Source organism: Leptidea sinapis, chromosome 28 (assembly GCF_905404315.1).
Source record: "Leptidea sinapis chromosome 28, ilLepSina1.1, whole genome shotgun sequence".
Classification (NCBI taxonomy): Eukaryota; Metazoa; Arthropoda; class Insecta; order Lepidoptera; family Pieridae; genus Leptidea; species Leptidea sinapis.
The window spans coordinates 12,738,930-12,811,018 of record NC_066292.1 but is presented as its reverse complement, the minus strand read 5'-3'; positions in this window follow the sequence as shown (position 1 = coordinate 12,811,018).

Sequence of the window (72,089 nt, the reverse complement as noted above, 5' to 3'; positions counted from 1 at the left end):
ATGTTTTATTACCTAAAAATAATATTGAACTGCCCATGTATTTCAGTGACCCGGACAAGATAAATAACCATTTTTTAGACATACCAGGTCCCCCTAATGTTAGTATCTCGCAGCTAACATACTATGAATATCATAAATACAGTGATGCTGTGTTTCAAATTAAGATGGTTGATTTTGATAAAATTTTCAAAATTATGAAGAGTCTTAAGTCAAATGCTGTGGGTTGCGATAACATTACTCTGGATGCTTATTATGACATTTCCATATACACTAGAAGTAATAAAAAACATCATAAATATGTCTTTTAGCACATTCACATGCCCTGACATATGAAAAACAGCAATTGTGAAGCCTTTAAAAAAAAATCAAACCCTTGTTTTGTTGAGATTAAAGATCTCAGGCCTATAAGTGTATTGCCATGTTTATCAAAGGTGTTAGAGAAAGCTGTTTATACACAATTTACAAAATATCTTGAAGATAATAATATTTTGCCTGAAATTCAGTCGGGATTCAGAAAGGGTCGAAGTACAGTGACAGCTTTGCTTGATGTTACAGACAATATACTACATGCACAAGACAATGGGATGTGTACATTACTAGTATTGTTAGATTTTTCTAGAGCATTTGACTCAATTAATGTTACTTTGCTGTTATCCAAACTCAGATATTATGGTGTTGATAACAATGCTTTAAAATGGTTTAATAGTTACTTAAGCAATCGCTCTCAATATGTGAAATTACAGAAAAATGATGGAACTACATTATTATCAAATAAGGTAAATATAAAAAGGGGAGTACCCCAGGGTTCTATTTTGGGTCCCATTCTTTTCATTTTATATGCTGCTGATATTAAAAGGCATATACAGTACTGCAATTTTCACATTTATGCAGATGATATACAGGTATATATCTCTTGCTTGCCTGCTGACATTGATCAAACTATACAAAAGCTAAATGTAGACCTGACTAGAATAGCCATGTGGTCCGAGAAAAATGACCTGTTACTCAACCCAGATAAAACCAAGTTCATGATATGTGGTAGCAAGCATCAAGTTAGTAAAATCAGTACAGTAGAGAAAGTGAGGCTTAAAGATAAATCCATTGAGCAAATATATGAAGTACGGAATTTAGGGTTGATAATGGACAGTGAATTGAGATTTGAGAAGCATGTTGCACACTCAGTTAAGAACTGCTTCTAAAAGCTGAAAATATTGTATCGTTTAAGACCCTACATTAATGACAGTTTACGTGTTCAGTTAGCTGAGTCACTAATTCTCTCAAAATTCAACTACATGGACAGTCTTTGGTCCCCGCTTGTTAAAAAAAAACCAGAATCTTATCCAGCGTGTTCAAAATGCATGTGCTCGTTTTTGCTTTAACATTCCATTAAGGGCCCATGTGACACCATTCCTAAATAAACATTGCATCCTTAAAATGAGACATAGACGTAAGCTTCACATAGCCTGCCTGCTTTTTGACGCTATAAAATACAAGGTTCCTACTTACTTATATAAAAAGCTTTCCTGGTTTTCAAGTCGTAGGTCCTGTGATACTCGAAAAGCTGCTCTGCAAATCACAATACCTCAACACAGTTCAGCAGCCTTTAGAGGAAGTTTTCGTTATGCTGCGTCCAAGTGTTGGAACAATATTTCACCACCAATGAGGAGCCTGCAATGCAATAAACAAAGTTTTAAATTAAAAATTAAACAGTTTTTGTTAAATCATCAGAAACAAGAGGGAACACCGAGACATGACACCAGTACTTTATAAAAGTATTTTACCAAATATATTTTTACTTATTACAATGTACAAGAATAGGTACTCACCAAATATTGTTTTCTCCATTATCTTTTCAATTCAAAACATAAACTCTCAATTCTAATTAGATCTTTAAATATATAACTTAGGCACTTGTCAGTTATTTATACTTGGCTGTTAGCAGTTTTATGAACTATAATGTTGATTGTTTTACATTTGCATTTTTTAGTTCTATTCTATTCTATTCTATTCTTCCTACTATGGCTCCTGTGGAAGGTATACCACAAGTTTGCCAATGTCACGTTAAGGTAGACCACCAAGCTTAGAGTATTATTTTACTAATTACCATTAAGGTATTGATCGGTGCTTAAGATTGAAACAAGTTTTATTTTCTTATACCTGAAACAAATATACATGCTGTTAGGACTATAAGGGACAAACACAAATATAATTACTTAAATTATTTGATATAAGTACTTAGCAACTTGCTGAGTTGGGACCATTTTTTGAATCGTATATAAATAATAGAAATGTTTCAGTCTTTTTGATTTTTGCTTGTTTATCAATCTTAAGTTTATATTTATTTTTTATGTTATGTTATTTAAGTAAGTAGTATACAAATACTACTTACTTATACGTTTCAAAAAAATAAAAGAATCTTTCTTTCTTTCTTTCTTTCAGGTAAATATCACCCTCTCAAACAATTTACCCGCCTTGTCCAGCAACACTATGGGCCTGTAGGCTGCGACCGAGTCTGCAAGTCGCCCCGGCTTTGACAAGAGAGCCAGCTTCCCGCTCTTCCAGCAGTCAGGAAACTGTCCGGACATCAGGCTCGCGTCGAACAGTTCCCTGAGGCGGTCCGTCATGTGGTTGAGTGCTAAGGCCAGCACTCGGGCAGGAATCCCGTCCGGCCCAGGGGCGGTGTTCTTCGAACGAATTCGTAGAACAGCCGCCCCTATTTCCGCCTCTGTAGCGGGCGGAACGTCGTCACTATCAGCCTCCCTGTCATCTCCGGCCACAGGGGAACCTAACGTAACCTAACTATATGTCGAACTGCTCCAACAGCTCGAACATGAAGGCAATGGCGGTGCCGCCTAGGTTGCCTGATGACACGGACGCGGGCACCGGTGGCCTCGGTCGCGGGAACGAAGCCGCCGGGCGGGACGCTAGCGGTGGCCGGAGGGGCGCGGGGGCCGTGGGAGTGGCCTCTGTGGCAGCGTTGGCAGCCGGAGGAGACCTCGCCCAAGCGTTTGCCTTAGGAGGTGGTGCAGGTTTGAAGGTCAGAGTGAACTCCACCTTCTCTGCACCGGCTGGCGGTGCACTGGGTGACGCTTGTGTTTGGGTGCCTTGGGACACCCGCGATAGCTCGCGGGGTGCCCCTTCTCCCCGCACAAGACACAGGCCGGAGGCTCCGCGAATTGCACTGGTCGAGGGCACTCCGGCGTGCCGTGTTTGCCGAGGCACTTCACACACCTCGGGGTGTGCTCGCAGTTGCGCGCCGAGTGCCCGTATAATTGGCATCTGTGGCACTGACCGGGCCCCCCGCGGTTGCGAGGAGCTTCGGCCCGGATGCCCTGAAGGGAGCAAACCGATTTAATATTGAATAATATGTCCTTTACCTTTTAGAGACTGAGCGTCTGGCGAATAAATAAAACAACTGTTTGACTGTGAGGAATATGTGGAAGATATATGATTTATTAAAAAGTTACATGATATATATACAAAATCCTTAAAACTAGTTACCCAATTACAGTTGTTACTTAAAAAATATTTACAAGTTCAGAAAATACACACCAATACTAAAGCTTACATTTTAACCAATAGTAAAACATTTCATTCAATAAGAATTGAGAATAATATTATGTGTTTTATCTCGCTCAAAAACTAATGCTATCGCAGTTTGTGTAAACTCGCGTCGAAGCTCGATCATACGATGTCAATGAGTATTCCGCACCTACTCTGTTGCTCATTGATTAGAATTGCATGAATAGCGATCGACCCCCGAGTCCCGACGCTTTACTCGTAGTCGTCAGTCGAGTCCGCTCGGCCTTGCTGTGCGGTTGTGTAACGCGGAGCATATGACTGATAACGTGAATATATCTGCGATCGTCGAGAGAACGTGACGATGCTCGTACATTGATGAGATTATTACTGGTGATCTGTATGATTCTATGAGTTGATGTACAGCATTATGAAATGGTTCTTCATCAGAGCTAATATTACGTTATATAAAATAAAATATTCTTGTCAGAGCTAATATTACGTTATATAAAATAAAATGTTCTTTTCAGAACGAATCTTTCGGCATACGCTTATTACAGTTATTATGCACGATTACTATTTCTACGATCTATAATGCTACGTTACAAGTTAGGTATTAGACATTTGTATTAATTGATATTATTGGTTGTAGGTACAGCTACAGGAGTCCCCTTCAAGTGAAACGCACCGACAACTTGATGTGTCGGCCTGTCCTTGACATTTTGATAGGCTGGGACGTCAAGTTGTTCGTAGGGTCTGGTAATGTGGTATTTCGGGTAATGGTGGTATGTTTTTCAGGTATGGTATCGGTAAGGTTTTGGGTAACTTGTACAGGTAAAGGTAATGAATATAATGTATTGTTTTCTTCAGTTTCATTTAATAAATATGCAGGTTTTAAACGGTCGATCGATATGTTTGTTTGTCGACCTAATAACTGAATGGTATAAACTTTACCGCTTCGTTTGATAACACGGTACGGTCCTTCATATGGTGTTTGTAATGGTGGTTTTACTGAATCTATTCTAATAAACACATGACTGCATGTATGTAAGTCTTGATGAACAAATATGTGTTTGTTATTACGATGTGAAGTAGGTGAGTGTGGTTTATTAGCTGCGATATGGGTACGTAATTTATCAACGTAGGTATGATCCAATGAGGTAGATGATGTTTGTGTGTTTATGTCGAAAAAATCACTTGGTAGACCGGACTTGGTGTCCGATCGTAGAACTGCGCGCAGGCCTAATAATACGGTTGGTAGTTCATTGACCCATGCACAGGTGTTCGTTAACCTTGAACGAAGGTCTGTCTTCAAGCAACGATGAAAGCGTTCTACCTTTCCGTTACTCTTTGGGTTATAGCTAGTACTTCGTATCCGTTTAACTCCCAAAGTTTTCATGAGGTTGGTAAACAGAGAGCTTTCGAATTGTCGACCTTGATCGCTTGTTAGTGTGGCTGGGCATCCAAATCTTGAGATCCAGTGATTGTATATGATATCTGCAACTGTCTCGGCTGTAATATTGTCGCTAGGAATTGCCTCAGGCCAACCAGTATGTCTGTCGATCATGGTTTTTAGATAACGATGTCCTTGAGCAGAGGTAGGTAGAGGTCCAACAATATCTATGTGTATATTCCTAAAACGATCGCTTGCGTCAAAACATTTAATTTTGCTGACTGTGTGGCGTTGTATTTTACTTTTCTGACAATTTATACAAGTTTTACTCTACTTCCCGGTGTCAATATTCATTGATGGCCAAAAGAATTTTTTAGAAATTAATTTACGTGATGGTCGTATTCGTGGGTGAGTAATATTATGTACACTATTAAAAATTTGTTTGCGGAATTCTGTAGGTATGTAAGGACGTACATGACTTGTTGATGTTTCGCAATATAATTCTAGGTTCGTGTTAGGTACATTTATTTTCTTGAAGGTAAAGTTTGGTTGTTGAATGAGTTGTGCCTCTCTGCTGCTGTCTCTCTCTTGTGCGGTTGCAATCTCGCTGTAGTCGATCGTAGGTGACACTGTTATTGTTTCTATTCGACTTAATGCGTCGGCAATAATACCTATTGTTTTTTCCACTGATGTATCGAATATCGGTTGTGAATTTACTGATGAAGAATAATTGGCGCGTTCGGCGTGGCGTTTCGTTTGAAGTATGTGTTTTATTCATAGCGAATGTGAGGGGTTTGTGGTCTGTGAATATAATTAATTCACGTCCTTCAAACATCTTACGGAAATGTTTCACTGACTTATAGACAGCTGAGAGTTCTCTGTCATACGCTGAGTATTTCTTCTCCGCCTCTGAGAATTTCTTTGAGAAGTAACCGTGTGGTTTCCAATTATTTTCGATGTATTGTTGTAGGACTGCACCTACTGCATTGTCAGATGCATCGCAGAATATTGCGATAGGGGCATCATGTGATGGGTGAGCGAGTAAGGTAGCTTTGGATATACTATTCTTGCACTCTTCGAATGATTGTGATGCTTCGTCGGTCCATTCAATTATTGTTTTATCACGTTTCTTGACATGGTGTAGGTAAGCGTTTAGCGGAGCTTGTATTGATGCAGCATTAGCGGTATGCGGTCAAGATAGAAATTTAACATGCCTAGAAATCGTCTTAAACCTTCTATAGTTTTCGGTTTTGAATATTCGGTAATGGCTTTAATCTTCTCTTCTGGTGGCCGTATACCGTTTTTTGATACGATGTATCCAAGAAATTTGACTTTCGTTTGGCCTAAGTTACACTTCGCGGGGTTGATAGTGATACCGTTTTCTTCCAATCTTCTAAGAACTGTTCTTAGGTGATCGCGATGCTCAGTCTCGTTTGCTGAGGCTATGAGCAAATCGTCGATGAATGGGAAAACGTAGTCTTATCCACGGAGCACTTCGTGAATAAATCGCTGAAATGTGTGTCCCGCATTCTTCAGACCAGGACACATGCGAGGAAATTCGAATAAACCCATTGGTGTGATGATAGCTGTTTTCTCTATGTCCTGTTCCCTGGTCTTCAATTGTTGGTAAGCGCGGTTGAGGTCGATTGTGGAGAATATTGTTTTACCAGACAGATGATGGGTGAAGTCCTTGACTTTCGGCACTGGATAACGATCGGGTTTGGTTATGCTGTTCAATCGTCTATAATCACCGCATACCAGTATATTGCCATTCTACTTAGGTACTATAATATGGAGTGGTGAAGACCATGGACTTTTACTCGGTCTGCATAGTCCTTGTTGCATCATGTTTTCGAATTCTTTCTTCACTATTTCATAACGATGAGGTGGAATGGAACGAGCACGGCAATGAAATGGAGGTCCTTGTGTTTCAATATAATGTTCCACGTTAATTTTTGGCGATAATTGCATCGTAGTATCATAGTATCGCGTGGTACGGGGCCTGTATATCGATACTTCGTATTGTGGGTGAGGTCGTTGACATTATCGGTGCGTTGATTTTAAGACTTGTGACGGCATCAATTAATCTTCGATTTTTTAAGTCTACGATAAGTTGATGGTGGTTGGGAAAATTGGCACCTAATATTGGTTTCGTGACGTCAGCTACAATAAACTTCCACTTATATGGTCGACGGAGGTTGAGATCGAGTTCTAATGTTTTCTCACCATAAGTTGAAATTGTTGTGTTGTTTGCAGCGTACAATTTAAATGGTAGAGGCGTTGCTTTCAGGCCTGGTTTTCTTGGTAGGACGGATATATTAGCACCGGTATCTACTAAGAATGACATCTTTGTTTTCTTGTCTTTGACAAAAAGGCGGTATGAAGTGTGAAGGACGCCGGGTTCCGCCGCAGCTAACGTCCGTTCTAGTTTCCCGGTGGCTCTTTCTTGAAGCTGCAGGGCGTAGTACAACGTCGTGCTTAACTACCAAATCGGCGATGGTAATAGCAGTAAAGTGTTGGTGAGCTATTGAGAGTGCGGGAACGGTGTTGTGACGAAGTTCTATTGCGAGATGACTAGCGAAATCCTAGGCGATGATAGTGTTGAGATGGCCTTGATTTGAGTTCGGCGACTTCTAGTGATAGTTTTCGTATCTCGTTAATAAGAAATTGTGTGTGATCTACCTGATTTGACGTCGATGATTCTGGACCTGATGCTGGTGGCTGGCTGGAGACGGCTGGTGGCTGGCTGGAGACGGCTGGTGGCAGGCTGGAGACGGCTGGTGGCTGGCTGGAGACGGCTGGTGGCTGGCTGGAGACGGCTGGCGGCTGGCTGGAGACGGCTGCTACCTCCTGGATTTGCTCCATCATCGTGTCAGCAAGCAACGCTAGTTCCTCCAGCGTGGACTTCGCGCTGAATGACTCGCTTACGGCGAGCACGGAGCGGACGTGGGCTGGCAGCAGCTTACTCCACATCATGCGCAGGGTGGAGTCAGTAACCTTGTCCCTTGCAAGGTTACGCATGCGTAGCAGTAGCTGTGAAGGCTTCTGGTCTCCAAGCTCCATCTCGGCGAGTAGCTTCTGGAACTTGCGGCTGTCGGATTCTTCATACACCGATATGAGACGTTCCTTGATTGCTGAATATTGTTTATCTCTTGGTATGTTAAATAGGATGTCGGAGATTTGTTCGATGTCAGCCTTTTCTAATTGGACGAGCACCATCTGTGTCAGCTGGGCTTGACTCCTCTTGAGATCATCGGTGGCGGCTTCAAAGCTGTGATACCACAATCGCGGATTTTCCGGTGGTATGCGCATCGACAGTGAAATGGTGGAGATTTCTGTCGCGGTGAGCGCTGGGAGTGGCTGAGCCTGGTTTGTGTCTTCCATTTCTTCTTCGGGTTGATATTCCTCGAGCAGAGATTCGTCGAACAGGAATTCGTTGTTTCAGCGAGCTGGTGAAGCTTTTCTTCGGTGTGTAGCCGGGCAGAGGTTCGGTGTAATCAGTTCTGGCTTCCTTCCGTCGGCGTTCTTGTTCGGGCTTCCTGGCTTCCTTCCGTCGGCGTTCTTGTTCGGGTTCCTTCCGTTGGTGTTCTTGTTCGGGTTCCTTCCGTCGGTTTTCTTGTTCGGGTTCCTTCCGTCGGTGTTCTTGTTCGGGGTCACCACTTTAGAGACTGAGCGTCTGGCGAATAAATAAAACAACTGCTTGACTGTGAGGGATATGTGGAAGATATATGATTTATTAAAAAGTTACATGATATATATACACAATCCTTAAAACTAGTTACCCAATTACAGTTGTTACTTAAAAAATATTTACAAGTTCAGAAAATACACACCAATACTAAAGCTTACATTTTAACTAATAGTAAAACGTTTCATTCAATAAGAATTGAGAATAATATTATGTGTTCTATCTGGCTCTAAAACTAATGCTATCGCATTTTGTGTAAAGAAGCTCGATCATACGATGTCAATGGCAGTTCGATTCAGGCAGGCAACGCGAGCACACGTGCCGCGTTATCTGTCCTCCTTCGAATATTTTTATTACCTGCGTTATCGCACTATCTGCTCAGGCCACCTGGGCTAGCTATTGTTATCGCGCGCTATTGTTCGGGACTCTTTGAGTCTCGCACCTGTTACGTTCCTTCGCGGAACGTAGCTTAGTTATTATAAGTGTTAATTACCCGGTTTTACGATCGTGTTGGTTAGCACCTGTGCTGTGTTTCGCGATTCTGCACGCTAACCGTGTGTGTTGTGAGTGTTGCAGATCGTGCCGTGTGTGTCTTCTCCGTGGGGGCCTGCACAGCGTACATCGGGGTTCCGGCCCAGCCAGTCTACATCCAGCAAAGCTAAGTCTTAGGCTTAATTATTATTATTAATTTCTTTTAATTTTGCATACTTTATTAATATTAATAGTATTTTATTAATGTGCAAGTGCACAACTAAACTATAGTTGTCCACTTATTATCATATTCCCCCTCTGCCTGACTCGGGCAGCGGGGGTTGTCACCCGCTTAACCTAATTAAAAACAACCATGGCTTCACCAATGGCTGCCGACAAGGGCCTTCTACGCGCCCTGCTAGATGAGTTATTTACGGAGAAGATCGCTCCGTTAATTAAGGAATCCATAGATGAGTCAGTGGATGCCGCTATTAAAGCGAAATCCAAAAAATACAAATCATCATCCGACGTTTCGAGTTCCGACGGGGAATCCGAAATGGATATAGGTAATGCGTCCGACGCAAGTTCCGTGGCCTCGGTCAAACCGAGGAAAGTGATCACCCGATCAGCCCGTCCGCCTGTCCTTCAGGCGTACTTTGACGCGCAGGCGACCCCTAAGGTCCCCGCGGTCAGTCCTGACCGCACGGTAGCCCCTCAGGCTTCCAGTGCTTCACCGGCCCGGCCGGAATCCGCTCTACCGTCGAGAGCGGAGAGTGTCGCGTCGGATGCTGACGGCTTCATCACCGTCAGTTGCAAGAAGAAGCGCGGTCGTGAATCGCCTTCTCTGGATAGCACACCCGCGAAGAAAGCCGCGGCCACGACTGGCTCCGCTCCCGCGTCCGCGCCCGCGCCCGCTAAAGCCCGCGTACCGCCTCCGACCAAGCGCCCGCCTCCTATTTTTATAGGGGACCGAGGCCGATGGTTATCCAACAAAAACAGGATCCCGAAGACGCTCTCCTTCCAGGCGAGGGCGTACCAATCACTAATTAAACTAGAGACCAGAGAGGTAGCGGACCACCGCGCCCTGACATCTCTTCTTAGAGAGCTGAGTGTGGGTTTCCACACGTACGCCCTGCCTGAGGAGAAGCGCCTGAGGGTCGTTATTAGAAACGTCCCCAAAGAGTTAGACGAGGCCGACATTCTGTCGGACCTCAAAGAGCAGGGCTACCCTGCACACGAGGTGCACCGTATGCGCGGAACCAACAATAAACAACCATTTAACATGGTTCTCGTAGTCCTCGACCTCACGCAAGAGGGAAAGGAAATTTTCAACATCAAATCGGTTTGTTCCCTTCAGGGCATCCGTACCGAAGCTCCTCGCAACCGCGGGGGGCCCGGTCAGTGTCACAGATGCCAATTATACGGGCACTCGGCACGAAATTGCGAACACACCCCGAGGTGTGTGAAGTGCCTCGGGAAACACGGCACGCCAGAGTGCCCTCGACCAGCGCAATGCGCGGAGCCCCCGGCCTGCGTCTTGTGCGGGGAGAAGGGGCACCCCGCGAGCTATCGCGGGTGTCCCAAGGCACCCAAACACAAGCGTCACCCAGGGCGCCGCCAGCCGCAAGGCAGAGCAGAGAAGGTGGAGTTCACTCCAACCTTCAAACCTGCGCCGCCTCCGAATGTAAACGCCTGGGCGAGGTCTCCTCCGGCTGCCAACGCTGCCACAGAGGCTACTCTCGCGGCCCCCGCGCCCCTCCGGCCTCCGCTAGCGTCCCGCCCGGCGGCGTCGGTCCCGCGACCGAGGCCACCGGCGCCCGCGTCCGCGGCAACAGGTAGCAAAGGCGGCAGCACCTTTGCGTTCATGTTCGAACTGTCAGAGATGTTCGACATTGACGAAATAACAGCCCTGGCCAGCAGGCTCGATGCTGTCCGGGAAGACCCGCCGTCGCTCCTGCAAGTTATGGCAGACAACGGCAAAATATTCCGTGCCCTCACCGATATAGGGCTAAAGTATAAAAACAACATTCGCGATGCCTAATTACGTAAGCGGACGGGTTAAACCACATACGCTCCGTATAGCGTATTTTAACGCCCAAGGCCTTAAGCCTCAACTAGACTTGGTGAAGGAGTTCGCTCACGAACATCAATTAGACCTATTCTTAGTGCAAGAGACATTTTTAAAACCACGTATACGCGATCCGCGTATCGCTAATTATAACTTAGTTAGGAATGATCGCACCACCCGTATGGGCGGCACCCTCATTTATTTTAAAAGGTCTCTACACTGTATACCTATAGATCCTCCGGTCCTCACTAACATCGAGGCCTCTGCCATCCGGGTCAGTATGGCGAATCACCAGCCGATCACTGTTATTTCAGCTTATCTTCCGCCGAACAAACAAATATTAGACACAGATATAGAAGCATTACTCGGCCACGGGGCCGCAGTCATAGTGGGCGGCGATCTTAACGCCAAACACTCCAGCTGGAACAGTAGAGCCACAAATAGAAACGGAATTTTATTAGACTCTCTCACAGACACGCGGAACTTTTCAGTAATAGCACCCGACGAACCAACACGTTATCCGGATAACGTCGCGCACCGACCCGACATTCTAGACGTTGCGTTACTTAAAAACGTAACGCTCAATGTAAATTCAATCGAGGTTTTTCACGAATTAGAGTCAGACCACCGGCCCGTCGTCCTAAATCTAGGCCCACCGGTTAACTTTCAACCACCGACGAAAACAGTGATCGACTGGCAACGGCTGGAAAAGGATCTCGAGTCTATCAAGTCCGACGACCTTGACCGTATACCGGACGTCATCGACTCGGTCGACACGGCTCACAGTGCTATCTCTCATGTGACGTCACACATACAGAGTAGGATCAAGGCCTGCTCCAGGCAGGTTCCGACGATTCAACCGCATCGCCTAAACCTGCCTCCAGAGGTCAGGAACTTACTCACACAGAAGCACAGAGCCTCTAGACTTTACGACAGGTATCCGTCGGTCGAGAATAGGCGCCACCTCCGCTACCCACAGCGGGTGGTACGGGAACGTATCGCGGAACTCCGCGGCGAACGTTGGGACCGCTTGCTCGGCAACCTTAAGCCATCACATGTGGCTTTCTGGAAGCTGCCTCGCGCGTTCAAACAGGAGCCGCCCACTGTCATGCCTCCTTTGGACAGACCGGGACTGCAGCCGGCGCTCGATGACGATGAGAAGGCTGAATGCCTCGCCGATAGTCTCGAGAGTCAGTGCTCTCCAAATGCAGCAGCCGACCCGACACACGTTGACGAAGTTGATCGTGAATTTGAACGTCGCTCCGCTCTGAGCCCTTCAGGCGACGTAATAAAACCCACCTCTTACGAAGAGGTGAAGCAAATCATTAAGGAGCTTCACTCCAAGAAGGCCCCGGGGCCCGACACTATAAACAATAGGGTTCTTGAAATCCTACCCTCGACCCTTATTACTTTATTGGTTACCATTTTTAATATTCTATTGTCTAATAGCGCGTTCCCCGAACAATGGAAGGATTCCATTGTTATCGGTATCCCAAAACCCAATAAACCTAAAGCTAATCCGAGTAGCTATAGGCCTATTAGTTTAATTAACTCGATCGGGAAACTTTACGAAAGATTAATTCTCGCGCGTCTTAATCATTACATCGCGGAGCTTAACCTGATACCCGACATACAGGTCGGATTCAGAACCGCTCACTCGTGTCCCCAGCAGGCTCACCGACTCACCGAGTACATTCTCATACGGCGTCAATTTCACGCTACCACGGCAGCCGTGTTTTTCGATGTCGCGAAGGCCTTCGACAAGGTATGGCACAACGGCTTAGTATTCAAGCTGTATCAACTGGGAGTGCCAGACAGGCTCGTGCGCATCATTCGAGCCTACCTTACCGATCGCTCCTTCCGATATCGAGTAGAGGGCACCCTATCCTCACCCAGACCCATCAGGTCTGGCGTGCCACAGGGCTCGGTCCTCTCTCCCACTCTTTTCTCGCTCTTCACGAGCGACATTCCCAAGTTTCCGAGTGTCCAGCTCGCTCAGTACGCTGACGACACGGCACTCTACTTCGGCTCCAACCGCTCAACCTTGAGCAAGAACATTAAAGTGCTTCAAGCCGCCGTCGATGAACTAGGCAACTGGTTCAGAAAATGGCGGATTGAAGTGAACCCCAACAAGAGTGCAGCGGTACTCTTCGGTAACGCGAATAGCATCCGCGCTAAAAAACAACCGACTGACGTTATTAAACTGTATGAAACACCCATACCGCGGGTGAAGGATTACAAATACTTAGGAGTCACGTTCAACAGCAATATGAACTTCAAGAAACATATTGATACGGTATGCAATAGAGCCCGATTTGTCCTCAGTCGCCTTTATCCACTTGTGTGTGGGCGAAGCAAACTTCCGCTCAAACACAAAGTGACGCTGTACAAAACCATCGTACGGCCCATACTGTCATACGCAAGCGTCGTTTTCGCGCACACCCGACCGAGCTACTTACGTCGTTTGCAAGTAGTTCAAAATAAATTCACGCGCATGGCAACCGGAGCCCCGTGGTTCATCCGAAACGTTGACCTTCACCGCGACCTAGAGCTTCCGACAATAGCTCAACACTTTAAAGAGATCTCGCGACGCTTCTTTGACAAGGCGCCTAACCATCCCAACATCTTGGTTAGGAAGGCATGCGGGTACACCCCCCTTCACCATAGTCTCAACCCAATAAGACGTCCCAGACACGTAACGGTAGACCCGGATGACGACATCACCATCGCGAACGCGACACCCACACAAACACCGACACAGACACGCACACACCGCCTTCGCAGGCGTAGGCGCGGTCAACCACCGCAAACCACTGGCACTCGTCACTCTGACGATGGCCAGCGGCCCGCACCCTAGATACACCACACATTCTTTTGATACCCGACGAGACGTTAGTCCTCGTCCTGTAATCGCTTCACTACACTCACTCACACACGGACTGACTGACGGACTGACATACACCACTTACACAATCACAAACACACTCCACAAACAGACACAAACACAAACATACATGCACACAAACATTTACACTACGTACATACATACAAACACACATACATGCAATCATAAACACATACATACACACTTACATACATTACACAAAACATCACCACACTCGCCGGCGAGTGTGCTCTTATCACCTTTTCATCTTTCATCTTCATTTCATCTTCATTTTCATTCTCTCTCCTTCCCACAAGCACACAGCCGGTCTGAGGTTCGAGTCTCCTTAGGAGACGCCCCGCGACTGTTGTTGCGTAGTCTTTGCGGCCTCCACGGCCCACGTCCTACTTCGCTGTGAAAGCCAGAGCTGCTAACAGCACAGAGGAGGTTTTAGTCGGTATGGGGTGTCCGCTTACGCGGACACTCGAGTCCGACATATTACGCCCCGTTCCGGGGCGTAAATACGTAACAGTATTTCCTCCTCTCAAAAAAAAAAAAAAAAGATGTCAATGAGCATTCCGCACCTACTCTGTTGCTCATTGATTAGAATTGCATGAATAGCGATCGACCCCCGAGTCCCGAAGTTCGATTCAGGCAGGCAACGCGAGCACACGTGCCGCGTTATCTGTCCTCCTTCGAATATTTTTATTACCTGCGTTATCGCACTATCTGCTCAGGCCACCTGGGCTAGCTATTGTGTTCGCGCGCTATTGTTCGGGATTCTTTGAGGCTCGCACCTGTTACGTTCCTTCGCGGAACGTAGCTTAGTTATTATCAGTGTTAATTACCCGGTTTTACGATCGTGTTAGTTAGCACCTGTGCTGTGTTTCGCGATTTTGCACGCTAATCGTGTGTGTTTGTGAGTTGCAGTTCGTGCCGTGTGTGTCTTCTCCGCGGGGGCCTGCACAGCGTGCATCGGGGTTCCGGCCCAGCCAGTCTACATCCAGCAAAGCTAAGTCTTAGGCTTAATTATTATTATTAATTTCTTTTAATTTTTGCATATTTTATTATTATTAATATTATTTATTAATGTGCAAGTGTACAACTTAACTATAGTTGTCCACTTAATTATTATATTCCCCCTCTGTCTGACTCGGGCAGCGGGGGCTGTCACCCGCTCAACTTAGCTAAATATTACAACCATGGCTTCACCAATGGTTGCCGACGAGGGCTTTTTCAGCGCTCTACTTGATAGGTTCCTTACGGAGAAGAAAGCTCCGCTAATGAAAGTAACAATCAACGAGACAGTGGATGCCGCTATCAAAGCGAAATCCAAAAACTATAACTCGTCGTCTGACGTTTCGGGTTCCGACGGGGAATCCGAAATGAAATTAGGCAACATCTCCGATGTTAGTTCCGTGGCCTCGGTCAAGCCGAGAAAAGTGATCACCCGATCAGCCCGCCCGCCTGTTCTTCAGGCTAACTTTGACGCGCAGGCGACCCCTAAGGTCCCCGCGGTCACTCCTGATCGCACGGAAGCCCCTCAGGCTTCCAGTGCTTCACCGGCCCAGCCGGAAACCGCTCTACCGTCGAGAGCGGATAGTGTCGCGTCGGACACGGACGGCTTCACCACCGTGAGCCGTAAAAAGAAGCGCGGTCGCGAATCACCTTCTGTCGATGGCACGCCCGCCAAGAAAACCGCGGCCACGACTATCTCCACTCCCGCGCCCGCGCCCGCTAAAGCCCGCGTACCGCCTCCGACCAAGCGCCCGCCCCCTATTTTTATAGGAGACCGAGGCCGCTGGTTGGTGATCAAAAATAGGATCCCAAAGACGCTCTCCTTCCAGGCGAGGGCGTACCAATCTCTTATCAAATTAGAGACCAAAGAGGTAGCGGAGAAGCGTCTGAGGGTCGTTATTAGGAACGTCCCGAGAGAGATAGACGAGGCCGACATTTTGTCGGACCTCAAAGAGCAGGGTTACCCTGCACACGAGGTGCACCTTATGCGCGGCACCAACAACATACAACCATTTAACATGGTTCTCGTCGTCCTCGACCTCACGCAAGAGGGAAAGGAAATTTTTAATATAAAATCGGTTTGCTCCCTTCAGGACATCCGGGCCGAAGCTCCTCGCAACCGCGGGGGGCCCGGTCAGGTTCACAGATGCCAGTTATACGGGCACTCGGCACGCAACTGTGAACACACCGAGGTGTGTGAAGTGCCTCGGTAAACATGGCACGCCGGAGCGCCCTCGACCAGCGCAATGCGCGGAGCCCCCGGCCTGCGTCTTGTGCGGGGAGAAGGGGCACCCCGCGAGCAATCGCGGGTGTCCCAAGGCACCCAAACACAAGCGTCACTCAGGGCGCCGCCAGCCGCAAGGCAGAGCAGAGAAGGTGGAGTTCACCCCGACCTTCAAACCTGCGCCGCCTCCTAAGGTAAACGCCTGGGCGAGGTCTCCTCCGGCTGCCAACAGACACAAACACAAACATACATGTACACAAACATTTACACTACGTACATACATACAAACACACATACATACAATCATAAACACATACATACACACTTACATACATTACACAAAACATTACCACACTCGCCGGCGAGTGTGTTCTAATCACCTTTTCATCTTTCATCTTCATTTCATCTTCATTTTCATTCTCTCTCCTTCCCACAAGCACACAGCCGGTCTGAGGTTCGAGTCTTTTTAGGAGACGCCCCGCGACTGTTGTTGCGTAGTCTTTGCGGCCTCCACGGCCCACGTCCTACTTCGCTGTGAAAGCCAGGGCTGCTAACAGCACAGAGGAGGTTTTAGTCGGTATGGGGTGTCGGCTTACGCGGACACTCGAGTCCGACATATTACGCCCCGTTCCGGGGCGTAAATAGGTAACCGTATTTCCTCCTCTCAAAAAAAAAAAAAAAACACGTCTAATAATTACAATAATAATTTATACGTCATCATTAAAAAATACAAATAATATGTATATAAAATATAGGAACGTCATTCATTACAAATTAAATTAAAATTTATACAATATCGATACAGACTACACTCATTAATGTCAAACATTTATATTAAAAACTAATCAAGGGCACTTGAGAGCAATATAGGTATGATATTTTTAGGACCAAGCATTCTTGTCATTAATATAATCAACTACCTTATAATAAGCTTTCTCAATTAGTTTACTTTTAACATGAGATTTAAATCTATTTAGTGTTACAGTTACGTCATCAGGAATTTTATTAAAAAATCGTATGCAGTTCCCCATAAACGAGTTGTTCCCTTTTGTTAATCTAAAACAGGGATTAACTAATTTTTGCTTACTTCTTATATTTACATTATGTACATCACTTTTCTTTTCAAATTTTTTAATATTTTTATATACGAACATAATATTTGAATAGATATATTGTGAGGGTACTGTGAGTACATTAATTTCTTTAAATTTCTGTCTAAGAGAGTCTTTGGAATCCAACTGAAAAATTGAGCGGATTGCCCTTTTTTGTTACACAAATATATTGTTTATGTCAGCCGCGTTGCCCCACATGAGGATACCATACGACATGGCACTATGGAAATAACTATAATACATAAGACGTGCGGTCGGGTCGTCAGTCAGTTGTCGTATTTTATGAACAGCGTAAGTAGCTGAACTAAGCCTTGTTGACAGAGCTGTTATATGAGGTCCCCATTGGAATTTTTTATCAATTGTTACGCCTTGAAACAGAGAGTATTAATAAGAATTTCTAAGGGCTCGTCGTTAATATTTATGGTTGTTTCACAGTCTTTCACATTTGGCAAGGCAAATTGTACGCATTTAGTTTTCTTTGGATTAAGTACAAGATTATTTATGCTGAACCAATTCATTACTTGAGATAGCGTATTGTTAACATCGCTATAGCTTTGTTTCACCTATCAGTTTTAAAAATTTAAGAGGTGTCCTCAGCAAACAGTACTATATCACAAAAAGATTGAGCATAAAATGGTAAATCATTTATATATATTAAATACAAGAATGGACCCAAAATAGAGCCCTGTGGAACTCCCATTTTCATTAAAGACCCATCTAACCTAGAACCATTTATAGATATTCTGTGCGTGAATGAAACGAAGAGGAAAGGATGTGATACCACGGTTCATGGTCCCTACACGGCATACTGGTCCGGAGTCCCCCAAACCAGTCGAGGCTGTCAGGGAGTTGGTGTGATTCTTTCCGCTCGAATAGTAGAATGTGTGATAGAGCATGAATGTGTTAGCCCAAGACTCCTCTGGATTAGGTTAAAAGTCGGACTCACTCGCTTGTTTATCCTTGGGGTCTATGCACCGACGGATCTGTGCGGAGGTGGGTCATTAAAAGCCAAAAAAGAGGGAGAGGAATTTTGGGACAGTATGAGAGAGGTCTTGAATAAATGCGGAGAAAATGAACGGATCGTGATGTTAGGGGATTTTAATGGGTGGGTTGGAGTAAAGCGTGATGGGTATGAAGGAGTTCTGGGTACGTTTGGGGACGAGAGAGTGAATGAAAATGGGAAAAGCCTGCTTGAAGTATGCTTGCAATGGAATCTTTGCGTGGCCAACACAATGTTTAACCACAAAAAGATCCATTTGTATACAAGAGATGAGGGTGAGTCTAGAAGTATGATTGATTTTGTAATTGTAGATGAAACACTGAGAAAGAAAGTACTAGATGCTCGGGCATACCGCGGTGTAGGCCTCGACACAGACCACTTCCTGGTCATAGCCCGAATGCGCGGCCTTTTTAAACGTTGGCGACACCGACGAGCTGAGCCTACGAGTGTTTTGGACAGAGTAAAAGTGGAAAATCTACAAGAAAAAGAAAGGAAAGACGAGTATGTAGAGAAACTGAAAGAAAGTTTTAAAGGCATAGAAGAGATAGGTGTGATTGAAGATTTGTGGGAGACATTTAAGAAAGGGGTCGTGAATGTTGCTGTTGAGGTATGCGGGGTAGCTAAAAGAAGGAAAGGAAGAAAGAACTATAATTTGTGGATGGATAAAGAGGTACAAATGGCGGTGCAAGAAAAGAAGAAAGCTTGGTTGGATTGGTTAGCAACAAAAGCTAACCAAAAAGTACAAAAGGCAACGGATGACGAGATAAAGGAAGCAAGAACGAAGTATAAAAGATTGAAATCAGCAGCGAAAGCAGTTGTGTCTAGAAAGAAAGAAGAACGAAAGGATGATTTTGATAGGAGGCTCACTGAAGATTTCCAGTCAAATATTAAGTTCTTCTGGAAATCCATCAAAACAGCCAGAGGAAAAACGTCTACCTCGGAGCTCAGTATAATCAGGAGTCAAGATGGGAACATTATAAGAGGAGAAGAATGTGTGATAAAGAGATGGAAAGAGTATTTTGAAAGTTTGTTTGAAAGAGAGGAAGTTCATGAACAACAACCGGCAGCTTCTATTGAAACTAATATAAATGTTGATGAAAGTGAGATAAGCATGGATGAAATAGTGAAAGCATTGAAAAGTATGAGATTAGGTAAAGCTGCAGGGTATGACAGGATTACCGTCGAGATGCTGAAGGCTGGTCAGGGCATAGTGGCTAGCCAGCTGTACCGCCTCTTCAATTTGTGCTGGCGAAATGGGCAAGTACCAGGAGACTGGTGCAAAGCTGTAATCGTGCCATTGTATAAGGGAAATGGGTCACGATAAGACTGCAGAAATTACCGCGGTATAAGCCTTCTCAGCGTCATCGGTAAATTGTATGCAAAAGTGTTGATTGAAAGAGTTGTGAATGAAACAGACGAAAAAGTATGGGATGCACAAGCGGGATTTAGAAAGGGAATGGGATGTACGGATCAGGTCTTTTTCTTGCGGTGCATAGCCGAAAAGTTTTTGGCTAAAACAAAAAGGTCTATTGCGCGTTCGTGGATCTAGAAAAGGCCTATGATAGAGTGGCGAGGAATGAATTGTGGTCAGCATTGTCCACGAGCGGTGTGAGCAGTGTCCTCATACGAGCATTGCAATCTCTTTATAGAGATTCTAGTGCTTGTGTAAGGATAAACGGGGCATTTATATCTTATTTTATATTTTATCAATCTGATACACTGAATGGTTTAATATCGAATAAGGTGTTAGACAGGGATGTGTAGCGTCACCGTGGCTGTTTAATCTGTTCATGAACAATTGCTTGACAGGTTTAAAAGAGAATGACAGTGGTTTGAGAATGAATGAGTTACTCGTCAAATGTTTTCTCTATGCTGATGACCAAGTATTACTTGCATCTTCAGACGAGGAGTTGCAAGAGATGGTAACTGCTATGAATGGAGCTTTCGGTAGAAAGGGAATGAAGATGAATGTAAAGAAGACGAAAGTGATGGTGCTTGAAAGAGATGAGGTAGTGACAGACTGCAATATCGTGATTGGAGATGAAAAAATTGAACAGGTGAATGAGTTTGTGTATCTGGGTTCTAAATTTACAAGAGATGGAAAGTATGAGAGTGATATTGAAAGAAGAGTGAATGCAGGAAACATAGTGAATGGAGCTTTGCACTCCTTTATGAACAGTCAGAAGGTGTCTAATAAGGCTCGCTTGGCTGTGCATGAGGGGGTGTTGGTTCCAACACTCATGTACGGAAGTGAAAGTTGGGTATGGCAGAAGAAACATCAAAGCAGAATAAATGCAGTTGAGATGAGAGCGTTGAGAAGTATGATAGGAGTTACACTGAGTGACAGGATAAGAAATAGTGAGATAAGAAAACGTTGTGGTCTGAAAGAAGATGCTGTGACAAAAATTGAGAAAGGTATGCTGAGATGGTTTGGACATGTCGAGAGAATGAATGAAGAACGATTGACGAAGAAAGTGTATGAGGCCAGTGTGAATGAAAGTGTTGGAAGGGGTAGACCTAGGCGGACATTTCAAGATCAAATCAGGGACGTCTTGAAAAAAGGCCAGCTCAAGAGTACCCTAAACCGGAGAGCATGTATGAAAGGAATAATGAAAGTGGACGAAGCGAAAGAAGTATGTAAGGATCGTAGCAAGTGGAAAGAAGTGGTCTCTGCCTACCCCTACGGGAATGAGGCGTGATTTTTATGTATGTATGTATGTATGTACATTATATCCTGAGTCAAATTAAAATTTGATGTAAATTTATTTATGTCAAATAAAAATATAGCATTGCTATGATGATTTGTTATTACATATAAATGCAAATTCAAGTTATACACAAATCTATTATACTGTCTATTCAAATTTGAGCAATATGGTAATGTGCATAACATGAACTTGCATTTATACATTGCATGCATATGTAAAAATCTATGTACCACATCATACAGATTATGTTTCTTCACATTTATATTATTTCCTACGATTAAAATTACTGTTGTATATTTGTTGAAAGTTATCTGATCTCGATCAATAATATCCAACAACAGACTAAGGGATGCTCCCGGGTAACATAAATTTAATAACATTTTGTGTTAAACATATATTGACAAAATACCCTAAACCTAAACCTAGCTGGTCAGAATATATTATTGTTTTTCTTTCTTGAGAATCTTCTGAGTACTTATCATATACTGATGTATTCTTAATTTGTTGGTTGTTGTTATTTGATTTCAATGGTGATTTGTTTGTACAATTCTCATTAAACTTTCTTCAAAGGTCAGTGTATTTAATAAAATATCTACATGTGTCCTCTTCAGAAGACTCATACTTGTCATTTAAGTCACTAAATGCCTTTAGGATGGTCTGTTATTTTTGTTCAAGTTTGACTTATTCACTTTCAAAGTTTATATATAGGTCTGAATGTAATAAAACTAAATCTGAGATTTCTCTATCCCTTAATGATAATTCACTTTGTAATTTAATATTTTGTTTTCTGTATTTTCTACTCTCAATATAGGCCTTGCATTTTTTTATCATCTTTTGTTTTTTCTTAATTAGTTTGGTGAGTCGAATATACTTTTTAGATTTAGTTTTGCTTTGTAAATGAATACTTTTCACATCACTAAGAACTGAATTGCAAATTTGTATAGTACTGTTGGATTTATGGGACTTGATTGTTGCTTGTAATGAAGAAATGTTTAAGTATACTTCATTCAACTCCTGTTTTAGATATATTATACTCAAGTTATTTTCGTGTGACTCCATGCAACTACAAAGAATTTGCGATTGTTCTAACAACCTATCACGTTCAGCAGTCAGGTCTACATTTTTTAAGTGAAGCTCAGTGAGCTCGTTCTTGAGTTTGGCTAAACGGATGTTAATTTCCCTGATTTCAATGTCAGAGTCATCTCTCTCCTCTAATAATTTGGAATTTAGCCTATTAGCTTCAGAGAGCTCGTAAATCGTAGCATCAAGTTTTTGCCGTAGCTCCTTAGTAGTGGCATTCCTTGTGCCTGCAGCCATATTATTTATATTGTGTGCTAATCACTAAATCTTATTGAAAGTTTTTGAACACTTGTGACTGCGCCGTAATTGCCTCAATCTGCTAGATGTTAAGCACTATTTTTGCACACAATCGTTCTTACTATTTTTCGTATCACCGTCAATAAAAAGTGGTTTCTCACTTTAAGTTGTTTAAATTACATAATTTAACCAATTACTTGTTTACGCTTTAGTCAAACAAACTTTCTAACAACAATATAGATTTATAAACAATTAACAATAAATTTAAACAACGTTTTACCACGCTTTATTAATTATTTTTAACTGAACTTGGTTTACGTGTTAATCGCTAACCATCCTCTATAGCGCGCGATAACAATAGCTAGCTCAGGTAGCCTGAGCAGATAGTGAGATAACGCAGGTAATAAAATATTCGAAGGAGGACAGATAACGCGGCACGTGTGCTCGCGTTGCCTGCCTGAATCGAACGAACCTTTAGAGCAATTTGAATTCATTGTTTGTGTAAGGATGCTTCGTGAACACGATGAATATGAAACAATGATTTATTAACTGTAACAGGTCGAGCTGGCACCACAAGCAGCACGCGTTCACGAGTTGACGCATGGACCAGCCATCGTTCCCCTCGCACATATTTGAGGGAAGGAAACGACCCGGCACACGACGCCGCCGCATGCAATGCCATTCAGTGAGCATGATGAAACATGTTATATGCATACCTACGCATGATAACAAAAAAATATAAAATTAATACTTACAAAGTAAGCCCGCCCACAAATGCCCAAATTTCAAAATATATTATTATATTCATGTTACATTCGATTATATAATCTTAATAATATAAAGTATTATTAGGTGGACCAGGAGCATCTATTTTAGATACTTCTTTATCCTCTATATACTCTTTAATCGTATAGTAGGCTTATTGAATAAGGCGATTCTTCATAACTTTTTAAATTTAGAAGGTGTTAGACATGTGATATTATTTGGAATTATATTAATAGAACTGCACACTGAGACAAACAAACTAATTTTGTATTTCACTATGAATTTTTGTAACAACTTTATTTATCAACCAAAGTTTAGAAATTGGGCTATGGGATTTTTTATACGGCTGTTTTGAAAAATTCAATGTAAGGCACACTCTTAAGATTTAATTCATTTTTTTAATCTAAAATTCAAAATATTGGTGGTACTTACTTCCGTTCCCAATATACTATCTATATATAGATAGAGATAAATTACTACCTTCTACTGTCAGTTATTAGCTGTCAATAATCTGTAGCTGTCCCAATATACCCGATAAGTCATTCTTATCGCCTTATATTGGGACGCGTGAATATCAATTTCCATACAAACTTCTATCGCTGGTAAGCTGTACGTCGTCCCATTGACAGACAGCGTGTACGGATAAGGTGAGTTACCGTCAATCAGTTTATGGGGACAGAAAAGTCAACGATAGTTACGATTTTAATCTCAAGTGGGAGATAGACTGAATATTGGGAACTTGTTAAATAAGGAATTTGAAATTGAAATATACATGAATTGCAATAGCATACATATACTCTGTATTACTGAACACTGGCTTAAATCACATATAATAATAATAATATCTATTTATTTTCTCCTCACAAAGATCTTAAAGCTAAAACAGTACAGTAGTGTTACATTTTTTTTAACAGATAGTATTTTGTGAGGAGCTGGTGTCCAAAGTAGGTTGACCCTGTATTACAGATCACCAGGACCTCACCCCCAGATATAAGGATCACAATGATTAAAATAGTACACATCCGTACTAGTAGCTAAAAGAGCAACAATAGATCATAACAATAAATGACTTTAAATTTTGTAAATTACTAGTAATAAAATGTGTGTGTGTGTGTGTGTGTGTGTGTGTGTGTGTGTGTGTGTGTGTGTGTGTGTGTGGGCGTACTATACTCTCAGTTACTATTAGTGTAGAAGGTTTTCAGTTGAGATATAGTCCAATTTCTGTAACCACTCTGTCAAGATACGCTTGCATTTAGCACATCACATCACATCATGTTTAACTTCACTAATCACCAAGTTGGTAGTTCATTTAGCCGAGTTAACGTAATACATGGTGGCTCATTAATATTAATTAATAAAAATATAAAATTCAAGGAACGAAAGGACATTGTGAGCCTCTCTGTGGAACTAGTGGACGAGATAGCTTGTATACAATTAGAGCAGTTCATTATTATAAGTGTGTATAGACCTCCATCAGCACCATATGAGGATTTTGAAAATGTGATGGATGCAGTCTTGTCTAGAGTTTGTAAGTGCAACAAAAGGATTCTGATTTGTGGAGATTTAAATATTAATCTATTAGAACATTCCTCCACATGGACTAAGTTTAAAAGTCTGTTCATGTCATATAATCTCAGTAACTTGTTTATGGAACCAACTAGAATAACACTGACCGCAGCTACTAGATAACATTTTTACAAATATAAAGCCTAACAGCAAAAGTATAATAAATCAACTAGAATCAGATCACTGTGGACAACTAATTAGTTTTGATTGGTAGACAAAGAAAACTATAACTAAAGACATCACTGTTGTACCAATTACACAAGGCCGTCTGAATTCGTTTAAATCTTACTTATTCAATAAATTGCAAGTAATGCCTTTAGATGAAAATAACCCCAATGTTTTATATATTTTTTTTTTAATTTATTTAATACTGAATTTAAAAAAATATTTATATAGAATGAGGCTTTATAGCCTCTATGATGAAAAAACTTTCAACCATAATCCACTCTTTCTGGAATATGTAAAAAAATATTCAAAAACATTTAAACATGTTTGGCAGCAAAATCTAATCTATCTACTAAAAATATAAAATAAGAAATTCTAACAATAAAATGAATACTACTTGATAATATATTGATAAAAATGAAACTGGTAAAATAAAAGATCAAAACTTTGAGTTTAATCTAAATATTAATAATGTAATTGTAGAAACAAACTTAGATGTTGCTAGAGCTTTTGAAAATTTCTTTACCAATATATACCACTAAACATTTAAACTTATGTCCAATCAGGGCAATATCATTACTTTCTGCAAATGTTACTAAATGTTTAAATAATTTCCAATTTGAGTATGTTAATGTTTCGGATATTATAAAGTCATTTAAAGAGATTAATGTTAAAAAGACAGCTGACCTCTGGGGTATATCTATTAAAGTAATAGGCTCTCTGATTGATATAATAGCGCCTGGTCTAGCCCTAATATTTTACAAATGTATAGACTGTGGCACATTTCCAGACCTCATGAAGCATAGCAAAATAATACCTTTATTCAAGTCGGGTTGCTCATCAGATCCCTCTAATTATAGGCCTATTTCAATTTTGCCTACCCTGAGTAAAATATTTGAAAAACTAATACTGTGTCAACTACGCGCTCATTTTAACACAAATAAAATTATGCATGATAAACAATTTGGATTCACTCGGGGACGTTCAACTATTGACGCAGGTGTTGCATTAATGGAACATATTTTTAGTGCTTGGGAGGATTCACAAGATTCCTTAGGAATCTTTTGCGACCTTTCCAAAGCGTTTGATTGCATCCAACATGAAATTCTAATCAGGAAATTGCAACACTATGGCATAAGAGGAAGCGCTTTAAGTTTATTAATCTCATATTTGAATAACAGGATACAGTATGTTGAAGTTAATAGTGTAAAGTCTTCAGGCTCCGTGATAGGAATGGGTGTCCCGCAGGGTTCAATTCTCGGACCATTTCTGTTTTTAGTTTATATAAATGACCTACCCTATCTTATAAAGAACACACATGATATAGTATTGTTTGCGGATGATACATCACTATTATTTAAAGTTAATCGACATACAACTACTATTGAAGATGTAAATAATGCTATTTCTAAGGTAGAACAATGGTTCGAAGTAAACAATCTTCTTTTGAATGGTAACACACATATCAAATTACAAGAAATGTTGGATCTTGTAAATAAGACAGTGTTCTTGGGTATAACTCTAGATGAGAAGCTTCAGTGGGGTGACCATATATCTGCCTTAGCAAACAGATCTGAAGCTCTGCAGCATATGCGGTTAAGAAGATAAGAGAACTGACTGACATAGATACGGCCAGAATAGTATATTTTAGTTACTTCCATCGCATTATGAGCTATGGTATATTTTATGGGGTAATGCCGCTGAGATCAATACGATATTTGTGCTGCAGAAGAGAGCCGTTAGAGCCATTTATAACATGGGATCTAGAATTTCGTTAAAGGATAAGTTTAAAGAAATAGGTATTATGACAGTGGCCTCACAATACATTTACGAGAATTTGATGTTTATACAAAAAAATAAAAATAAGTTCACAAAACTAAGTGACTTACATAGTATTAATACTAGAAATAAGACACAAGACTACATAAAGTCAGTAATTCTTTGAGGTGTCAGGGTGTTCGCTTCTATAATAAACTCCCCGAACATATAGCAAATATGTCTATAAACAAATTCAAAGCCTTCACAAAAAGTAAATTAAGCAGCTAAGGCTATTAAAATATCCAAGATTATTTAAATGATAAAGCAGCCTGGAATGGAATTGCTCTACTTAAGTGTGATTTGTTTTGTGTGATTTTAATTGTTTGATGTTATTTATATTACTTATTTGATTTGTTTGATTTTAACTTTATCTGTTTGATATTATTTATTATTATGAAATTAAGTGTATGACTGAACTTTAGCCATTGTAAGTCAATGTTATGAGTTCAATAAACGTTTTGATTTTGATTTTGATTTCAGGGGTATGATAAATAGATGTAGGCCGAATCTCAGACCTATCATATATGCACACAAAATTTCATATAAATCGGTTTACCCGTTTCGGCGGAAATTAGTGACAAACATCACGACATGAGAATTTTTTATATTAGATAATATCAGAGGGTTAAAACTGTAATAGACTACAGGGTGACAAGAAATCTGCAGAGGTGACCTTGATATTTAAGGTAGATTTCGTTACCTTATAGATGGGATCTTGTTGGCAGAGTGTTTTCATATGAAGTTTCATGGAGCTTTCGATCAGTTACTGTTTTATTATACCATGTATAGCCCACAAATGATTCTATATAATGCAATTACAGAGGATTCTATATAAACCAAAAGACTATATAATAATAATAGTAGTCTTTATTAAAAGGTATAAACCCAATTCAACGTAGGTAACTTAAAAGTTAAATAAAAATAAAAATTAATAATTAAAAATTGCCAATGGCAATAAGCTTATCATAATAAAATTTGTCGTCACTCTTCATGCAAACCTGATTGGTACCTGTTGCATCAGGGCATTCATAAGATTATATAATCTTATTATGTAGGATTATTATTAGGGGAACCAGGAGCATCTTTTTTTCATACTTCTTTATCCTCTTTATATTCTTTATTCGTATGTTGGCTTTTTGAATTAGATTCTTAATAACTTTTTTGAATTAAGAAGGTGTCAGAAATATAATATAAATTATTTGGAATTTTATTAAATAAATTGGTATAGTACTGAGTCTCGTTTTGGAATAGCGATTCAATTTTTATTTCTTGTATTAATAGTATGTATATCTTTATCTTGAATGTATTCCTTATAAATAAATTGGGACGCTATTGAAAGAATACCTATGTATCTAAAGTGACATCTAAGGGATTCTCTAGAATTCAGATTATAGATGGCCCTAATCGGCCTTTTGGCATTTATTATGTTACTAGCCGTTCCCGCCCGCTTCGCTGGGCGAATTTTAAAAGGAAATAAATTAAACAATAAACAAATAAGTGGCCATAAATCATCTAGGATCAACTTCGCATCGAATGGTGGTAGTTTCATGTCGATAAGATCAGTGGTTTAGGCGTGATTGAGCTTCTAACAAAGACGATTTTCATTATATCCATTTATATAGAGATAATAACAGCTTTAGTATCTATACGTCTAAGACGTGCAGAAATATACATTGTTTTTTTTTTATGGGAAAGGTGTTAAGTGATCACCGCCGCCCATTCTCTTGCAACAGCAGAGGAATCACAGGAGCGTTACCGGCCTTTAAGGAAGGTGTACGCGCGTTTTTTGAAGGTACCCATGTCGTATTGGCCCAAGAAATGGGCCTGTGATACTAATTGACCTCGTTTAACGGCTTATCCTTGCTATAGGATCGACCTTGCATAAGAAATCGTCACTGATTCTGTATTCGTACAACTACAAATGATCAATGACTTCTTTTTAGATCAATCATACACTTAACTCCATCATTGTAAGTAAGTAAGTAAGTAAGTAAGTAAGTAAGTATATCTTTATTTGGAACAAAGACTACAAATACACGTGAACATTTACAAAATATAATAACAAATAATATGAAAAAACTTATCTTAAAAATTACTATAATATGCCTAATCTAAGTAAAACTAACATAGATTAAAAAACTAAAGTAAGGCTTATTCTATATCAACATAATAAGGTGGTGTTTGCAGTGATATGTCCCAAAAAGGTTTGCTACTCAGCATATTAGTTGGGTATCACCCAACACTGATTTTCAGTAGCTACCTTCAATAAGCCGGCCGTCGCGATAACAGCCACAAGTGCTTCGATTATTAAACACAATAATTATGTAATAAATAAAAAATAAATAAATGATAGTACTCAAAACATAAGGTAAAAAATAATATTATAGTAGACGGCTAGATCGTAACAGTTATTAATTAGATATATATTGATTATATAATATATAACATTCTCGTGTCCCGGTGTTTCTTACCATATTCCTCCGAAACGGCTGCACCAATTTGTATTAAATTTTATATGCCCAATATATAAATATATATACATACATATATAAACATATATATATCCATATATACATATACACATTAAATATATTCATTGAAACTAAGAAAAGGATTTGTGTGTCGCTTAAGCTCTACATTTAACAAACTGTTTGATCCCAATTCCTGGTAAGCTTTTCGGGTTTTATTTTTAGATAGTTAAGGTCGATTTATTTTAGAATTCCCGTTTTTTTGTATGAAGTCAATCAACTCATTTCAAGACACTGAATGCTAATTTTAACATTGCAATTATGTCAGCACTTAAAACCGTAAATCTATTTGGCCATGAAAATTGCATGTGCTCAGACGGAAACTCTAATAATAACCATACTCTTTGTGGTGAGGAGATTTGAGCAAATGTTGAGAGAGGCAGAGGCTGCCTGAAGTGTGAGGAATTTAAGGCAACTTGATCTCACTTTCGCGATGTCTTCACACTGTACGGTGTTTCGGGTCTTAGACCTTTTGACATAATTTGCATGGGCTGGATTTAAAGTGGATTTTCGAATGACGAGGTTTGTCGTGGAAAGGTAAAAAATATCAATGGCGTCACTTTGCTTAAGTTGTTTATAGACATTTATACCTTAATTAAAATGTTTGACCTTAAAGTTCTGTTCCCGTCATTGTTTTGAGCAATAACTATATATTGCTATACAAAATGTTGCTCCTACAAAGCCAATTATCAGGGAAATTCGTACTTGAAAATCCGCCATCATGAATGACCGTCCTCTATCCAATTTGAACAATATCTTACAACTTTGAAATAGTTATTAAATATTATATTATTAGTTAAACATTATTCGGGTTTAGACACGGCGCCTATTTCTGCCGTGAAGCAGTAATATTGTGTTTCGGTCTGGTCTTAAGTCTTATTTGCCCAGTAATTTCACTAGCTACGGGTGCCCTTCAGACCACAACACAGTAGTGTTTACACATTACTGCTTCACGGCAGAAATAGGCGCCTTTGTGGTACCCATAATCTAGCCGGCATCCTGTGCATAGGTGCCTCCCACTGGTAATAATAACAACTGGTTTATACGAGCGAAACATGGCTCTTTAAATACTCACAAAACAAAAGCTTTCCACTTCAAAAAATATAATAATTATTAAAATGCATTCATGCGAATTTTTGTCTAAGATATTATACATAGAATGCCACTAAATGTTTACTTACTTTTTATTAACTGTTCATCACACTTAGGAGTTAAACTTTGTGTCATGTCTTTATGCAACACAAAATACAAAAATCGATTATTTCCTCCACACATGTTCAAAATATTGCACATGTCCCGTCAAGACATACATTTGGCCAAAAGGTATTAGAACTGTCTGAATTTAAAATGATTCTAAAACTTATATTTTACTAGTTCTGAATCAGATGGGATTATAATCACTTCATAATATTTTAAAACAAAGTCCTTAGCCGCGTCTGTCTGTCTGTCTGTCTGTCTGTCTGTTCGCAATAAACTCTTGTTGGAGGTGTTGGAAAGAATAAGCCGCCTGGGAGCATTCAACGTCAATGGTGTCTGTTTTAATTCCGTCAAGTAGTGACTATTGGTGTTTCTCCCAAAGATCTCCACAACGATCTGCCCTCATCCATGGGAGGCTCCTTTGCACCGGATGCCGGCTAGATTATGGGTACCACAACGGCGCTAATTCTACCTTCAAGCAGTAATGTGTAAGCATTACTGTATTTCGGTCTGAAGGGCGCTGTAGTTAGTGAAATTACTGGGCAAATGGGACTTGACAAGTTATGTCTCAACGTGACGAGCGCATTTGTAGTGCCGCTTAAAATTTTTGGTTTTTTCAATAATTCTGAGCGGTACTGCACTGTAATGGACAGGGCGTATAAATTAACAACAGCTGAACATCCTGCTTATCTCGTCCCTTATTTAAAAAAAAAACCTATTTCGGCAATCTTGACTAGATTATTAGATCAGTGGAGATCTTTGGAGGAGCCCTGATGAATGGTTCTTCTAAATGAGAAATTTCATAGAATTAGTAATATAAATTTGTTATATATAGGCACATAAATGAACCTACTAGAAAATGTCATAACGATTATGCTAACACCAGGAACAGACATAAACTTATAATGCCTAATACTCGGCTAAGTCGAGTTAGTAAGTCGTTTGTGGGGCGATATATATGCTTTTACAACAATATCGCAGAAATGTTCAAAACAAAAGTATTACGTTATTCAAAAGAATTGTTAAAAACGGTAGTGTGGTATAAGTTAACAATAATAATAATAATAATAATAATAATAATAATAATAATAATAATAATAATAATAATAATAATAATAATAATAATAATAATAATAATAATAATAATAATAATAATAATAATAATAATAATAATAATAATAATAATAATAATAATAATAATAATAATAATAATAATAATAATAATAATAATAATAATAATAATAATAATAATAATAATAATAATAATAATAATAATAATAATAATAATAATAATAATAATAATAATAATAATAATAATAATAATAATAATAATAATAATAATAATAATAATAATAATAATAATAATAATAATAATAATAATAATAATAATAATAATAATAATAATAATAATAATAATAATAATAATAATAATAATAATAATAATAATAATAATAATAATAATAATAATAATAATAATAATAATAATAATAATAATAATAATAATAATAATAATAATAATAATAATAATAATAATAATAATAATAATAATAATAATAATAATAATAATAATAATAATAATAATAATAATAATAATAATAATAATAATAATAATAATAATAATAATAATAATAATAATAATAATAATAATAATAATAATAATAATAATAATAATAATAATAATAATAATAATAATAATAATAATAATAATAATAATAATAATAATAATAATAATAATAATAATAATAATAATAATAATAATAATAATAATAATAATAATAATAATAATAATAATAATAATAATAATAATAATAATAATAATAATAATAATAATAATAATAATAATAATAATAATAATAATAATAATAATAATAATAATAATAATAATAATAATAATAATAATAATAATAATAATAATAATAATAATAATAATAACAATAATAATAATAATAATAATAATAATAATACACATACTATAAAACATTTTAATTAATTAACTTATCTTACATAACTATACTATTAACCTAATTATTTGCAGTAACTTTTAAACAGTCTGTGTCCTCTTTCTGTTAACTGTTTGCCCTTCGACAAATGCCTCCTCCAAGGTCTTCCATTCTTTCCGGTTCCTTGTTATTCTAGTCCATAGGGGTCCTCCTATCTGTTTCAGTTCATTCTCCCATCGTATGAACTGTCTTCCTCTATTCCTCTTATCTCCTCTGGGGTATCATTCGGTTATTGCTCTAGTCCATTTTGGTGTTTCATCTCTCGTCCATTTCAAAGTGCGTATTGTTTTCTCTATGCTTTTGAACTTAGTTTTTCCTTTGATATGATCCAATCGCACTTTGTCTTGGCGGTTTACCCCAACTACACTTCGTTCTATTGAATTTTGGCAAACTTTTAACTTACTTAGTTGTTTTTGGGTAAGGGCCCAGGTCTGACAACCATAGGTAACGCAAGGCAGTATGCAAGAGTTGAATACTTTTCTCTTGTGTTTTATAGAGATTTCCATATTCTTCATCACTTCCTTTAATGACCAATACTTCTTCCAAGTGTATGTTACCCTTCTGTTGATTTCTTTTTCTGTTGACTCCTTAGTAGCTATTACTTGTCCGAGATAAATTTACTCTTCTACATATTCTATGGGTTCATTATTTACTGTTATTATAATTTTATCAGAATTGGTCATTATTTTCGTTTTTTCGGTGTTCATAGAAAGTCCAACTCTCATGCTTTCTTCTGCTAACTACTGAAGCATAACCTCCAAGTTTTTACCATTTTCAGAGAATAGTATCAGTCGTCAGCGAAGCGTAGATGATTTAGGTGCTCTCCATTTATTCTCATGCCATATTCCTCCCAATTCATCTTACGAAAATCATTTCCAATACAGATGAAAATAATTTTGGCGAGATTGGATCTCCTTGACGGACGCCTATGGCAAACTCTGATCTGAAATGGTCCAGTCTTATAATAGCTTTACTCTCGGCATATACTTAGTGGTAAAGGTTACTTTAACATAAATGACTTTCTAAATTATACCACAGATTGGGAATCGAGCGACCGCCCTCTGGCTATTAAAAAATAAGTTTAATTGTACAATATCACTTTGTAAACATATTTTTATAATGAAAAAAAAAGCCCGCTGAGTTTGTTGCGCCCATTCTTCTCAGGTCGTAGTCATTCGTTTTGGAATGGGTGGTAGTTTTTGACTTTAAATAAGTGATGTCACATCCTATTTTGAATAAAAATATTTGAATTTGAATATAAACACAAATAGACCCAACCCGCTAACTAGACAGAGTCAACTCGCGCCCGCACCGTCTGAGATCGTACCAATTCGTTCCATTGCGAATCTGTAATCGTAGGAATGTCGTCACGTACACGAAATTAGTTGTACGTGTTTGGTGCTCTCATGCCACAACACGATTTTGCTATTAAGTTAGTGTTTTCTTAATCACACGAATACTTATTTACTTTAAATATGCTTACCACTTGTGCTGTAAATGTCTGTGCGTCACCATCCTTTGTGACAGCCCTTACATATCTTTAGCGTCTAAACGTCGATACAGTCTTATAATTACCTTGTCTTACTATAAATACTGAAACAAAGAAAAAAAAAATCTATTGCAAATAACATTTATTACTTTTACAGTGTGTTAGTTTAATACATAAACATAAAACAATTAAAAATATAAAAAGCTTATTCGAAGTGATCTTCATTGGCTGCAATACAGTCCTTTAAACGTTGAGGCCAGTTATCAATAGAAGCACACACTTTTTCCATGGAAAAATTATTCACTGCCAATCGTGCGGATTGTTTTAGGGACTCCAAATTATGGCGTTTAGTATAAACTAAGGCTGCAAGTCCTAAGTCATCTTTTAAAATACGCCGCGACATGGTTCTGGGTGCTATCTTCATATCCCGAGATAAAATATTTTGCTTTCATTTATTTGATTTTTTCAAATTTTTTCCCTTACTGCTTTGACCACTTTTTTCCTACGAACAATACGTGGAGGGCCAGATATTTTCTATCACAATCAGAGGAGGTCTCATTGTACCTATTATTAGCCTGGTACACAAACATTTTTCTAAAAAAGTGAGTTTTAAAAGTTGCATTTGGCTCCATACCTACTTTGCGTTTCGATTCGGTTCTCTTTATCACCCCACTCTATTTTAATATCGCAAAATATTGTACAATGTACTGGCGCCAAAATGAGAAAACTCAAGGAACAATCATATTATAGAAATGACAGATTCCAAATTCAAATATAATATTTTGTTTATTTTTAATTGTAACAGTATTTATGGCGAGATTAAGTATTTAACAGCAGAATAAAGTATCATCGACCTTGATCTACTCTTTCTGTCACATAAATAAGCGCAATGAAAAGTTACTCCAAGCTTAAAACTACTTATCCCTGTCATGTAATTGTGTAGTGACAAAAGTTAAAAACTTGGAATAATTCACTTCGCGTGTATTAATAACACAGTTAGTGTATATTATCTGATTGATTTCAATTTGCTCTCAGAAGCGAAGTCTCTGTACTCCTGGAAACACCGCACATTTTTTAATTACGTAAACTTGACATTATTATTTGACATTATAAGTTCACGATATATGATTGCTTTTTGCTTAAACGCTTCAAACATCTGTTGGCTAGGAATTAGATTGGCTCCTAGCCAGTACCGACTTACGTAGTAGCTACGGACCCTCCATAAAACTTATAAAAGCATTTGTCATAAAAAATTTAGAAAAACAAGGAAGCAAACGCGTCACAAAATAAATTACGTAATTAATTAAAAATACGTTAGTAGTGATTGCTACGGGGTCGCAGAGACCCGCGATATGCAAAAAGCCGTATTTCAAACTTCTTCATCCTCAATATACACATCTATATTTATTTAATATTATAATAACCCCTTGCAATTTAAACAGTTGTTACATGTGTCTTGGATTTTTTGTCAGGCAATTCTGTTATGATCGTGGGGAGTTTATTAGAGAATCTCACAGATTTTCCCAAAAATGACTTATTTGCCTTAGTGATTGTAAAACTGAGTATGGCATTTTTTTATGAAAATAAGGGACGAGACGAGCAGGACGTTCAGTTGATGGTAATAATGTGTAGGGCGTATCACGCCCTATAACAATGCAGCCAACCCATAACAATGCAGTGCCACTCAAGATTCTAGAAAAACCCCAATAATTCTGAGCTACACTACAACAGCTGCGCTCGAGACCTTGAGACATAAGGTGTTAAGTCTCATTTGCCCAGTAATTTCACTAGCTACGGCGCCCTTCAGACCGAATCACAATAATGCTTACACATAATCGCTTCACTTATGCTTATGTGTTGTGTAAAAAAAGTTATGCAGTTCAGTACAGCTGAATAGAATAATGCTCAATGATAACTCATAATTGTGTAGTTCCGTGATTGATATAATTCCAGAAGGTACCTGGTTTCCATAAATACATTGTCATTTGAGACAAATTAAGTGAAGTGTTATAAATCCGGGTAGATATCCGTTCACGGATATGTTCACAACCGGATTTACTCATTGTCCTGATGTATTAATCATTGCTCACGCATTACTGTCACTTCGATGTATATTATATTAGCACCAGCGTACCCGATAGACAGTGCTTAAAATACAGCGAGTAAGGGAATATTGGTGTGAAACGGGTAATTTTATTGGGGTTAGTTTTGTCTTATGTTCAATGCGAAAGATCCATGAAAAGTAACTTTGGTCAATAAATATAAATGAACATTTCTCAACTCAATGTGGCCACACCAGAGTTTAATTGTTGATCTAAATCATCCAAATGCTAATTCAATTACATTAAAAAAGTTATCAAATCGGCTTAGTAGTTTTAGCTGTTCAGTAACGTACACAATTATTTTTTTAATAATTATAATTGTAATTTATAGTTTACTACAATTTAATAATAATTTCAACAATCTTACACTACTTTCAGATACACAAATAAAATTAGAAAAACATAATTTTATTTGTGTATTAATCCTAGAAGTGAGGGTTATCACTTTAAAACATAACAAATTGATTACTTTCAAATATTAATTTATTTCTTAAAAGTTGCAAAAATAGAGAAAAGGGAATTTAAAGTAAATAAATTAAGAAAAATTTTGCATTTCTCTAACATATAGGAATATACAATAACGACGCTAAACGCAGCCTAGCGAAACTAAAAAAAATAGCGAGTCATTCGATTGTATGAAACGCGCAGTCATTGACAGATTGACAGATGACGGCTATAATCTTGTAAAAAACGGAGATAGCTGAAATCCACTACGGTATAAGCTACTGTTCGCTTTCAAATTAGCCGGATTAAACTTCGTCGCCAATCGCCATACTGAAATTACTACTATTTCAAACTTATGTCAAATGACTGCACGTTTCATACTAAATTAAATTTCAATTTGTACTTAGGCAGTCCCACCTCTTATTACCTAGTATTTACAATTTACATCCTCTTTGCTAAACATCAACTATTTTCAAAAAAACTTTATTTCAGTATTCAAATAAGTTGTATCGCAAATAACTGTACTTTTATTAATCTACTTTGAATAACGTCCGAAAACGTTCACAAGTGTCATTGTGAACGATCATCATCACACCTCATAAATCAACGATAACGCGTAAAATGACAAACAAAACGTCATGCGATACGGTGATGAGTATTGAGCCGTGACGTCATTCATGTTTCAATGCCGATTTTTGTATATAGTACTATCATTTGATATTTTTTTACTATTATTTTATATCTTTTTAATCTCAATCTCAAAGATTGGGGTCATTTTTTTTGGAGAGGAAGAATATACATTTACGTATTGAAAACCCCGTAACCGGGACCCACAAGTCGGGTTTGGATGTAAATCCCCCTACCGACTAAAAATCTCCTTTGTGCTGATAGCCCTAAAGAGTTTTACAGACGCCGGGGGCCGTGGAGGCCGAAAATGTAGCTCACAGGCATGGGTTGTCTGGGAAGGAGGCTTGATCCTCAGACCGCCTGCTCACTAGCCTGGATGGAAAGAAGATCACTAACGATATCTTAGTCCAATAGACTCTACATTTGAAGATACTTCGCACTCGCAGGCGACTGGCGAGTGAGGTGATATATGTATGTGTGCTTGTAATTTCGTGTGAATGTATGTGTATAAGTGTGTGACTATTTGTGTGTAGTGTTATTGCAAGTGTGTGATTTGTGATGTGAGTGTGAGTGGTATTCAACGATTACAGGAGGAGGACTATCTCGTCAGGCTTCTTTCATCATATATTTACTTTCATCATATATTTCTTCTTAATACCGTTATTTAATACTGATTTGCGATCAGAATTTTTCCGCTTTGTCCTTAATTTAACTGAATCATGTGTTCAGTTAAATTAGGAAAAACCAGATTCGACGTCACACTACACACGTCATATTGTATAGAGCTATTACATTAGAAACCTCATTCATAATATTATATTACAGGGATTTTCTTATTACTTTGGGTTTAAGAATAATTATTTTAGCAGGAATAGTAAATATATTTCCTCTTAATTATTTAATTATAGAAAATAAAAAATAATTTAAATATGCGAAGTTTCGTCCAAACATTAGATCTTAAACTGAGATCTATAAGAGTGTACTAATACTTTTTTCAGACTTTACTTACATAAAACTTAGCTGAAAAACGCGAACTGGACTTTTATATTGGGCTGTTTTACCTAGAGCTCAGCATAATTTTAGCTGTCAAAACAAAAGAATACTATAAAAACGAAGTCAAAAATTATGCTAAACTTACACTCAGCTCAGTAAAGTCTGAGCAAAGTCTAAGCACGCTCTATAGATATTTCGTCTGTAATTAAGGGTGATAGTGAAACTCGATTCATAGCTATACAATGTGCGATATTTTTATAAGGTATCTTTGATTGTTCCACTACAAGAAGCAGTTTCTAAGGAGACATATGCTTCCCTAGTCCACACAATCCAATTACTCCAAAAAATATCATTCCTTATTACCAACTGTGGAATGAATTTCTGAGGCTTCAGGTCGTCAACGTCGATATGACATGGGTATTGTAAATGAAAGTTCAGTTAAAGTGCTTCTATTTTCTAATGAACGGAAAACTTCTCATTGACGACATGTGGTTAGTGATCCAGCCCACTGGTCTTAAAAAAATGTTTTTTTTTTTTAATTTAACAGCCACGAATATATTATTATGGACGAATGATGAATTAAGTAGTTGAAATGACAGCATAATAAGGAAATTCAATATAAAAGCTGTCTCTGAAAATTACACTTAAAATATCAAAGTTATACATTTCACCATTTACACATCGAAAAAGTTAAGTCCTACCAATATTATAAACGCGAAAGTTTGTACGAATGTATAGATGTATGGATGAGTGTTTGTACTCATTCACTCAGAAACTACTAAATGAATTTTAATGAAATTTTCCAATTATATAGCTTTTACATCAGAATTACAGATAGGCTATAATTTATAAAGATAAAGTGTGAATTATCCAAACTATACGATAAGACGTGTCAAGTTAGTAGGAAAACAATCTGTAATCTGCGAGCTATTCATGTATGCGCTGCAAAAACCGTAGGAGTTACAAATATTATAATCTATGATATAATTGTATATCTTAAATAATCCTAGGAAAAATCCCGCCACAGCATATATCTATATTTTATGTGTGAGCCAATATCGCCAATCCAATCACTAGATTTTTTTTATTTTTTTATCACCGACACTGGAATGAATTTCCTCCCGTATTGTCTTCAGGTCGATATGACATGGGTATTCTAAATGAAAGTACAGTTTAAGTGCTTCTTTTTCTCAATGTCTTTAGTTCAGTGGCTAGTGACCCTGCCCACGGAGCTAGAGGACCCAGGTACAAATCCAGGTAGATTAATTAATTAAGTAAACACATATTAAGTAAACTATATATTACAAACTGCAAAAGCAGTGTTTGCGATGACAAGATCGAATAGCCATCTATATATCAATATATTCTACAGAAAAATCCCTAACGATGGCACATTTAAGTTATAATAACCAGGTCTGCCATGGAAACTCAATAAAGTAATAAAAATAAGTGTATATAATATGTATTAATACTTATAAAGTACCCTACTTATAATAAGAATTGAAATTAAAAGGATAATTAAACAAGTCTCAAGTATGTATTATTAATTATTGAGTTTGCGATTTAATTTAATAAATATTATGAGGTTAAGTAACGAATAAATACAATGTGAAAATTAAAGACTTGTCATTGTGGTCTTCTGTTTTGTGATTTGTATAGTTTCTGACGAACATTATTAGTCTTATAGCTGATCACCTATTAAGTAGATAGAGAGATCACCTACCCGTACTATTAATAGTACCATTGTAACCTAAAAAATTAATCCAGTACGAATTTTACTAAAAATAAACAAAACGACGAAAAGTTCAAAAATAATATGCATTGCCTTTACATCATTTAAGATATTAATGTTGGATTACGAAACTAAGATTGGTTTAATTCTATAAGCGGAGCGGCTTAGAGTATTTAGAAAGCTTGCATATCACATATTCTTTTTTAATAATTTATGTTAAGGATTATGAGTTACATAAACTATAGAATATAACTTATTTATAATTTGTGACGAATAAGTCATATGACATGAAAAACATATTACAATAGAGAAAAAAAAAATAAAACTATAAAAATTAACTAAAAATATCGGCGAGCGTGTGCTTAAGACCCACGGACTTATAATACCTACTAATAGGATTGAGTACTGACGGCAAACTATGAGCCAAGCGAGATGTTACACGACAGAGGGGTGTGTCCCTTTTCAATAGGGTGAGAGTGTGCTGAATGTCGGGAAAGTCATCTTTGTGTCATAAATATTGTAAGCTGCTATTTATTCTGTGCTACTAACCTCCGGTATGCCAACACGTACCGTGCGCTCGCAGAAGTCACCTGCTCAACTGTTTTGGCGCCAAACCCAACGCGGTCGCTTGAACCGCTATAGCCACTTATGTTTAATATAGTCATGGTATTATTGTGCGGTTTATGTTAGTGTATACCACGTGATCTATGATAGATTCTTCTGTGATATCGCCGCTCTTTGAGAGTTGTACGAGAAATTGTGACTATTTTACTTAACGCGTCAACATAAAAATATTACAATTGAATTTTTTGTATTTTTTATACTATAGTGGACACGTTATAATATGATCTTATGATTTAAAAAAAAATTTACTTGAAAAAAATTTACAAAATGAAGTTTTTTGAATATAGCTCACCTGGTTTTTATATACAAGCTGTCTTCAAATCATCAGTGACTGACAATTATAAACTTATAACGGTATAAAATATAGAAGGTTTGGGGAAAAATAAAAATAAATTAACTGAGAATATTGGAGGATCCTGAGACGCACTGTATTGTAACTTGCAGGGCGTAGGTATCACTTACAATCATATGAATGTCATAATCATCCCATCACATTTTCAAATAAAATTTGAAAACAAAATTTTATAAACGATGCAGGACTCGAACCCACGACCTCTGGCGTTCCGTGCTAGTAATCTAACCAACTGAGCTAGACGTTCGAGTGACGTATCGTCACAAAATCGTGTATGCTTTGTTCAACTCTCAAATTTTATTTGTGTCTTAGTCCTAGAAGTGAGGGTTTGAGGCACTTTAAAAACATAATAAATTGTAAAGACCAATTTAAAATTATCAACAACGCTTCAGCTTATGTCTTGTTACCGCGAGGATTTGCGACTGTAAATCTTAAGCAGTATTTTAATTATTCGCCCGGTTTGGTCGCACCGTTATTTAATTCATTCCGAATATATTTGGCACCAAGTTTTACACACTTCAATACTGTGGTGACCTAATTTTTGCCGAAATGCCTTCTTTCAATGCCAAACATTTAAGTTCTAAATATTTTTAATGTTAATGGAACATTTCGAATGAGACTAATATTTATAAGTATAAATTAGAGAGCTTTGTAATAAAATGAAATGTGCAATTCTGAGCCGACTTTTAAAAAGGATGTTAGTTACGTCAATGTAATGCAACGTGCAGGTAATATAACAATACAATAATAAAAAAAAACTGCGTTAGGTCAGAGAACTGTAAAATAAATCGCTATACAAGATAATCCATATTTACAATTCAATTTGTACAACACAAACTTAATGTTAAGACAACTTAATTTATTTACAAAATAATTTTACTTAAGGAGATAATAGTTATATTGTACAATAAATTTAAACTACACATAACAATTAACAGTCCCATCTGAAACCAATATGTTATATCACTTTAACATTAAACTGCCATTCATTTTTTATTGAAGCTTTATTCTTTAGGCGCGTTATGAAAAAATGACAAGAGTGAAATTTTAAGATGCGCGCGCATCACTGTAACACAAAAGTAATAGGGTGAAGTTGGTTCCTAAAATTTTCTGACGTTTGCGACATTCTTTATTTTTTTTAGTTTTTTCGTCTATTATTAGGATAGGCAAAGGGTTCAAGCCCGTACAGCTGCATTCGTTATTTAATAATTAATTGTCAAAGCCATCGTTACAAGATTTTAAAATATTGTTCTTTCTACAAACGTAGAATAGCACGAGGAATAAATATTTTAAGGATTTTTGCTTTGTTAGACCAAAGAAGTATAACTTCTTGCGTGCATACATAAGTTCACACACACTTTTTTATTTATTACTAGCTGACCCGGTAGACTTCGTACTGCCACAATCGATAAATTAAATACCTAAACTTTTGTAAAACAAATAAAAATAAATAATCGGCGTGAATGAAATTTTATTATTATTTTTGATTAATTAGGGGAGCGGGGGGCACGTTGTTACAATTTTTAGATAGTTGTTAATATGACAAAAGCTATCAAATAAATTATACATCTGATTACTTGTAATGTTAGTATGTCTATTTGGCTATTAAAATACGACTGAAAAATTATTACAATTTATGTAATTTTTTCACAATGGAGAATTTAATAAAACAAGTAGATTGTAACCCCACGGAATTGGGGCTAGTTGTTACACCATCGGGGCACGATGTTACGGTAGATAAATAAACAAAATCATCAGTGATACATATTTTTTATTAGTAATTTAAAACGATATAAACAATAGAGATCACTTTATACAGTCTTCTAACATTCATAAGTAATTATAATATCTATTATGGTAATTATTAAAGTTTTATTTATAGAAAATCACTTTGGTAGGAACATTTTTAAATCTTATATAAAAATTCTACTTCTGTCATCCATCCCGAAGAAATGCCCGCTCCAATCGCATCTACTGGTCCAGTACGAAGAAAAAGATCCGTGTATCTCATTCTGGGAAGCACAAACATCGGCGGAACTGAATTCCCAATAGCATTTATGGCACATGCGAGAGTAATAAGTGTCCCTCTATCGGCAGATATGATCGCACCGACCTGTTTTTGACCCCGGGCAGCAACTATTTTTTTAGGCTTCTGTACCGTCGTGACACCTGTTTCGTCAACGTTTCATATTCTTGAAGCAGTTAATTCATATTTTTGGAACAAGCCTTGCAGTTTGTCAAAAAACCTTTAATGTTGGCTTTGTTGAACGATGTTGCCCTACTCAAAGGTATAGCTTCTGGTGTTCGTAGAGATAGTTGAGGATTTCTATCCATAAAACTTCTAAACCAGTCCGGCCCTAAATATATATCTGAACTTTTGAGTAGATAAGAAGCTAATTTATGTTCTGTTTCTTCTGAGATTACCAATCTAGGTTTAACGTAACCCAATGAACAACTTTCGTTGTTTTTGGTTTTTCTGACATACTTGGATAAGGACATCGGATACAAATTAAACATCCCGCTTGCTTTACGAATGCTTGTTTTATTCTACAGTATTTCTGCTACAGCAGATTCACAAACTTCTTTACTAGTTCTACCTCTTTTATAGTTTCTCATTCTGGAAAAAACAAAGAATATGTAGAATTTTTAAAATGAGAAAACGAACGGTACAATACCAGATATGATAATATTTTTGTACATGTAACAACTTACCCCAAACATTTGTAACTACTTGCCCCATGGCACGTTTTTTAATATAAATTGAAGTCATTATTAATGGATATCGATAGTAGAATAAAACAATATTGTAAATTAAATGTAGATATATTATGAACGTTCAAGGTTAAAAAGTTTGACAAAATAAAAAATATAGTCATCAGGAATCAAAAATTTACACAACCTTGGCGGGTCACTGATTGTTTTTATCTAATGCACCATGTTATAGGAAAACGAATGAGTCCAATTATGTCCATAAAAGAGTTTATAATCCCTGTAAAAAACGCGTGTAACTTCTTACCCCTGTAACAACGTGCCCCCCGCTCACATGATGTTGTTGTTACTTATAAAACAGATATTTCCTGAAATACTATTTAAATAAGGTTTCAATTTGATATTGACAGATACACACAGTTATGATAGTCTGGTAATCAATTTAAAGCTTTCTGATAAACTATATTTTTTGTTTTGTTTTGTGGTGCGGTTAGGTTCAGAAATTATATTTTTTGACAAAACTTAAGATTTATCAATCTACATGAAAATAATCTAATAGATAGTTAACAGCTATAGTTAATCTACCAACTATAGTTACTAAAATTAAGTCAATTTTGTACCTCCTGATAAATTAGGAAGATATAAAAATTCTAATTAGTTAATCGTTACTTTCATTTCTGAACGACCGGGAACACATCAACGGAAAATCAATATCGTTGTTTTTATTTAATTCCGAGCATTTTCATATTTATTCAACTTTTAAACCTTCTCTGGACTTCCACAAATAATTCAAAACCAAAATTTGCCAAATCAGTCCAGCCGTTCTCGAGTTTTAGCGAGATTAACGAACACCAATTCATATTTATATATATATAGATAATATGGATGAAGTTTATTTTTTTGCAAGTGTTTTTTGTTAGCTGTTATCAACAGACTTCTTTCGAATCAATCTTGCAGACCAAAACTTACAAAAGGTTCGGGAATTTTTTAAGGGAAATACTACTCATATCACTAATTAATAAGTACGTAATGGAATACAAATATTGATACATTATTGCACTAAATTAAACTATAATTATTTGCGAAACGAGAAATCTACTACATGTCAATATTGAATCAGCGACTTCTCAAGAGTACTCACGGTATAAAATACTTATAGACCATGACGTTGCGATATATACTTAGTCTTGCCATAATACTGAAACGTAGAAAAGAAAACTATTTTTCTATTGCAAATAACATTTACTACTTTTACATTGTGTTAGCTTAAACCTTAATACATAAATATAGGTAAAACAATTTAAAATATAAAAATCTTATTCAAAGTTGAGGCCAGTAATTAACAGAAGCACGCACTGTTTCCATGGGAAAATTCTTCACTGCCGATCATACGGATTGTTTCACGGACTCCAAATCCTCTAAAACTGAACATAAATCATAATACAGCGGATTAAAATCGGGACTAGAGCCAGTCTTCAGCTCTGATGAAGCTCGAAACGTTCGTTTCCAACCAAGACTGCGTAGACCGAGCTTTATGACCCGGCGACGAACATTTGTGCCGATGTTTTGATACCTTTTTCACAAAAGTATAGCTCAGTCACTCCTTCATAGTTTATACCCCACCAAACCATCACTGAAGTCGGATAGTGCCCTCTGTCGACTAATTGGGAAGCTGTGTGCATAAATACGGTCATTTTGTTTGTTTAAGTGTTGCTCAATTGTAAAATGTTTCTCAACCGTAAACAAAATTTTTCTACGACCTCCCTGTGTGTACTGCTTCAGTTGTTATTTTGATTTTACAACCCTATTCTTTTTTAAAAATTATCAGTTAACCAATGACTACTACGTCTCTTATAGGCTGGAAGTCCTACCTCATATTTTAAAATACGCAGCATGGTTCTATCTATGGATCTCCCGAGATAAAATATTTTGCTTTCCAAAAGGATTTCTTCAAATTCTTTCCCTTACATCTTTGATCACCTTTTTCGTACGAACACTACGTGGACGGCCAGATCTTTTTCTATCACAAAAATACGAGATCTCATTGAACCTATTAATAATCCGGTACATAAACATTTTACTAATACAAAGCGTATGGAGAGTGTTAAAAATTGCATTTGGCTGTATACCTACGCTGTGTAATGCGCGATAGTCTTTATCACCCCACTTAATTTTAATATCGCAAAATATTGTACAATGTATTGGCAACATAATGAGAAAACTCAATGAACAATCATATAAAAATTACAGATTCCAAATTCATAATTATGTTTTTTATTTTTAATTAACTATATTATAAATTGACATAATTTATGGCCAGTCTAAGTATACGTATAAATGAACTTATAGAGATAACATAGAACATTAATTCAAATTACCACCTTATCTTTTTTTTTTTTTTTATGGAATAGGAGGACAAACGAGCGTACGGGTCACCTGGTGTTAAGTGATCACCGCCGCCCACACTCTCCTGCAACACCAGAGGAATCACAAGAGCGTTGCCGGCCTTTAAGGAAGGTGTACGCGCTTTTCTTGAAGGTACCCATGTCGTATCGTCCCGGAAACACCGCACACGGAAGCTCATTCCACAGCTTCGTGGTACGAGGAAGAAAGCTCCTTGAAAACCGCACTGTGAAGGACCGCCACACATCCAGATGGTGGGGATGAAATCCTAACTTGTGGCGTGTCGTGCGAAGGTGGAATTCGGCGGCAGGAATCAGGTTGAACAGCTCTTCGGAACACTCCCCGTGATAGATGCGGTAGAAAACACACAATGAAGCGACGTCTCTACGCAACGCCAAATGATCCAGCCGTTCACAGAGTACTGGGTTCCCGACAATTCGAGCTGCTCTGCGTTGCACGCGGTCAAATGGATCGAGCTGATACTGGGGTGCGCCAGACCAGAGATGACAGCAATACTCCATGTGAGGCCGGACCTGCGCTTTGTAGAGCGCTAGAATGTGGGCCGGCTTGAAGTATTGCCGTGCTCTATTTATGACGCCCAGTTTCTTTGAAGCCAGTTTGGCTTTGCCCTCCAGATGGCCACGGAATTGGCAATTGCTCGAGATTTCTAGACCCAGTATTTCGATACTAGGCGAGGCTTTAAGGGAAGTGTTCTCGAAGAGCGGTGATACGGCAAATGGGGTTTTTTTAGTGGTAAACGCGCAAACTTGAGTCTTCTGGGGGTTAAATTGGACAAGGTTCAACTTACCCCATTCCGCGACCTTCTCGAGAGAGGACTCGATAGAAGACACAAGTTTCTCCCGGCACTGGTCGACGTTTTCCCGAGAGAGACCTGCATGGCCCGTGTATACGGCATCACCAGTGCTGTCGTCTGCATAGCAATGCATGTTGGCGGTGTCCAACATATCATTGATATGCAGAAGAAACAGCGTGGGAGATAGCACACAGCCTTGGGGCACTCCAGCGTTCACGGGCTTGGGATTCGAGCAATAACCGTCGATAACGACCTGTATGCTGCGCCCAGTGAGGAAGCTGGAGGTCCACTTGCATAAGCTCTCGGGAAGCCCAAATGATGGAAGTTTTGCGAGGAGCGCCTTGTGCCATACACGATCAAAGGCCTTCGCTATATCCAGACCAACTGCCAGGCCTTCCCCCTTGCTTTCAATAGCCGCCGCCCATCTATGTGTTAGGTATACCAGAAGATCGCCAGTCGACCGACCATTGCGAAAGCCGTACTGCCGGTCGTTGATCAACTGGTGACCCTCAAGGTATACCAAGAGCTGGCGGTTAATTATGCTCTCCATGATTTTGGAGAGTAGGGAGGTAATCGCAATAGGCCTGTAGTTTGCCGGATCCGAACTGTCTCCTTTTTTTGGGATCGGATGGACAAGGGCTGACTTCCATGAATCAGGGACTACGCCTTTTGAATAAGAGTGCCGGTATAAACGCGTTAGCACCGGCGTCAACTCAGGGGCACACGTTCTAAGCACGATTGGAGAAATGCCATCCCGCCCGCTCGACTTCCTGACGTCCAACGAAAACAGAGCTCGCCTAACAGTTTTCTGTCGGAACTGTACTTCAGGCATGGAGCTCTGACACCGCGAGATGGTCGGCGGTGTTTTTCCGTTGTCGTCAAGAGTCGAGTTGGAGGCAAAAAGAGTGCACAGGAGATCGGCTTTCTCTTTTGCCGTATGGGCCAGGGTGTCATTCCTCATGTGCAACGGCGGCATGGACGGCTGGTTGAAGTTACCAAGAGCAGCTTTCGACAACGACCAGAACTTGCGTGTTCCGGTCGGGTAACTGGAAAGCTGCTCGCCAATTTTGACGACGTGCTTTGATTTCGCACGGGCGATTTGCCGCTTAAAAAATCTGGAGGCACGGTTATATTTCCTCTTCAGAACTTTGCAGTTCGGATGCTTTGAGCCCAGCGCCGCAACCCAAGTTCGATACGCCTGTTTTTTTTCAGTCAGATGCTGCTTTAACTGACGCATCGAACCAGGGCTGTGATCTGCCACCGATCGGTACTACAGAGCTTGGTATAAAAATATCCATGCCCTGCAGTATCACATCGGCTACTGCAACGGCGCAGGCACTAGGATCATCCGAAGGGAAACAAACCCTGCCCCAAGGGTAGGATGCAAAAAAGGAACGCATCCTATCCCAATCTGCTGACTTGTAGTGCCAAACGCGGCGGGTCGCTGGTGGTCTGCGACGTTGGCGTTGGATAGGCACTACACTCCTGACCAGGCACTACACTCCTGACCGCTCTCATATTTTGTTGGGGGGGGGAAGGACGGGGGGGAATGGCCTCCGGTCCTCGACACTAACCTATGCGAAACATAGCGGCACTAGGCCGCTACTTCACGCCGGTATTCTGTGCGAGTGTGGTAAGTAACCCAGACGAGTCTGGCCCGGTTGTGCTGACGTCATGAGACAGCAGCGTGACTCTCCCACTTTCAAAAAGCCTGTAGTCGCCTCTTACGACACCCTTGGACCTGGGACTACCCTATTCTTTTTACGCCCCGGGGCAGCACAGGGCAAAATTATTACATAATGACATCTAAAAGAATTCTAAAAGAATCAATTTTGAGAAAATAAATGACTTTTATGCCTTTTATTTCGTGGGAGTAATGTTCAAACTACATTTTATATGCCAATTAGTAGCAGTAACACTACGTCACGCGAATGTAATTATTTAACAAAATGATAAAAACGTCATGTTAGTTATATAATTTTGTTAATTTAAAGGGGTACTTATGTGAAATACGCCACTCCATCCTTTGTAAGTTTGAATATGCTGTTATTTGGACAGTTTTTTCATTGCATGGCATTGTATTCAAAGTGCGGTCGAAACACAACTGAACGAAAACTCTGCCTAATAGATGCGGACGCAGAGTTTTGCTTCAGACAATTTTTGATTGTGATTCAAATTCTTTATTGTACATCAATGTACGCGATGCTTTAAATTTTTAACTATAAAACGTGCGGGGAGTGATGAGGGTTTAACTACCATTTATGATTGATGGTGATCGCTCCCGCTCTGCACATGGATAGGATTTTGGGGTACACTAGATTGTAGATACCCGATGCTTACGTAAAAATAATAAATTTTAAACAAGGCTGTTGGATTATGGTAATTCTTTGTGATTCACTATTTGATCAGTGGATCAATTAGTTTATGAAAGTAAATATCAAGCAAATCAAAATTTTATTTTAAGACATCGTAAGGTTCAAATCAATATTTACATTCGAAGCCCTACAAATTGTTCGGCGTGAAAGAGACAGTTCCAATCGACTCTTGACCTGACTTTACGTTTGAAATTATATAGGAGCAATGAAAGTGAACACGATTTAGAATTACAACGATATTTGCCAACGCTGCAACCTTTCTCTATGATTATAATCAAGTGTGTTTTGTCAGTGTATTTCTAGCCGTGCAGACAAAACATACTTGAGACATAAATACGGACAACATTTTGAAATGTGATCTTGAATACGACTCTCTGTTACTGTTTGTTAAATAATGCTGACTCTAAAAATTTTTCGGTCATATCGGTCTTGCCTTTAGAGCTACTAGAATACGGTTAAATAGACATTTATAATAATCCCAGGAGTGTCAATCTCATCTACAACCAAACATTTAAATAATAAAATTCGTATAAATATTTAACTAACAAGAAAAGTTAAGAACAATGCCGGTTTGAATCCAGCGCGTCTTGGGATACGCCCCCGCGATATTACTAATTAAGCCAACGGCAAAGAATATATATAATAGTGCTCAACGGTCCGAATGACGCATTAAACCATCCTCTCATCATCCACGCCATCTACCTAACAGTTGAAAACCTGCTCAACCCCAACATTTGCATATTAGGCAAGTGACTTGAGACGTCACTCTTTCAAATTTTTTTTTTTATAAGAGGTCTCAAACGGGCAGGAGGCTCACGGGATGGGGAGGGGTGAGTTAACCGCCCATGGCCAACATCAGGTGTCAAGAGATGCGTTGCCGGCCTTTAAGTCTATATAAATTGAAATGTTTTAAATTAACTTTTTATATTTAATCCTAGTAGTGAGGCATTTCACTTAAAATAACAAAATTTTAACATACTTTTTTTTTCAAACTGGCAAGAGACTAACGTACGATCAAGTATGTTCTATCCTTGAAAGTCCTTGAGTCGTATCCTTTCGGGAAAACTCCAGCCGGTACTTGATTCCACAAAGTGGATATGCGAGGCAAGAAGTTTCTAGCAAAACGAATATAGAATGCCAGACGTCAACCTGATGCGGGAAGAATTTAGCATTTCGATGTAAAGTCCGGTGGTGGATTTCGTTCCTAGTATCAGCGCGAATAACTCAGTTCAGTTTTTTGCTCCCCGTGATAAGAAGTGGCAAAGGCACCCCATAAATCTACACAACGTCAAAGAATCAAGCCAATCGGAGATGACTTGATGATCGATGATTCGGGCCGCTCTTAGTCGCATGCGGTCATATGGAAGAAGCTTGGGCTAAAGAGCGCCCGCCCAGAGGTGAGAACAGAACACTGTTACAATTATCTCTCTATTACTTTAAATCTCTTAAATTATTATTTAAAACGAAATAGTATACGTTTTTATATTCCAGAGTTTACCTACGCCTTAGTCTAAATGTTTTTGGCTTCAAAAGTTATTTTCCGTTTTCATTCGTCGAACCAGTTTTTATAAGCTCCTATTTCGAATTTTTATTCACATTTAGGTGCACGTTTATTGAGGAGTACCGGAAAGAAACGTAGAACAACAAAGTTTGTAGGATCGTTAGGGTAACGAAGCATGAGATGGAACTAAACCAATGAGGGCGCGAGAAGTGTGCAAGTGCATTTCGGATTTCGCTCGTCTGGAGTTTGCATAGCAACACTGCTGTTGATTATTAAAAGGGGATGAAAATGTTGGAAAAGTTTATCTAAAGAGCAGCCAATGAGAAGTGATACAAAAGTTAGTTTTCAAGAGAATGGCTGTGAAAATCACATATTTATCAAGTGTATTTCAAATTATGTTTATTTTTACTAGATATCAGTGACGGAACGATCACATAGACCTCCTGAGTTTTAGTGAATCAACTGTACACGTAACGCATTTTTAAATGTGCTAGGGCGTAGCGTACCTTCCAAGGCAGTTGTTATTACTTCAGGTTTCAATAATTTAAGAACATTTTTAACAATAATTTTTATATCTTTACGAGTATGTTATTGACCCAAACTAGGCATAGCCTGTGCTACGAATGCAAGAAAAAGATATATTAAAACACAATATACTAACCTAAATATACATAAATACATATCCATATCCATAATTCGGAAACAAATATCCATATTCATCATAAAGATTTGGACTTTCCGGGATTCGAACCCGGGACCTCTCGCTCTGTGAACATGGTCCCTAACTACTGGGCTATATGGATCGTCAAAATGTCAATGATTTTCAAACCTTGTAACGTAACATTTATTTAGCTAACCTAATTAGCTTTTGTGTCGTCTGAGCAAATTCTGTAATTTGATATCCAACCGTGAAGGTTCATAAAAATGTCTGTGCACCTTAGTTGAGCCAACCTTGAGCGTACTCACAGTTCTTAGAAACGAACTGAGGAATTTGAGCGCGTGAGCACGTGCTTACAACACTTACCTATGTATTTGTGCTCCTATTTCACACTTGACTTTGTAGGGCCTTTGATATAGTACAAAATTGATCGAGTTATACAAAACCCCGTGCGTTGATGTTGTCAGGCCGTTATTAAGTGACATCATTTGACGTCAGGTTCGGTTACATGCTTCCAAAATCACGTTTAAAATTACCGTTAGCTAACTTACTACTGCTTGGAGATTTATATGAGAAGGTTCAACTTACGGACCTCCATTATATATCCTGAAATACTAACCTGGTTTCTTCCACTTAAATTCGAGCGAGATACATGGAATATATCATCTTTGGTCTGGTGCATCGCAGTATCAGCTCGATGTGACCGCGTGCAACGCAGAGCAGCTAGAATTGTCGGCGATCTGGTGCTCTTCTTATGGCTCCACCGCTGACCGGTGCATAGAGATGTCGCTTTGCATTGCGTATATCCTAATGAATTCACGAGGAGTGTTCCAAAGAGATGTTTGAACTGATTCTCACTGCGAAACGCAGTGAGTTTCTTGCTACTTCTTCTCATTAGCTCAATCCTTTACGAAGTAGCGGTAGATTCAATAGGAAAAAAATTTTTTTTTTGACATTCTTAAGTGTCATTTCCGTGACCTACATGAATAAAGTGATTTTGATTTGATTTGAAATTCCATTTTTTTTCGCATAGCGCATGAATGCCGCTGAATTGCAGTATAGTATTAATATACAGAAGAAATAATGCATGGGATAGCATGTAGTCGAAGCATGCACCGTCAATAATCCTTGATGTGCCGAAGCTAGTGACCCATTTGTAAAACTCCTCGGGAAGACCGTAGTATAGCAGCTTCACTAAAAGCTGTTAGTGATACACTCGACCTAGACACTTTCACTATAATAATAATAAATGTTTACTTCAGACACACACTCTTATTAGATAATTTTACAGTCATAACTAAAATCAGTCAAAATTACGAGTTACGACTATTTTTGAATATAATGCACTATGTCCAGACTCACCATCAACGCCTCTTTCTTCGACTCAACCAGTTGCGCGCATTTACAAGTGAGATATACTAGATGATTGCCAGCTGAGTAACCTTGAAAAAAACCATATTAGCAATCGCTGATCAGCTGCTACTCGCTTAGATATCCCAAGAGCTAGTGGTTGATAAGCGACTCCATAAATTTGAAGAAAATGGATGGACGCGAGTAAACGCCTTCAAATAATTTTAGGACTACGCCTGATTTGTCTGGCATGTCCTGCCAGAGTTTTACCTCCGGCATGCATGCATAATATTATTATGGCAAGACGACTCATAAGTCGTCTTGCCATAATAATATTTCACCATTAAGTGTCAAATTGGACGCGAAAAGAGAACCCAAGAGATCAGATTTCTCTTTTCCGTCATGGTCCAGCCATTCATTCCTGTGCAGTGAGGAAACAGCAGGCTTTTAGAGACTGAGCGTTTGGCGATTAAATAAAACAACTGCTTGACTGTGAGGAATATGTGGAAGATATATGGAAGATATGATTTATTAAAAAGTTACACGATATATATACAAAATCCTTAAAACTAACCAACCAACCTTTAACCCAATTACAATCGTTACTTAAAAATATTTACAAGTTCAGAAAATACACACCAATACTAGAGCTTACATTTTAACCAATAGTAAAACGTTTCATTCAATAATATTTGAGAATAATGTTATGTGTTCTATCACGCTCTAAAACTAATGCTATTGCAGTTTGTGTAAACTCGCGTCGAACCTCTATCATACGATGTCAATGAGCATTACGCTATTGCTCATTGATTAAAATTGCATGAATAGCGAACGACGCCCGAGTCCCGACGCGTCATTCGAGGACGCTCGGCGTTGCTGTGCGGTTGTGTAACGCGGAGCATATGACTGATCACGTGAGTATGTCTGCGATCGTCAAGAGAAAGTACGATGCTTGAAACTTCACTGAGATGACTACTGGTGATCTGTATGATTCTATGAGTTGATGTACAGCATGATGAAATGGTTCTTATCAGAGCTAATCTGCCATCAATAGCATAAACACAGTAAGTCGGGTTTAGGTGGTTTCGAGAAAAACGCGGTTAAAGTTTTGTTGCGACAATCATCAATTTGTGGTTAGATCATGATGGTTGATACCTTAAATGAAAGATAATCTCAGCGCCTATCTAATGCTTTTTTGTAAATCAAATTTGCAAAATATAGACGCAGATATATAAATAATATTAGTTATGCTATGTATCTGCTGGAGATCTGTGGTAGAGGTCACTTAGCATAAATACAGTAAGAGTGAGTTTTACTGGCTTTCTGCTAAGTATCCATACAAATTTTTGTAATAAATATAATAATAATATATAATTATATAATAAATATAATTAATATGGGCTTTAAGTTTTATTTAATCAGACTGTAATTGTTACATTAAAACAATAAATTATTTTAAAAATGTATGTATTTTAAAAACTATCTTGTTTTCAAATTGCAGAAAGTTGAAATTAGTTAAGAAAATCAACATATATTTCAGTTTTTATCACAATTTTCCTTACGATTATTAAGCAGCTCTTATGCTCATTTAACAAATAAAAAATAAAGTTTAACTTTACTTAATTAAGGTAGTCTTAAGCGTTACAAATTGTCACAACCGTGCATATGAATTAAGTTAACTTAATGTGTATTACTCAGTCTCCTCAATATTAATTAAGTGCTTTAAATCACAGATAGATACATAACGTAGATAATGACTATTATTATTGTAAACTAACTCAAAATTTTTTCTTCTATAATCTACATCAACATTTTTATAAAATCCGTAAATAAGAAAAGCTACACCTATAACACTACTGCTAAACGATTTAGCCTACGACATAAAATTTTCTTCTATAACAGTGTAAAAGTTAAATAATATTTACGTTTCTCCAAGTTATCCGCTAATAGCTATGAAAAGAAAAATTTGTAACTTATAATTATAAGTAATTATTTTGGTAAACATGAAACATCTTCAAATTCTTCGGAAAGGACTAAGGATGCATTGTCAACTGGCAAGTCGAACCAGAATTGCCGTCGGCTGGGTAACATCAAGGGAACGAGATCTTTGACTATTTTCTCTTTTCGTGAAGAGGCGATAGCTCTTAGTGAACTTCTCTGTTCAGCACAAGGAAATCGTTTGCTTTTTTAAAATTTTATATTGTAAAAAGTTTAAACTTCTGAATTCCTCATCAGCGTGAGATTTTTTATAAAACAAGTTATACTCTCCACGGATAACTTTAACAACAGTGAAATTCTTAATATAGGTCTTTCATGGCACGCATTTTTTGCTCTGAATGAGAGTCACAAAATTTGTAAAAAATCACGGAAATCCATTAACTTTGAGATATTAATTCCCGAGTTAGAGGATCGAACGGCTTCAACATAGTCATTATAGTCGCAAACATTTTTCCTTCTTTTAAGTGATTGCTCAACTTGGTAATGGAAGCTGTCAGCTGAATTAAAAGTATGTACTGGTTCTAGATACTTTAAAGTAATAGAACGAGCTTCAATTAAATCACTGTTGACAACATTGACAAGAAAAGTAAATAGTGTCCAGTTCTTATACTGTGACGAACAGTTGTCCGCCCAAATCACAAAATCAGTTTTGTTCCGATGGTGTAGGAAATAAACTGTTAATGTTGAAACAATGTCATGGACATTTCGGCCTGAAATGGCTTCGTGCCATAAAACAGCGAAAGGAGAATTTTGTTTTGTAAATTTACCTAAAGGAGCAAAAGTCTCATTAAATGCAATAATGCGCGGGCAGAAAATTGCTACTTTGTAACTGTCCATGCGAGGTAGCATTACCACCTTTTGGAGATCTACACATGCGTAAATTATGTCATTATCTTTATCTTCTTCTAGGTTTTTCTTGTCTAATTTGTATGCCTTCCTACTGTCTGTATGGCGTTGGCGATGTTGGACATGATTGTTACATGTAGCACAAGTTGTATTATAAGCTTTGTTAAATTCGCAAGAATGTACGTTGTACACAGCACAAAGTTCGCACTCTTCATTGCCCAGCACGGCGAAGGAAATGTTAAGGTTCTTTACGACTCTTCGGTAAACTTCATTAGAGCAAGCAAGGTCTGGATATAATTTGTTAAAATCAGTATGCATCATTGTAATAGTTATATCACTGGGTAAATACAAACGACGTGGGGCATGTTCACGACGGTAGTGAGATATAGCAGGGTTGTACGTCATTATGTGGGAAGTTATTTGGGTTTTGTCCTATCATAGTGTCCGCGTTTGTCCTTAAAGTCGTCTTCTTGACTTGCATGAAGAACTCGATAAACGAATGCGTCATTTTTATTATTGTAGCCTAATGTTGATAAAAAAAAACGTCTTGCATACCTGCACTGATTGTTGATGGTCAGGTATGGTAAGAAAGTAATTAAAAGTTAGTTTTCGTTTTGGGTCTTTGTTTATATTTTTTCTAGATTTAATCTTCACTACGCTGACATTACTTTTGATGAACATGCTCTTTCCTACTATGTCGAGGCCCGAGTACCTTGAATGAATCAACTGACGTTCTTCTAAATTTATTTTTACGGTGCAGGGCTTCTTACATATTGGTTTACAGGGTTCCTTCAGAGAAAGATTTTTTATCATGTCATTCTTTTTCTTTTCTTGTCTTTTTGCAGGAGTTTCTTTTATTATTTTCCTTTTACGTAAAGTTCCTTTCTTAGTCATAATATTCTTTTCAGCTTCATTCACTGTATCTTTGTTTTGAATTATTATTGTAGCTTGCCCTTCTTCGTTATCTGTTATTTTACTGTCTGCTTCTTGGACGGTTTTCTCTACGGCAATAAATTGTTGTAGACCACTTGTAACTGTATCTATTTCAACAATATCTTCATGAATATTTATTCGATCATTTATTAAAACTTCATAATCTAGAATATTTATTTCAGCTTCATCACTATTATTTCGATTCTGTATCTTTCTTATTTTTTTAACAGTTTTTCGTTTCTTCATTATGTTTTCTTCAATAGAAGTATCTAAATCAGTATAACTGTTCAGTTCTTCGGTAATGCAATAGTTTTTATCTTTCACACTATCGTCTGAATCAAAATCTTTGGGCAAATTGTCAACATCATCATTATCAGAAAAATTGACCATGGATTGTGAAACTGATGGTTTACATGATTTTCGTGGTGAAATACGTATTTCATATGTCATATCAGGAGCAATTCTTTTATTTAATGAAAAAGGTGTGATGGATCTTTCAATAATATTGAGAGTTTCACGTATGGGTTCGACTTCGATGGCCTTTTTGCGACATAATTTCAAAAAACTTTCATTTCGAAACTCACTCTCAGAAATATCTGAATTCTCTACAAATGAAGTGCTAGTATTATCTGGTGACATCGGCATTACCTCATTGCATTGTAAATTAGGTGAAGTTTCTGAAAACTGACAATCTTCCACCACTTCTCGCACTCTAGACATGATAAGATCTCGCCGAGAACTCATCGTTAAGCTGAAACAATATAAATAATTCGGTTACAGGTTGCTTTCGATCGAAGATCGAAATATTTAAGGTGTAACCGATATTATGCACTTACCTTGAACTTTATTAATTAGTTTAAGTCTTGTAAAACGAGGACGCCAATTACATGCGTGAAGCTGGTAGTGTGGAGCACAGCTGGTGAATACTTGGAACTTATCTACTAAATTATTCTTATGTTTTCGTGCCAATGCAGTGGCAATCGGGCGTGCATCTAACACTAAAACTAAGCAGCGACTGTCTGCTCCGGCGCTGTATGACGGTAGTCGGTATGCAATTGCACGCACCCCTCTCTCCGCACACAGACGCACACCGCGCCGGTCTCCCGTACCCCGCGCAAATTTTATTATTAAACGTACTTTAATAAGTTATTACAATTACTTAATATCAAGTTTACAGTGAAGTTAACTTTATTGCAGTGTAATTAAGACGTAGCATTATATTCTCGCAGCAATTAAAATTTGTAGTAAAAATACATACCTACTGTTCTTATAATAAGATTAGAGCTTTTTATGTGTATTTTCTTCCTAAGCATAAGCACAGTATAGCTACTTTACTGCTTTCATGGTAAAGACACTGATCATTATCGCTATTAACTGATGTCTTAACATGAATACAGTATAGCTACATGCTTACAGTATAATAAGGAACCTATTGTATGATCCGGTCACGTTATGTAAGATAAATGCAGTATCGTATCTTACTGTCTTTATTATAAGGAACCTAAAGGAAATGCTTATAACATCTACTAAGCAAGATTACAGTATCGCCATATACTGCTTTTAAGACTAATTAATCAATTTATAAATATTCAAATACTGCTAAGCATACAAACAGTATATCTCCTTACTGCTTATTTGCTAGGCTCATATCCAATTTCTATATAGTAAGTGACATAACATACTAGCAGTATAGATGCCATACTGTATTTTCGCCGAGTAACTCTCAGAAAAACCTCTGCAGTAAGTATATATACTGTAATTATGCTATGTATTATTAAAAAAAATCTTGACTTACTGTTAATTTTAAATTTTTAACTTTGGTTTAAAGAGAGATACAAAAGAATGGATAAGACACAAATGTAGACCTCATTTTCGTGATTGCGGCTGTATATATAACTCTTTTTTGGCGAAAACCCGACTGACTGTGTTTATGCTATTGACGGCAGTATTATTACGTTATATAAAATAAAATGTTCTTGTCAGAGCTAATATTACGTTATATAAAATAAAATGTTCTTGTCAGAACGAATCTTTCGGCATATGCTTATTACAGTTATTATGCACGATTACTATTTCTACGATCTATAATGCTACGTTACAAGTTAGGTATTAGACATTTGTATTAATTGATATTATTGGTTGTAGGTACAGCTACAGGAGTCCCCTTCAAGTGAAACGCACCGGCAACTTGATGTGTCGGCCTGTCCTTGACATTTTGATAGGCTGGGACGTCAAGTTGTTCGTAGGGTCCGGTAACGTGGTATTTTGGGTATTGGTGGTATGTTTATTAGGTATGGTATCGGTAAGGTTTTGGGTAACTTGTACAGGTAAAGGTAATGAATATAATGTATTATTTTCTCCAGTTTCATTTAATAAATATGCAGGTTTTAAACAGTCGATCGATATGTTTGTTTGTCGACCTAGTAACTGAATGGTATAAACTTTACCGCTTCGTTTGATAACACGATACGGTCCTTCATATGGTGTTTGTAATGGTGGTTTTACTGAATCTATTCTAATAAACACATGACTGCATGTATGTAAGTCTTGATGAACAAATATGTGTTTGTTATTACGATGTGAAGCAGGTGAGTGTGGTTTATTAGCTGCGATATGGGTACGTAATTTATCAACGTAGGTATGATCCAATGAGGTAGATGATGTTTGTGTGTTTATGTCGAAGAAATCACTTGGTAGACGAAGGTTATAGCCGTATGTTAGTTCGGCGGCGCTAACGCCTGTGTCCGATCGTAGAACTGCGCGCAGGCCTAATAATACGGTTGGTAGTTCATTGAGCCATGCACAGGTGTTCGTTAACATTGAACGAAGGGCTGTCTTCAAGCAACGATGAAAGCGTTCTACCTTTCCGTTACTCTTTGGGTTATAGCTAGTACTTCGTATCCGTTTAACTCCAATAGTTTTCATGAGGTTGGTAAACAGAGAGCTTTCGAATTGTCGACCTTGATCGCTTGTTAGTGTCGCTGGGCATCCAAATCTTGAGATCCAGTGATTGTATATGCTATCTGTAATTGTCTCGGCTGTAATATTGTCGCTAGGGATTGCCTCAGGCCAACCAGTATGTCTGTCGATCATTGTTATCAGATAACGATGTCCTTGAGCAGAGGTAGGTAGAGGTCAAACAATATCTATGTGTATATGCTGAAAACGATCGCTTGCGTCAAAACATTGAATTTTGCTGACTGTGTGGCGTTGTATTTTACTTTTCTGACAATTTATTCAAGTTTTACTCCACTTCCCGATGTCGATATTCATTGATGGCCAAAAGAATTTTTTAGATATTAATTTACGTGATGTTCGTATTCCTGGGTGAGTAATATTATGTACACTATTAAAAATTTGTTTGCGGAATTCTGTAGGTATATAAGGACGTATATGACGTATTGATGTTTCGCAATATAATTCTAGGTTCGTGTTAGGTACATTTATTTTCTTGAAGGTTAAGTTTGGTTGTGGAATGAGTTGTGTTATGCTGCTGTCTCTCTCTTGTGCGATTGATAATTCGCTGTAGTCGATCGTAGGTGACACTGTTATTGTTTCTATTCGACTTAATGCGTCGGCAATAATATTGTTTTTTCCACTGATGTGTCGAATATCGGTTGTGAATTCACTGATGAATAATAATTGGCGCGTTCGGCGTGGCGTTTCGTTTGCAGTATGTGTTTTATTCATAGCGAATGTGAGAGGTTTGTGGTCTGTGAATATAATTAATTCACGTCCTTCAAACATCTTACGGAAATGTTTCACTGACTTATAGACGGCTGAGAGTTCTCTGTCATACGCTGAGTATTTCTTCTCCGCCTCTGAGAATTTCTTTGAGAAGTAACCGTGTGGTTGCCAATTATTTTCGATGTATTGTTGTAGGACTGCACGTGCTGCATTATCAGACGCATCGCAGAATATTGCGATAGGGGCATCATGTGATGGGTGAGCGAGTAAGGTAGATTTGGATATACTATTCTTGCACTCTTCAAATGATTGTGATGCTTCGTCGGTCCATTCAATTATTGTTTTATCACGTTTCTTGACATGGTGTATGTAAGCGTTTAGCGGAGCTTGTATTGATGCGGCATTCGGTATGTGGTCACGATAGAAATTTAACATGCCTAGAAATTGTCTTAAACCTTCTATAGTTTTCGGTTTTGAATATTCGGTAATGGCTTTAATCTTCTCTTCTGGTGGCTGTATACCGTTTTTTGATACGATGTATCCAAGAAATTTGACTTCCGTTTTGCCTAAGTTACACTTCGCGGGGTTGATAGTGATACCGTTTTCTTCCAATCTTCTAAGAACTGTTCTTAGGTGATCGCGATGCTCAGTCTCGTTTGCTGAGGCTATGAGCAAATCGTCGATGAATGGGAAAACGTAGTCTAATCCACGGAGCACTTCGTGAATAAATCGCTGAAATGTGTGTCCCGCATTCTTCAGACCAGGACACATGCGAGGAAATTCGAATTAACCCATTGGTGTGATGATAGCTGTTTTCCCTATGTCCTGTTCCCTGGTCTTCAATTGTTGGTAAGCGCGGTTGAGGTCGATTGTGGAGAATATTGTTTTGCCAGACAGATGATGGGTGAAGTCCTTGACTCTCGGAACTGGATAACGATCGGGTTTGGTTATGCTGTTCAATCGTCTATAATCACCGCATACCCGTATATCGCCATTCTTCTTAGGTACTATATGGAGTGGTGAAGACCATGGACTTTTACTCGGTCTGCAGAGTCCTTGTTGCATCATGTTTTCGAAATCTTTCTTCACTATTTCATAACGATGAGGTGGAATGGGACGAGCACGGCAATGTAATGGAGGTCCTTGTGTTTCTATATAATGTTCCACGTTAATTTTTGGCGATAATTGCATCGATGTTAATCTCGTGGTACCGGGGAATTCGGCGAGTATCGCGTGGTACGGGGCCTGTATATCGATACTTCGTATTGTGGGTGAGGTCGTTGACATTATTGGCGCGTTAATTGTAAGACTTGTGACGGCATCAATTAATCTTGGATTTTTTAAGTCTACGATAAGTTGATGGTGGTTGAGAAAATCGGCACCTAATATTGGTTTCGTGACGTCAGCTACAATAAACTTCCACTTGTATGGTCGACGGAGGTTGAGATCGAGTTCTAATGTTTTCTCACCATTAGTTGAAATTGTTGTGTTGTTTGCAGCGTACAATTTAAATGGTAGAGGCGTTGCTTTCAGGCCTGGTTTTCTTGGTAGGACGGATATATTAGCACCGGTATCTACTAAGAATGACATATTTGTTTTCTTGTCTGTGACAAAAAGGCGGTATGAAGTGTGAAGGGCGCCGGGTTCCGCCGCAGCTAACGTCCGTTCTAGTTTCCCGATGTCTCTTTCTTGAAGCTGCAGGGCGTAGTACAACGTCGTGCTTCACTACCAAATCAGCGATGGTAATAGCAGTAAAGTGTTGGTGAGCTATTGAGTGTGCGGGAACAGTGTTGTGACGAAGTTCTATTTCGAGATGACGAGCGAAATCGGTGGCGATGATAGTGTTGAGATGGCCTTGACTTGAGTTCGGTGACTTCTAGTGATAGTTTTCGTATCTCGTTAATAAGGAATTGTGTGTGATCTACCTGATTTAACGTCGATGATTCTGAACCTGATGCTGGTGGCTGGCTGGAGACGGCTGGTGGCTGGTTGGAGTCGGCTGGTGGCTGGCTGGAGACGGCTGCTACCTCCTGGATTTGCTCCATCATCGTGTCAGCAAGCAACGCTAGTTACTCCAGCGTGGACTTCGCGCTGAATGACTCGCTGACGGCGAGCACGGAGGGTGGAGTCGGTAACCTTGTATCTTGCAAGGTTACGCATGCATCGCAGTAGCTGTGAAGGCTTCTGGTCTCCAAGCTCCATCTCGGCGAGTAGCTTCTGGAACTTGCAGCTGTCGGATTCTTCATACACCGATATGAGACGTTCCTTGATTGCTGAATATTGTTTATCTCTCGGTATATTAAATAGGATGTCGGAGATTTGTTCGATGACAGCCTTTTCTAATTGGACGAGCACCATCTGTGTCAGCTGGGCTTGACTCCTCTTGAGATCATCGGTGGCGGCTTCAAAGCTGTGATACCACAATCGCGGATTTTCCCGCCAAAATGGTGGTATGCGCATCGATAGTGAAATGGTGGAGATTTCTGTCGTGGTGGGCGCTGGGAGTGGCTGAGCCTGGTTTGTGTCTTCCATTTCTTCGTCGGGTTGATATTCCTCGAGCAGAGATTCGTCGAACAGGAATTCGTCGTTTCGGCGAGCTGGTGAAGCTGTTCTTCGATGTGTAGCCGGGCAGAGGTTCGGTGTATTCTGATCTGTCTTCCTTCCGTCGGCGTTCTTGTTCGGGTTCCTTCCGTCGGTGTTCTTGTTCGGGTTCCTTCCGTCGGTGTTCTTGTTCGGGATCACCACTTTAGAGACTGAGCGTTTGGCGATTAAATAAAACAACTGCTTGACTGTGTGGAATATGTGGAAGATATATGGAAGATATGATTTATTAAGAGTTACACGATATATAAACAAAATCCTTAAAACTAGTTACCCAATTACAATCGTTACTTAAAAATATTTACGAGTTCAGAAAATACACACCAATACTAGAGCTTACATTTTAACCAATAGTAAAACGTTTCATTCAATAAGATTTGAGAATAATATTATGTGTTCTATCACGCTCTAAAACTAATGCTATCGCAGTTTGTGTAAACTCGCGTCGAAGCTCGATCATACGATGTCAATGACAGTTCGATTCAGGCAGGCAACGCGAGCACACGTGCCGCGTTACCTGTCCTCCTTCGAATACTTATTACCTGCGTTATCGCACTATCTGCTCAGGCCACCTGGGCTAGCTATTGTTATCACGCGCTATTGTTCGGGACTCTTTGAGTCTCGCATCTGCTACGTTCCTTCGCAGAACGAAGCTTAGTTATTATCAGTGTTAATTACCCGGTTTACGATCGTGTTAGTTAGCACCTGTGCTGTGTTTCGCGATTCTGCACGCTAATCGTGTATGTTTGTGAGTTGCAGTTCGTGCCGTGTGTGTCTTCTCCGCGGGGGCCTGCACAGCGTGCATCGGGGTTCCGGCCCAGCCAGTTTACATCGAGTATAGCTAAGTCTTAGGCTTAATTACCATTATTAATTTCTTTAAATTTTGCTATATTATAGCTCCAACTCGATTCTTGACGACAACGGAAAAACACCGCCGACCATCCCGCGGTGACAGACAGAAAACTGTTAGGAGAGCTCTGTTGTCGTTGGACGTCAGGAAGTCGAGCGGGCCGGATGGCATTTCTCCAATCGTGCTTAGAACGTGTGCCCCTGAGTTGACGCCGGTGCTAACGCGTTTATTCCGGCACTCTTATTCTAAAGGCGTAGTCCCTGACTCATGGAAGTCAGCCCTTGTCATTCCGATCCAAAAAAAAGGAGACAGTTCGGATCCGGCAAACAACAGGCCTATTGCTATTACCTCCCTGCTCTCCAAAATTATGGAGAGCATAATTAGCTCTTGGTATACCTAAAGGGTCACCAGTTGATCAACAACCGACGTTACGGGTTTCGCGATGGTCGGTCGGCAGGTGATCTTCTGGTATACCTAACACATAGATGGGCTGCGGCTATTCAAAGCAAGGGGGATGGCCTGGCAGTTAGCCTGGATATAGCGAAGGCCTTTGATCGTGTATGGCACAAGGCGCTCCTCTCTAAACTTCCATCATTTGGGCTTCCCGAGACCTTGTGCAAGTGGACCTCCAGCTTCCTCACTAGGCGCAGCATACAGGTCGTTGTCGACGGATATTGCTCGAACCCGAAGCCCGTGAATGGAGTGCCCCAAGGCTGTGTGCTATCTCCCACGCTGTTTCTTCTGCATTTCAATGATATTTTAGACACCTCCAACATTCATTCCTATGCAGACGACAGCACTGGTGATTCCGTATACACGGGCCATGCAGGTCTCTCTCGGGAAATCATCGACCAGTGCCGGGAGAAACTTCTGTGTTCTGTCGAGTCCTCTCTTGAGAAGGTCGCGGAATGGGGTAAATTGAACCTTGTCCAATTTTACCCCCAGAAGACTCAAGTTTGCGCGTTTGCCTATATTATTTTATTAATGTACAAGTGTCCAACTCAACTATAGTTGTCCACTTAATCATTATATTCCCCCTCTGCCTGACTCGGGCAGCGGGGGTTGTTACCTTTAAATTAACATAAACCAACATTATATGAACCATGGCTTCACCAATGGTTCTTGACGAGGGTTCCCTCAAGGCCCTCATGGCTCAGCTGGCACCGCTCATAGCGGATCAGATAAATAAGGTGGCAGTTGCCACCAAAACCAAAAATTACGCCTCGGCATCCGATAAGTCATCGGATGACGAATCGGAAATGGAAGTCGGAAGCATTTCTGACGCGAGCTCCGCGGCCTCGGTTAAACCGAGGAAAGTGATTTTAAGGTCAGCTCCTCCGCCTGTTCTACAGGCATATTTTAACGCCCAGGCGACCCCTAAGGTCCCGGTAGGTACTCTCGACCGCACGGAAGCCCCTCAGGCCTCCAGTGCTTCACCGGCCCAGCCGGATAGCGCTCTTCCGTCGTGAGCAGAGAGTGTCGCGTCAGACACGGATAGCTTCACCACCGTGAGCCGTAAAAAGAAGCGGACAAAGGAAGCGTCTAGAACTCCTTCCTCCCCGCCGACCGCAAAACGCGCTCCGCGCGACCATCCGCAAGCTGTGCGGCTCCCGCCTCTTTTCATAAGCGACAGGGCCCAGTGACTTGCAGTACCCAGAGCGATACCCTCATCGCTTCGATACACGGCCAAGGCCTATACCAGCTCTATTAAGATAGAGCTGAAGACAATTGCGGACCACCGCTCTTTAACATCTATACTCAGGGAGCTACGTGTTGGCTTCCACACGTACGCCTTCCCTGAGGTCAAAAAACTGCGGGTCGTTCTTAGGAACATCCCAAAGGAACTCGACATTAAAGAGATCCACGCTGACCTCAAAGAGCAGTGCTACCCTGTGAATGAAGTCCATCGCATGCACAAACGAATTGATAGGTCGCCGCTGAACCTGGTGCTGGTCGTTCTCGACCTCACTAAGGAGGGCAAGGCGATATTCAATCTGAAGGCCGTGTGCTCTCTACACGGCATCAAAGTGGAGGCTCCGCACAAAAGCGGCGGTCCAGGGCAGTGCCATCGCTGCCAGTTATACGGCCACTCTGCCCGCAACTGCGAGGAGAAACCTCGCTGCGTCAAGTGTCTTGGCAACCATGGAACTCCTGAGTGCACCCGCCCTACAGTGTGCGTGGAGCCTCCGGCATGCATGCTCTGTGGTGCCGAAGGACACCCTGCAAACTACCGCGGGTGTCCCAAGGCACCCAAACCGAAGCGCAAGGGTCCGCCTAGGCTGCGTCAGGCCCAGGGGCCGAACAAGAAGCCAGAGGCCTTCATTCCGGCCCCACCGCCCAAGACGAACGCCTGGGAAAAGTCTCCTATCAAGGAGACAGCACCAGCGCCTACCACGGCCCCCGCGCCCCTCCGGCCACCGCTAGCGTCCCGCCCGGCGGCGTCGGTCCCGCGACCTAGGCCACCGGCGCCCGCGTCCGCGGCAACAGGTAACAAAGGCGGCAGCAACTTTGCCTTCATGTTCGAACTGTCAGAGCTGTTCGACATTGATGAAATCACAGCCCTGGCCAGCAGGCTCGATGCTGTCCGGGACGACCCGCCGTCGCTCCTGCAAGTTATGGCAGACAACGGCAAAATATTCCGTGCCCTCACCGATATAGGGCGAAAGTATAAAAACATTCGCGATGCCTAATTACGTAAGCGGACGGGTTAAACCACATACGCTCCGTATAGCGTATTTTAACGCCCAAGGCCTTAAGCCTCAACTAGACTTGGTGAAGGAGTTCGCTCACGAACATACATTAGACCTATTCTTAGTGCAAGAGACATTTCTAAAACCACGTATACGCGATCCGCGTATCGCTAATTATAACTTAGTCAGGAATGATCGCACCACCCGTATGGGCGGCACCCTCATTTATTTTAAAAGGTCTCTACACTGTATACCTATAGATCCTCCGGTCCTCACTAACATCGAGGCCTCTGCCATCCGGGTCAGTATGGCGAATCACCAGCCGATCACTGTTATTTCAGCTTATCTTCCGCCCAACAAAAAAGTATTATATACAGATATAGAAGCATTACTCGGCCACGGGGCTGCAGTCATAGTGGGTGGCGATCTTAACGCCAAACACCCCAGCTGGAACAGAAGAGCCACAAATAGAAACGGAATCTTATTAGATTCGCTGACAGACACGCTGAACTTTTCAGTAATAGCACCCGATGAACCAACACATTATCCGGATAACGTCGCGCCCGCGACCCGACATACTAGACGTTGCGTTACTTTAGAACGTAACGCTCAATGTAAATTCAATCGAGGTTTTTCACGAATTAGAGTCAGACCACCGGCCCGTCGTCCTAAATCTAGGCCCACCGGTTAACTTTCAACCACCGACGAAAACAGTGATCGACTGGCAACGGCTGGAAAAGGATCTCGAGTCTATCAAGTCCGACGACCTTGACCTTATACCGGACGTCATCGACTCGGTCGACACGGCTCACAGTGCTATCTCTCATGTAACGTCACATATACAGAATAGGATCAAGGCCTGCTCCAGGCAGGTTCCGACGATACAACCGCATCGCCTAAACCTGCCTCCAGAGGTCAGGAACTTACTCACACAGAAGCACAGAGCCACTAGACTTTACGACAGGTATCCGTCGGTCGAGAATAGGCGCCACCTCCGCAACCTACAGCGGGTGGTACGGGAACGTATCGCGGAACTCCGCGGCGAACGTTGGGACCGCTTGCTCGGCAACCTTAAGCCATCACATGTGGCTTTCTGGAAGCTGCCTTGCGCGTTCAAACAGAAGTCTCCCACTGTCATGCCTCCTTTGGACAGACCGGGACTGCAGCCGGCACTCGATGACGATGAGAAGGCTGAATGCCTCGCTGATAGTCTCGAGAGTCAGTGCTCTCCAAATACAGCAGCCGACCCGACACACGTTGACGAAGTTGATCGTGAAGTTGAACGTCGCTCCGCTCTGAGCCCTTCAGGCGATGTAATAAAACCCACCTCTTACGAAGAGGTGAAGCTAATCATTAAGGAGCTTCACTCCAAGAAGGCCCCGGGGCCCGACACTATAAACAATAGGGTTCTTAAAATCCTACCCTCGACTCTTATTACTTTATTGGTTACCATTTTTAATATTCTATTATCTAATAGCGCGTTCCCCGAACAATGGAAAGATTCCATTGTTATCGGTATCCCAAAACCCAATAAACCTAAAGCTAATCCGAGTAGCTATAGGCCTATTAGCTTAATTAACTCGATCGGGAAACTTTACGAAAGATTAATTCTCGCGCGTCTTAATCATTACATCGCGGAGCTCAACCTGATACCCAACATACAGTTCGGATTCAGAACCGCTCACTCGTGTCCCCAGCAGGCTCACCGACTCACCGAGTACATTCTCGTACGGCGTCAACTTCACGCTACCACGGCAGCCGTGTTTTTCGATGTCGCGAAGGCATTCGACATGGTATGGCACAACGGCTTAGTATTCAAGCTGTATCAACTGGGAGTGCCAGACAGGCTCGTGCGCATCATACGAGCCTACCTTACTGATCGCTCCTTCCGATATCGAGTAGAGGGCACCCTATCCTCACCCAGACCCATCAGGTCTGGCGTGCCACAGGGTTCAGTCCTCTCTCCCACTCTTTTCTCGCTCTTCACGAGCGAAATTCCCAAGTTTCCGAGTGTCCAGCTCGCTCAGTACGCTGACGACACGGCACTCTACTTTGGCTCCGCTCTATTGAACCGCTCAACCTTGAGCAGGAACATTAAAGTACTTCAAGCCGCCGTCGATGAACTAGGCAACTGGTTCAGAAAATGGCGGATTGAAGTGAACCCCACCAAGAGTGCAGCGGTACTCTTCGGTAACGCGAATAGCATCCGCGTTAAAAAATGACCGACCGACGTCATTAAATTGTATGAAACACCCATACCGTGGGTGAAGGATTACAAATACTTAGGAGTCACGTTCAACAGCAATATGAACTTCAAGAAATATATTGATACGGTATGCAATAGAGCCCGATTTGTCCTCAGTCGCCTTTATCCACTTGTGTGTGGGCGAAGCAAACTTCCGCTCAAACACAAAGTGACGCTGTACAAAACCATCGTACGGCCCATACTGTCATACGCAAGCGTCGTTTTCGCACACACCCGACCGAGCTACTTACGTCGTTTGCAAGTAGTTCAAAATAAATTCACGCGCATGGCAACCGGAGCCCCGTGGTTCATCCGAAACGTTGACCTTCACCGCGACCTAGAGCTTCCGACGATAGCTCAACACTTTAAAGAGATCTCGCGACGCTTCTTTGACAAGGCGCCTAACTATCCCAACATCTTGGTTAGGAAGGCATGCGGGTACGCCCCCCTTACCATAGTCTCAACCCAATAAGACGTCCCAGACACGTAACGGTAGACCCGGATGACGACATCACCATCGCGAACGCGACACCCACACAAACACCGACACAGACACGCACACACCGCCTTCGCAGGCGTAGGCGCGGTCAACCACCGCAAACCACTGGCACTCGTCGCTCTGACGATGGCCAGCGGCCCGCACCCTAGATACACCACACATTGGTTTGATACCCGACGAGACGTAAGTTCTCGTCCTGTAATCGCTTCACTTCACTCACTCACACACGGACTGACTGACGGACTGACATACACCACTTACACAATCACAAACACACTCCACAAACGGACACAAACATACATGCACACAAATATTTACACTACGTACATACATACAAACACACATACATACAATCATAAACACATACATACACACTTACATACATTACACAAAACATCACCACACTCGCCGGCGAGTGTGTTCTTATCACCTTTTCATATTTCATCTTCATTTCATCTTCATTTTCATTCTCACTCCTTCCCACAAGCACACAGCCGGTCTGAGGTTCGAGTCTCCTTAGGAGACGCCCCGCGACTGTTGTTGCGTAGTCTTTGCGGCCTCCACGGCCCACGTCCTACTTCGCTGTGAAAGCCAGGGCTGCTAACAGCACAGAGGTTTTAGTCGGTATGGGGTGTCCGCTTACGCGGACAGTCGAGTCCGACATATTACGCCCCGTTCCGGGGCGTAAATACGTAATCGTATTTCCTCCTCTCAAAAAAAAAAAAAGATCTCAATGAGCATTCCGCACCTACGCTATTGCTCATTGATTAAAATTGCATGAATAGCGATCGACGCCCGAGTCCCGACGCGTCATTCGAGGACGCTCGGCGTTGCTGTGCGGTTGTGTAACGCGGAGCATATGACTGATCACGTGAGTATGTCTGCGATCGTCGAGAGAAAGTACGATGCTTGAAACTTCACTGAGATGACTACTGGTCTGTATGATTCTATGAGTTGATGAACAGCATGATGAAATGGTTCTTATCAGAGCTAATATTACGTTATATAAAATTAAATGTTCTTGTCAGAGCTAATATTACGTTATATAAAATAAAACGTTCTTGTCAGAACGAATCTTTCGGCATACGCTTATTACAGTTATTATGCACGATTACTATTTCTGCGATTTATAATGCTACGTTACAAGTTAGGTATTAGACATTTGTATTAATTGATATTATTGGTTGTAGGTACAGCTACAGGCTGATTGAAATTTGAAATTTATTTAGACAGATTAAAAATTTACGCAATTCATTTTGCCAGTTGACAGACCATATGCTAAAGCGAAATGGTGAACAGATAGAGATCTGAGGAGAGCCTCATGAGGAGCCTATGAGCCTCATAACCCAGGTATTCGGCGTGGTGTTCGTTGAAATCACCAGGAATCACAATCTTTGCGGTAGGGATCTGAACCAAAACGGAATCTCGGCTCTTTGTTACTGCTTCGGGACCTGTACAGGTATGCGTAGATTTGCGGATGATCATCGCTGATCACAGGCTACCCGCAGCCAGAGAATGGATAGGTTCTGTTCTTCAAGGATACGCAGGCGTCGAGAACAGACATCTTACCTGGTGCACACACCACTCTCGTAGTTGGGGAGTACTTCTCATGTTTTGCTATTTCCGTGAGAAAATTTTTTGACACTGTGTTTTGGTTTATTTTTCTAATTATGTTTACAGTAATGATTACATATAAGTCAGTTTTTATTCAGTAATTTTAAAATGGAATTGTTAGAACTCGTGTATATTTCCATATCGCAAACAATTTATGTAAAAATAGCTGCTGACTGCAGCTTATACATAAAAATTTACGTACATTTTCATATCAACGAACACATTAGCCGATAGATTAGGCACGTTAGGACGTCTCATAAGGATATAATAATGAGTGATTTCTTAATGTTCCAGAACACTTAGTTACCGGCATTGTTATTTTAATAAAACATATTTACATCATAACACTTATTGTTAGATATTTATGTTTAGTTTAATACATAGCGAATATATTCTCGTGTTTTGTTATGATTGTATGAGCGTGACCGTTGCATTGGATAAAATATTAAACATATTTTTTTTTCATGGAAGAGGTATACAAACGACAATGCATTCGGGTACATGAATCGGGGGTTACGTGATGAGAGTCCACGATTCTAAATAATAATACAAACGGCCTCGGAATACTATTGGTTCTCTAAAAATTCGAGCTGCTTGGCTGAGATCTTTTTTTTAATGAAAATAAGGGACGAGACGAGTACGTTGTTCAGCTGATGGTAATTGATACGCCCAGCGCATTAAAATGTAGAGCCGCTCAGGATTTTTGAAAAACCCGAAAACTCTGAGCGGTCCTACAATTATTGCGTTCGTCACCTTGAGACATTAGATGTTCAGTCTCATTTGTCCAGTAATTTCACAAGCTACGGCGCCCTTCAAACAGAAACACAGTAATGATTACACATTACTGCTTCACGGCAAAAATAGGCGCCGTTGTGGTGCCCATAATCTAGCCGGCATCCTGTGCAAAGGAGCCTCCCACTGGTAAATATATCTATAGAGCGTACTTAGACTTTGGTCAGACTCTTACTTACGTAAAACGTAGCTGAGTGTGATAAAATGCGAATTTGATTTTGCATTGGGTTGTCTTAGCTTAAGCTGAGCATAATTGCAGCTGTCAAATGACTTTGAAGACAAAATCAAAGATTATACTAAGCTTAGCATTAACACTCAGCTGAGTTTTAAAACAAATAAATCAAAATCACTTTATAGGTGTACTTTATATGTAGGTCACGGAGATGACACTTATGAATGTCAAAAAAAAATATTATACCTGCTGTTGAATCTACCGCGACTTCGTAAAGGGTTGCTCTAATGAGAAGAAGTAACAAGAAACTCATTGCGACTCTTTTATATCAAGATTTATATTATATCATTATATTCAATTACAATATAATGTAAAGTGCTGCAACAAACATACTCAAATGTCAAATAGTCAATGCCTTACACGAGTAAGTCAAAAAAGTAATTGTAAATGAATACCAAAGTTATTGAGAACAGTAGCTGCATCATCCATACACACCGTAAATAAATAAAATAGTCAATCTGTGAACGAACAAAATGAAATAGTCAAAA